This window comes from Nicotiana tomentosiformis, chromosome 5 (genome assembly GCF_000390325.3).
Source record: "Nicotiana tomentosiformis chromosome 5, ASM39032v3, whole genome shotgun sequence".
NCBI classification, from domain to species: domain Eukaryota; kingdom Viridiplantae; phylum Streptophyta; class Magnoliopsida; order Solanales; family Solanaceae; genus Nicotiana; species Nicotiana tomentosiformis.
In genome coordinates, this window is record NC_090816.1 from 123008102 (window position 1) to 123080190 (window position 72089).

Below are 72089 nucleotides of genomic sequence, written 5' to 3' on the forward strand. Positions count from 1 at the left end.
CAATATTTTTTTATCGATTCATGTTCAGGCTTTGAGAAGACTCGGAGTTTATGCTTTGTGTAGATATGATGTACAAGGAAAGTGAGTCAGCCGAGTGCTTCTTTGAGAAGGTGTTCATGTGCTAGCAGGGCCTTGGCGTTTAATCATAATTGGGAACAAGTCAGAGTGGGTGACACTCAACAATGGTTCTAGTGGGTTCTAGTGCCTAAGGATTTTGTGTCAGTAGTATGGTTAAGTATTGAGCTTTTGCAGTGGATTATGAAAAGTGGCTTGGAGTGTTCTATGTTATCTTCGGTCTGCGGCATTGCATTAGAGGAATGGGAGAAAATAACTTTGGATTCATAGAGGGATTTTTCAGAATGGGTGTACTAGTTGAAGATGCGAATATGCGCATAAGGAGGGTATGATATGGTTCGTGGGTTTTGGAGACAACGTGGTCTCGTGAAATAAGGTCACTCGGGATGCGTGCGGATTTAGGTTCATGATATTTTGAATGGATCTATTATTATTTCTAGGGCAAGTCCCGAGTAAATTAGAAGAAGTGGCTTAGTTGGTAAGGGTTGAATCAGCACGGTCATGGTTGTGACCAGTTTCTCCAGCGTAAAGTTATACATGTAGTTTATGGTTGTACACTTGGGCTTGAGCGCCACCAAAACTTGGTTGATTTGGGAGGTATTCGATTTGTATGGCTTTGTTGTGTAAAGGGATTTCCGGAAGAGTTATGGCAGTTTAGATCATGACATGAGGTTGTATTTTCTGCGGTTTGGGAATTTAGTTGCGTGTTGCATTGGTTCTTCTGAAATGAGCTAAGTAAAAGGTTTCTATATGATGAAGTATTTATTATATTAGTGGATCAGGGGTTATTATGGAATTCGGGTACTCTCACGTATTGGCATGTTAGGTGCAGTGAGCGGCATGGGAAATTGGGAGCTGAGGATCAAAGTTGTTGTTCGGTGTTGACAAGAATGTCACGAGCTCGGATGATCAGGGAAGAATTCAGATGTTTAGAGTAAGCCGGTATTGTATTTAGCGTCACCTAAGATCGGTGTCCTGTGTAAGAGGCTTTTTGTACTGATTTGCGGCTTCTTGATTTGCTTTACATAATTAGTGTGGACGGTGGTATGGATGTGCAGACTTGTTACGTGGTTCAGAAGGTCGTGGGAGCGTATCCCACGGGAAGATTGTATAAGTGTGACATGTAGTCACTTGATTGATTAAAGATTGTAACCAAGTATGGAGATTTTGTACTATCGCTAATGTGAGAGTTTAGGCTTGAAAGGCGCTCTATTCAGTTGGTTGTGAATTGTGGAAGTTTGTTCCAGATTCGACGACCATTCTTGTGTGTCATGGGAAAAAGGTCAGTGTGGATCCTTGAGAGGGTATTTTCCCAAGCATGGTATGATCAGAATCGGTTTGAGGTCCATTGATGGGTCCAGATGTGGATGTGTATTCTACACTAGCCTGGGTGTGTTAATTTGGCATTGCATTCCTTATGGAGGAGTATTCGGGCGTGGGATGTTAATTTCGTCGCCAGCTATTTCATGTAATACTCTATTGTGCCATGTGGGTCGTGAGACGGCTTGATTATTTGTACAATGTGTTGAGGTCCCGCGTAGCGGTGGTGTTATGTGAGCAGGATGGCTCTTGAGAGAAGATCATATATCACACCTTAGTTGTGCTTGAGTTTTATAGCGTATGATGCTACTCGTCTCCTTAGGATTTGTATTATGCATTTGGCGTGCTTATGGTTGATATTCGTGCATTTCGTGAGTATGAACGTTACAACTCGATATGTGTTTTTCTTAGATTATTATGTGTGGATCGGGTGGCACGCCGCCACTGGTAGATGGTTGGATCGGGTGGCACGCCGCCATAGAGATGTTGTTTGGATCGGGTTGCATGCTGCAACGGGTATCATGGTTGGATCGGGTTGCACATCGCAACTGTATCATGTATGGATCGGTTTGCACACCACAACAATGTGATGTTGAGCACAGTTCCCTATATCTATTCCTGTGTGTTTGTCCCGCATTTTCTGAGAAAGATTCATGACACCTTTTCGGTTGTTTAATTAGTTACGTGGGTTGAGTATTTCTTTCCAGAGTTCGTTTTCCTTATGTACCACATTCGAGTTTGTGGATTGTTAGCACATGGTGGCATCATATGAGACCTTTGGTAGTGTTTGTGGTGGCTTATTGCCTGAACAACTTGTACTGGGTGAGACGAGATTTTTGGACCTTGAGATCAGTGCGATCGGATTTATATGAGGCATATTTAAGAGCAAATATCGTTATTTGGTTCATGATGAGGTAATGGTTCTTGTCCGGAGGAGAGACTCAATGATTCATTGACCCGGAAGTTGGTTATGAATTTCTACACATCTCTTCCGTCGTGGCAGTATTGCAAGAGTTGGAACAAGACTTATATGTGTCATGAAGTGTGTTGTTGGCATCAGTTTCATGGAAAATTGGCTATTGTTATCATAGGATGTTATTATGGTCATGTGAATTATGCGGTGCATGGTAAGTATTTAGTAAGGGTATACAATCGTGTTTGGTGCAGTGTGTAGTGATTGATACGGTGTTCGTATGTTGGAAACAGGCCTGGTAGAGAATTTCAGATGTTGGAATTTGGCTCTAAGGCTAACTTAACTAAATAAAAAGGGAGAATCTTCAGATTTTCTCGAGCCAATGTGCTCAACTGGGTTGTGGTAGCACGGGTAGGTGTACGAGGTGTTAAACAGTAATTTCGGACAACTCCAGAGCAGTTCTTAGCACGTTCGAGGACGAACGTATATTTTTTGAGCTCTAGAGCGTCGTTCAGCGGTTTCAGGCCCTGAGTAGCTTCACTTTAGGTATTATGACTTGTACGTGTGGTCGGAATTGAGTTTCGGGCAAGTTCAGAGTTAATTTGGAAAGAAAATTCTAGTTTTGGTAGCTTTAAGTTGGAAGAATTTACTAAGGTGTGATTTTTGATTAAATGACCTCGGAATCAGGATTTGAAGGTTCCAACATGTTCGTGTGTTGATTTTGGACTTGGGCGTATGGCCGAATCGGGTTTTGGATAAACCGGGAGCGTTTCGGCGTCTATTGTGAAAAGTTGGCATTTTGGAAGGATTTCATAAATTTGGGTTGAAGTGAATTTCAATGTTATCGATGTCCGATTGGGATTTCAAGTCTGGGAATAGCTTCGTATAGTGATTTTGGACTTTGGGGCGCGTCCGGATGTTGATTTGGAGGTCCGTAGGTCATTTTGAGATCATTTGGCGAAAGTTAGAAATTTAAAGGTTTTTGAGAAGTTTGACCGGGAGTGGACTTTTTGATATCGGGGTCGGATTCTGATTCCGAAAGTTAGAGTAGGTCTGTAAGGTCAAATGTGACTTATGTGCGAAATTTGAGGTCAATCGGATGTGATTTGATAGGTTTCGACATCGAATGTAGAAGTTTAAAGTTCTAAAGTTCATTAAGCTTGAATTGGGGTGAGATTCATGATTTTGGTGATGTTTGTATGTGATTTGAGGCCTCAAACAGGTCCGTGTTATGTTATGGGACTGGTTGGTGTGATTGGACGGGGTCCCGGGGACCTCAGGTGTGTTTTGGGGTGGTTTCAGATCAATTTGAGCTATTTTGGAACTGCTGTTGCTGGTATCTGGTTTTCTTCTTTGTGAACGCAAAGGGTATCCCACGTTCGCGAAGAGGAACTTTGAGGCTGCTAGGATTTGCCTTCGCGAACGCAAGGCAGTAGCTGGGAAGGCCTTCACGAACGCGGCCAAGGCTACACAAAAGCGAAGAAGAGAGATGGAGCGGGGGGGCTAGAGTAGTTTGGCCTTCGCGAAAGCGGCCAAGGTGACGCGAATGCGATGAGTAGGTTGGAGGCAGTGCATTTTGGCCTTCGCGTTCGCGATGGTCATGCCGCGAACGTGAAGAAGGGTGGACCTGGGCTGGGCAAAATATTTTTAAAGCGGGGTTTGGGTTTATTTTACCCATTTTTCACACGGCCTAGGTGGTGTTTGGAGCTTTTGAAGAGAGGATTTCATCATCAAGTATGGGGTAAGTGATTTCTACTAGTGGTGAGTTACATACAAGGTTTATACATTGATTTAGGCATGAAAATTTGTAGAAATTTAAGATTTTGGTTGAAAACCTAAAAATAGATATTTTTGGATTTTGACCGCGAATTTGGGCATGAAATTGAGAATAAATTATATATTTGAGTTCGTGGGGTTATGGGTAATATTTATCTTCGAAATTTTTTGAAATCCGGGCAAGTGGGCCCGAGAGTGATTTTATCGACTTTTCGAGCGGAGTTGGGAATTGTTGTAAATTGAATTATAATGAGTATTAGAGTATACATTTATGGATTTGCATATTTATTGACTAGTTTTGGAGAAATGGACATCAGTTTGAGTTGTTGGAAAGGCTTTGGAGCCAATTATGGAACTTCAGAGCGAGGTAAGTCTCCTTTCTAACCTTGTAAGAGGCAATTAACCCCATAGGTGAATCAAATTATTATGTGCTTCTATTTGTGGGGGCTACGTACGCACGAGGTGACGAGAGTCCGTGCGTAGCTACTATTATGCTTATGTATGGGTAGTCTAGGACCCATATCATATTGTACTTGCGATGTTTGCGCCCTACTTCTTAATTTAATCTTTTAAAATATTTAAAAACTCGATAGAGGAATTGTAAAAAGGTTAAACTTCATTTACTTGACCGTTAAATGAGAATATGTAAATTCTTGGAATATTTGCCCCTTAATAAATCTTGAATTGGTTTCTTAATGTGTTTTCTCTTTTGTGGAGCGGGCCGAATGCCTCGGTAGCAGATAGATGCATCTATGGTTTGTGTCGTTCGACCCTCGGCAGTGTACAGTTTAAATATTATGTTGGATCGGGCCATACGACCTCGGCATAATTTGCGCATGATAAATCTTTGGAACCAATTATAATTTTTATGGTGGTCGATCGTGAACCGACGAGACTCGGTCTTGTTCACGAAGTAGCGTAGGAGGATCACGATCCTCCACAACGACAAATGGATTTTTTCGAGGCACACCTCGTATCTCTTACAAAAGTCCAAATCAATCGGGTCCACCGGGTCCAGTGCGAAAGGGTAAGTGTAAGCACTTAAGTACCCCTCCACGTGGTTAGTAACGACGTCCTCGGGCCAGGGGACTACTACATTAAATTAAGATGTCATTAGACATATAAATATACAAAAAAAATATACATAAAAAAAATATTATGAATTAAAATGGCACTTGACATATGAATATACTTTAAAATTTTATCTTAAAATAAGATGGCACTTCACAAATAAATATACAAAAAAATATATACATAAAAATACATTTTGAATTAAAGTGATACTTGATATACAAAGTAATAAGGCAAAATACATAGTTTACCCATTAACCTTGTAGTGAAATCCCTTGTACACACCTCTAGTTCACGAAAAACCTTTTACACACCCAACCTTTCAGAAGTGTGTCTAAGACACATCACTTTTGTGTTTGATTAATTTTTTAAATAACGTGAAAGTCATGCCCTAATAGGATCGTGACATGTGTCATTGACCTTAAAAGGGAAAAAAATATATTAGAAATTACAATTAAAATACATCTTCTTCATTTTTTCATTTTCTATCTTAAGCATCATTGTTGCTGCTATCATAGTTGTCTGTGATAAAGTTTCCAACAACACCAAAATTCAACCACACTATCTAAACAATTAACCAAAAATAATCGAGTAACAAATGGAGTTCAACAACCCAATATTCAACAAGACCCAATTGAATTTACAAGCTTTTTTCGATACCCCAACAATGATAGATTCTAATTTTTTTTACCAAACCTTCAATACTACTGTTAAAGCTTTTAAATCTATAATAAATAAATAATTTTCACAGTATTAGACAATAAACCAACAAAAATCGCTCAATTTTAGAACTAAAATTTTATGTTCTTTCAAAAATTCTATTTGGAGAAGAAGATGGGGGAGGGTGGTTTGAGGAAGAAGACCAGAGGGAGGGGGAGGGGTTCCTGTGGGGAAGGGAGACAAAAAATCGGATTTTTTATGGGTTTCACGCACTTTTTTGTGTGTGTAAACACGCAAGTTTTATCTGGTCAAAAGTAATGTGTCTTAGACACACTTTAAAAGGTTGAGTGTGTAAAAGATTTTCCGTAAAAGAGAGGTGTGTAACAGGGATTTCACTACAAGGTTGATGGGTAAACTATGTATTCTGCCAAGTATAAAAGACGTATAAATCAATACATCTCTAATTTAGGTGGCATTCACATATGCATCAGATTTTCGAAAATGGAGTGAAAAAGATGAATGTTGGAAAGAGAGATTGGAGATGGAAAAAAAAATACTTCCCGTGATTAGTGCAGTCAGTAAACTTATTAAATGTTAAGTATAATTTTTATAATATACTAATAATGAAAAAAAAGTGATATTTATGGAATAAACAAGAAATGATTTTATTTTTTAAAATAATAGTTAAAAAAGGATCAAGCTTGTAAAAAACTCTAATTTTTATACTATCAATGTAATTTAACATATTGTCGCATAAACTTCAAAATACTAGTTCCACTTATTATGAACAATTATCCTAGCTAGTTATCTTTTATCTGATCTGATAATGTGACGTGTATAAATATTAAACTTTTAATAAAGTTTTCCCTTTTCTTCTTCTCACACTCTTCTATATCAGTATTAGCTATGGACAGTGAAACTCTCAATTTTAGGTCTTAACTTGTTCTTCAAGATTTTTAAATACACAGAATTATTAAATCAATTTTCTCTTAATCTGGAATTGTGTGTTTGGCTTGTTGAAGTTTGTGCTAATCCAATAGTGGCAAATACTAATCAACTACTCCGTATTGATATTGATATTTAGTTAAAGGAGGGTCCTCTGATTAGCTATAAGGAATATAGAGACTACTACAAAGTTACAACGTGATGGGCATATTTGATCACTAATGTGGGGTTTTTTTTGGTTTTAATATGTATTTGTTATTCATTATCTAGTTTGAACTTTGGTTTTAACTTTAAAAACAAAGTTGTTGGTGTTCTCTGTATTGTTGTTATCATTGATATTGTTATTGTTACAAGTATTTGATCCAAATTAAGGCAATATAAAATTTATGAATATGGCTATCTTGACAAGTAAGTAGGGCATTGAGGCTATGCCACTGTCCCAAACAAAATGGGATCAACATGATTTTACCAGGTCTCTGGCTTCTTTCACTGCTTGGGAGCTTATGATTGACATGAATTAAAGAATTAGAAAATCTACATGTAAAGATTAACATGATTTTTATGGTTATGAACCCCAAGTGAGACTAATAATAATACAATAAAAAGGGCAGCTCGGTACACTAAGCTTCCCCTATGTGTGGGATTCGGGGAAGGGTCGGACCACAAAGGTCTATTGTACGCAGCTTTACCCTGCATTTCTGCAAGAGGCTGTTTTCACGACTTGAACCTGTAACCTCCTGATCACATAACATCAACTCTATCAGTTACGCCAAGGCTCCCCTCCACTAATAATAAAGGTAGTAATCTCTTAGCATATGAGAAAGTATTAATTAGTTCCATATTGATTGATTAGTATTAGTGGATCAGTTGAATGTTGATGTCTTGATGATGAGTATATTCTTGTGGCCCATTATGTTTTTTATGTTTATGCTTATCCTTATACTTTTATACCCAGTAGTTAGTAATGATTAAAGAAGAGGAAGAAGAAAAAAGGAAAAAAATAAATTTATGATATTTTTCTATTACTAAATACTAATTGTGATAGTCTGATCTCATAGAGAATTCAAGTAGTTGGACACTTAAAATGACTATTTCTTTGAATTTTCAATCCTAATTACATCAGATTTGATTACCACTTCAGTACATGACAAATTCATTGAATATTCAATCCAAATTACATCAGATTTTAATATCAATTCAAGAAATCAGATGGCTGTGCATATGGTACGTGTAGAATTTTACCTTAGTGATAGATATAGCATTTTTAAATGAGAGTAAAGATTGATAATAAGGAAAAACATTTAGTTAATAAATATTGATAAATAGTTTTAGTACTTTTTTTTTTTTAACTTTTGAGTGTTAAAAATTGAGAATAATATCTAACCGTAAATTGAAGCAACGATATTAAGTTAAGAGTTCAAATAGTTGCGAAAGAAAATGACTTCTTTCTGAGGTGTAGGAAGAATATTTTCATTTTGAGGAATATATTTTTTGACTCAAACACCAGAAAATGATTTATATCCCGAAAAATATATATTTTCGATCAGTAATTTTCGTTATACCAATAGTACCAAACACAAAAGCAATTTCTTAATTAAGGGATGGTCATGTGTCTCCTCCGAAACTTCCCATGCATTTTCCTTTTCCCATTTTTAGGGAGAGGGTAGGGAGGAATAGATTTTAAAGGGAATGGAAAAGACCTTTAATGAGGGAATAAATAGCAAAAAAGGAAAAAATGAAAGAAAAAAAAGACAAGAAGGAATAATGAATAAAGCAACAAGTTATTGTGAAACTTCTCTTTCCTTTTAAAGGTTGTGCAAATATTAAAGATCTAAAAGGCTTTGTTGCAACTTAGCAGAATGAGTGATTTGGCAATACTGTGTCACTATCAGTTGTACACTTTATATTGGATCAAGTAATGTGTAAGAATGATGTGTTATTGTGCTTTTGCTTCTATTTTTTGGTTCTCTACTCCACTGACGTTTATCTTCTTAAAGCTCATGACATCCTATACTTGGAGTGATTTGGAAAAACCTACTCCGGAGTCCGGAACAAAAGTGTGGTTCTTTTGGACTCAAGCGACACAAAAAGGTTAAAAAAAATTAGGCATCATTTTATATATAGCGCGGTTATTCACCACATCAGTAGTTTGAAACTGCCGTTAAGGTATAGCACGGAGAATAACCGCGATATATATAAAATGATATCCAGCTTTTTTTAACATATTTGTATCGTTTGAGTCGAAAAAAACCACGCTTTGGTTCCGGACTCTTCCATTTGTCTCAAAATATTAAATGAACTTGCCATGGGCAGATTTGAACCATGTTCCCTGACCCATTGGTCGCGTTATGCGGGCAGTGCACAGATAGTCAATCTTAGGGGTATTATTTAGAGATTATCTAGTATTTATTTTGTTCTGAAATTTTAAACTAAAAATCTTAACTTCAGGACAATTCGAGATATTTTTTTCCAGAAAAAATTGATTGAAAAACTAAAATTCATGACACAATGACTAATTCCTAAATATCAGCCCTTTAAAGTGGCTACCTGGTGTCATTTCTATGTGTTATGCACAGTATAGTCCGTTTGATGAATGATCCACTTCGGCTTGTTGGGCCTTCCCATACGTTTTGGGCCATTTAGAAAGTGGAGGAACAAAATATTTTTTGGGGGGAGGGGGGAGAGGCTGGGGATGGTATGGTATGACAACGTATATAGAGAATTGATAATTTTTTTAATTTTATATTAGATTTGGCAATAGAGGCAACAAAAAATAATTGTCACCTAATAATCAACAATATTTTCCTTTAAAATAGCAAAAAATTACCAAAAACTTTCAAGTTTGACTTCAAACAGATAGTAATATATTGATGCATAATCTGCCTGACTGACTGTGTGAATAAGAATAGAAGTTATTGTAAGCATTTAAATTTTATCGAATTTAAATCGATAAAATAATGTGGATTATATTTTAAATATATTAATTCAACTAAATATTATGGGCTAATATAATTGGATTAATTATATAAGTCATACATCTAGGTTAAATAAATCCATCCAAATATATTGGGCTAGCTTATTTAATTGGGCTACAAGTGATAAGCCCACTTCATTAAGCCCAAGATGTCATCTTCCTAGAGGCCCAGTTTGGTATCACGTGTCAAATGACGTGGCATGCCAAGTCAAACGAAAGAGCTGATAGGATCATGCCACATGTCAAAATGACAAGTCATGCCAAGTCAAATTACAAGGCCAATGAAACCGCACCACATGTGCAAGTGACATGTTCTGGCCAATCAAATGCAACATTGTCACACTTCAATCTAATTGGTCGGAAAGAGTTTGTTCTTATCATAACTCTTATCTTCCACAATAATAAATATGGGTCTTCAAAACTCAGAAAGGACACCAGAAGTTATAACAAGAAGCAAGAGAGCTCGTGGATCAAAACGCCGCAAATTTTTGTACAAACTTCAAGTTTCAAGCAATCAAGTTCAAGTTCAAGTTCAAACTCAAGAACAAAGAACAAATAAAGGTTTAAGAAGTACGAGTTTAAATTAAAGTTCGTACTAGTTGAATTGAAGATTATCGTTCGGGGAAACAAGCATAAATTCAAGATCAAGCTCAAAAGACCTTTAAATTTATATTAGAAAAGAAGAATCAGAGGATTCATAGAGATTGTACACTCATATTACTTGAAATCAAATACTACGATCGTTGTAATATTTTTCAGTCTCAATTATTTTCTTGACGCAAATTTATTGTCTACAGTTATATATAACTGTAGTGATATTTTTAATGCTGAAAAACACAATGCAAATTGTCACGACCCAAACTCCCTTTGTATAACGTCATGACGACACCGAGTCTCTACGACTAGGTAAGCCTAACAAATTACGGAAAATAACAAAACAAAAGTAAAACATGGCAACTAACAACAGTGGATAACTAAATAACTAGTAATAATGCCGCTCGACATGTACAATAACCAATACTCTATAAATACACAGTCTTCCCAAAACCCGGAACATCATAAGTCACAAGCTACAGAAGGAAACTAGTATCTCTATACACTAGAGTCTAATAAAAGAAGTGCGGAAGGTAACTGACATAGGGGAGAATAGAGGGGGACTCTGAGGTCTGCGAACGCGAGCAAATGTACCTTGAAGTCTCCGGAACAGCAGTAAATGCACAACTAATAGCGAGGCTGGTATGATGAACCTGGATCTGCACACGAAAACATATGCAGAAGAGTAGCAATGGTACCCAGTAAGTGCCAAGCCTAACCTCGATCGAGTAGTGACGAGGTCAGGTCAGGTCCACTGGTATATAATAAATAAAGTAAGAGAATATAACAGTATATTAAGAGGCTGGAATTTAACAAAAGGAAAACACAACAAAAATAGCAGCACAACACAAGGGTAAACAGCAGGGGATCTCCCGAGATACCGTCTCGTAGTCCCAAAGTAAATAAGCAAAGAGATCTCCCGAAGTACCACCTCATAGTCTCAAAAGTAAATGTGCAGGGAGAACTCCCGATGTACCACCTCGTAGTCTCAAAAGTAAATATGCAGGGAGAGCTCATGAGGTACCGCCTCGTAGTCTCAAAAGTAAATGTGCAGGGAGAACTCCCGAGGAACCGCCTCATTGTCTTAAAAGTAAACACACAACTCAAACCGATAAATACAACAGTTAACAGCAAGATTTCTACGGTTATACTGATAAAGAACAAGGAAAAGTAGGAAATCAACTAGGCATACTTCACAGAGTTCAAATAAGCAGTTAAAGCACGTAGACATGCGATATTAGACTAAATAGGATAACTACACATATTGGAATAGCTCAATTAAGAATTAAAACACACTAATACTCATTTAAACGGTATAACTCAACTAAAAGGAAAAACAGGTTGCTACTGAGTAAAATAAATCGGGTTTACAATAAATAGCCCGTGTACATACTCGTCGCCTCACGTACACAATGCTCACATATCACAACAGTACCAAATCCTAAGAGGATTTCCTCCACACAAGGTTAGGCAAGTCACTTATCTCGAACCATGCTCAATCAATCGGTAACGATGCCTTTTTTCACAAATATCTGACTCTGTATGGCCCAAATCTAGCCAAAATCAATAACATACCATAAATACATCTATAATAAACTAATCTAATTAATGAAATCAAAGCTAAAGCATGAAATTAGAAAATCGCCCCAAAAGCCTCCCCGGGCCCACGTCTCGGAATCAGATAAAAGTCAAAAAATATGAACACCCCATTCACTCACGAGCCCAATTATGTAATTTGTTTTGGAATCCGATCTCAATTTGAGGTCTAAATCCTCATTTTACGAAAATTCCTAATTCTACCCAAAACCCCTCAATTTTCACCATGAAAATACAAGAGTTTTGGTTGAAATCTTAGGAAATGTAGTGAAAGATTGAAAGAAACTAGTTTAGAATCACTTACCAATGATTTGGGGAAGAAAGTTTCTTTGAAAAATCGCCTCTAGGGTTTCTTGTTTTGAAAATTTTGAGAGAATGAACCAAAATCCGGTCTAAGTCCCATTTTGATTAGTTGCAGATGTCGCATTTGTGACCTGGGATTCGCAAATGCGAAGATCTTCACATCTCCGCTTCCATCGCAAATGCGATAGATTGTTCGCAAATGCGAACTGGCCTGATCGCAAATGCGACCCATTGATCGCAAATGCGAAGTAGCTCCCCTCAGTCCCCATCGCAAAAGCGAAGACCTAGTCGCAATTGTGCAATTGGGTCTCTTTGCAAATGCGAAGGTTATGTTCGCAAATTCGAAACTAACAGGTTTGTTGCCATATCGCAAATGCGAGGCCTGACCTCGCAAATTCGAGATCAGAGGCATGCACCAGAATTGAGATACACCAGCAATATTTTCTAAGTCCAATCCACTCTGTAGCCTATCCGAAACTCACCCGACCCCTCGGGGCTCTAAACCAATTATGCGCACAGGTCTCAAAATATCATACGAACTTGCTCGCGCGACCAAATCACCAAAATAATACCTAGAACTACGAATTTAGCATCAAATCATAGGAAATTTTCAAGAAAACTTTAAAACTTTTATTTTCACAACCGGGCGTCCGAATCACGTCAAACCAACTCCGTTTCTCGCAAAATTTGACAGACAAGTCATATATATAGTATTGGACCTACACCGGATTTCAGAACCAAAATACGGACCCGATATCAATAAAGTCAAACATTGGTGATACATTTCAAAGTCATTAAGCCTTTAACTTTCAAATTTCAACAAAGTGCGATAACTCGAGCTAGGGACTTCTGAATTCGACTTCGGGCATACGCCCAAGTCTCAAATCACGATACGGACCCACTGGGACCGTCAAAACATGAATTCGGGTCCGTTTGCTCAAAATATTGACCGAAGTCAACTCAAATAGATTTTAAGGTAGAAATTTCATATTTTCTCAGTTTTTAACATAAAAGCTTTCCGGAAAAACACCTGGACTGTGCATGCAAATTGAGGAAGGCTAAAACGAGGTATTTAAGGCTTCAAAATGCTGAATTGGGTTCTAAAATATAAGATGGCCTATCGGGTCATCACACAAATTTAACTCAAAATGTTGAATATCACATCATATTAAAAGTATATTGTTCCCGTTACTTCTCTCACCCGCTTTAATTTCTCTTTCACTATTAGTCATTCACATAGATAAGTAATTAGTAATTCTTATTTTTTCATTGTCCATGACACATTCTCAAGTTGAGTTCCTAATGTTTTCTTCAATTTTTAAATTATAGACCTTTTTTGTTATTTGGAATTTGTCTTTTTGGCTTGTTGAAGTTATGCTAGTCAAAAAGAAGTATTACCAACCCTGTAATAAATTTTTAAGCTCTGAGCCTGTGATATCTGCACAATCAATTTCAAACGGCCTGATCGATTGGTATAGTGGATCAGTTGATGATTATTTTAGTACTAGTATTTATGAACGTGTGTTGCACGTTAATAATGGCACGTGATAGTTTAACCATTTAAATCATTTGAAAGCTGAAAAATATTATTACATTAGCATAATACGTGAATTCAAAATAAAAGGATATCATCAAAACTTACACAAATGATCAATTTAGTCATGTTAGTTAGATAATTACGTATCATAATTTAAAAGTATTTAATTTCATGGTATCTTACCGAACACTTCTTTGTAGATGATTTTTTTTGTGTATGTTTCCTTCTAATGCTTTGGTTGCTCTACCATAACCAGAACTCTTGTTGTCGATATTGATATTCCTCCTAAAAATGCAACATATAGCTGTTCGTGCAAGAAAATATATTTTGATAAATATAGTACAATATTTTTGTCCTTATACTTTATTTATTATAATTGCAAAATATAAACATACCAAAATTATTTCACACAAATTTAAAAGGATATTCTTTAGTTTCGCCAGACGGAAGTTGAATTCGGGGATAAAAATATACTTAGAAGCACATTGACCAGTATCATAATTTTTGCATGTATGACGTTATTGTCAAAACTTTTATATACCATCTATGTGCTATTACATAATCTATTCAGCGGATCTAAGTTTTTCAGTAGCATGACGGGCATAGTTTTCTTCAAAATCAATCTATATACAATGGAAAATCAATTTTAACTTAGTCTATTACATATACGGTGACATTAACATATATAAGAAAAAATAAACTTGACAACAAACTTGTGTGCTAGAAGGTCATTTGATATTAAAGTATTTAAGTATTCTTCTTGGTAGTAATTGTTGGTATCATATTCTGTTGAGTCAAAAACTGAAAAATATCTTATTTTTACCATAAAATTTCTCAATCAATCTTTTATTTAGTTGATCAACATATTCATTACTGCTAGTTAAGATAGCTTTTTAATTTCTATCATGCAATTTGCACAAATTGTATTTTAATCTATTGATAGAAATATTTTTCTTATTATATGCACTACTATTACAATTGGGATTGATAACCAAGTGTTCTCGAAGAACCAAATCATCTTTTATTATATACTCTTCTTCATTTCCGACACAAAGCAAGAAGTTACTGAATACTAGATTTGTTCTTACTTTATATTTGTAACGACCCGGTCGGTCATTATGACTTGCATGTATGACCGAGTTCAGTTTTTGGATGATTCAGGATCAATTTGGAAGAAATATTCTTGTTTTAGAAGCTTAAGCGGTAAGAGGTGACCGGAATTTGACTTTTGTGTATATGATTCCAAAATGGTATTTTGATGATTCCAATAGCTTCGTATCGTGATTTTGAACTTCGGCGTGTGTCCGAATTTGGAAGTCAGCGGGCTAAACTCAAGCCCAAAGTTAATAAACCAGTTCCCTACCTCGAGTGTGGATCCCAGCCATAAGAGCTCGATAATCATCACTATCTCGGAGGATGCCCGTGTTCTTTATGCTCACGTGGGTGTAGCGAGCTACCTCCGATGCCTGGTGACTGAATATGACCAGGCGAAAATGAATGAGGTGGACATGCCATGCATGTTCAACGAGGCGCAGCAAGCACTGAATCGGGTAAGGCATCATTACGCTCTTCCGAACTTTGACTTAGTTCTTGATATTTCTCATGTATTCTTTATTTTAACCCTCTGAAGGCCTCAGTATTTCAACACAAAAGCTTTCTTCGATACCGGATTGAGGTTAACCAGCTCGAGCTTGAGGTCAAGGAGCTTGCCGAGAAAAGAGATATGTACAAGCTTCTCAGTAAGCAACACGAATAGGGCATCAAGGGCCTATAGGCCGAGCTGGATTAGGCTCAGAGGGAGGCTTCGAATCTGAGGCGGGAACATACCGCTCTGGTCGAAAAGGTAAAGGTTTTTGAAGTTAGCAATGAAAACTTAGCCGTGGATACTAACGACCAGCACTCACAGGTTCAGCAGAAGATTGACCGGATCGACCACCTCTGAGCTGAAATGAATGAGGATCAAGCCATGGCCGATGGTTGGAAGAGCAAAATGGACCGACTGACTTCGGAGAAGGAAACCGTCCGAGCACAACTCGCATCGGTAGAAGTTCAACTCTGAATGGCGAAATAAAAAGCTGGCAAGCGGTCCTAGTTGAATGATGAACTCTGATCACAATTATGCTCGGCTCTGGCCGAGCGGGAAGCCCTCCGTAATGAATGTGAAGCTATATAGTCCCAGCTTCGCACAACCTCCGTCGATGCTAAAGAGATGGTGGCCCAGTATAGGGTCGATGTCGAGGCAGCCGAGGCTCGCTTGAAGACTACTGCTGAGTACATGAGGCGGCTATCCCGGAGGGATACCCTCGAAGAAATCCATACACGAGGCATTGACCTATCGACCGAGATCGAGGAGGCAAAAAGGCTTGAGGTCAAGGCTAAGAAGCTAGTTGAACCTGAAAATGAAGAAGGCTCTGAGGGCTTTGAAGAACCCGAAGGCCCCAACGGTTCTGGTGACGAGTCGGGTTCTGGAGAAGACCGGGCGAAGATGCTTTGGATTTTTTGCTTTTGTTTTTGTATCTTGTACATTTATTTTGTTGAGGCCATTTCCATTGGCCTTTGTAAAGATATTCCAGAATGTATAATGTTTTTCTTTTTTCTTTCAGCAATTTTCAAGTTTATTGTCTTTAACATCTTTTTACAATTGCAAGCATTTCTAATGCCTTAGAACAAAATCAAACATAGTAATAAGTCATTTTCGGAGGTCCGAACAAGACATGTCCTCGATGCAATTTTTGCTTAAATTTGTGAAAGCTCGGAGTAAACGAAAATTTCCCCAAGATGCTTCTTTAAATGTTGTTAGACTATATCTTTGCCGAGGTAACCTTTGAACATGCTTAGAATTTTGTTGAAGGCATTATGTTTTTATTACGGGCTTCTGACGTCTCCGAACTGTTTTTAGGGTTGCCATAGCCTTTAGGTTTGGGCACTGCCTAATAGGTTTTGTGCCTCTGGGTTTCAATAACCTAAGCCGCCCGAGCTTATCTTGGACGGTAGTCCCCAAGTAGGGGTAGCCATTTGGGATTGGATAAGGGTGGATCTTGGGCTCGATAGTTCCTAGGTAGAAATAGCCATTAGGCTCGATACTTTAAAGAAGCAAAAAATGTTTGCTAGCAAGGTAGAAACTTTCTTTCATTTTTATGTGTAACGTACATGATTGTAAGCGTGTAAATGCTCGTATTATGGTCGAGGTGACCTACGTGGGAACGATTCATTCGACCATTTGGCCCTTACAATAAATTCTAACCACCGAGCCTAGACTGATAGAGCACATAGTTTCCTTCCTTTCTAAAAATCTTGACCCGAGGGTGATTGCCCCCAGTATTCGAGGTCGATCTTCGAGTGGGCTCAAATACTGTTGATGCGACCATTGACTCCGATTTCAAATCGGACTTTGACTTTATTTTAGCACAATTTATTGTTTCCTCGTTAAAAACCTTGCCGAAAAACCTATTTGGGACAAAACCTTCAGAATCGGACATGCGGAGTAAATATCCACACCTTTTTACCAGCTCATGTACTTTTCTAATTCCGTTCGAGGACGAACGTTTATTTTAGAGGTGGAGAATGTGATGACCCAAAAGGTTATCTTTAAATTTAGTAATTATTTCAATGTTCTAAGACTTCAAAAAGCACTATTCATCATTCCTCGACTTGCGTGCGTAGTCCGTATAATTTTCTGGAAAGTTTTTATATGAAAAATGGATTAAAATGATAAATAGAGCCTTAAAACTCAACTGAGTTGACTTTGGTCAATATTTTGAGCAAACGGACTGGGATCAGTATTTTGACAGTTCCAATAGGTCCATATCGTGATTTGAGACTTGGGCGTATGCTCGGAATTTAATTCGGAGGTCCCTAGCTCGAGTTATCGCATATTGTCAAAAAAATTAAGTTAAAAGGTTTAATGACTTAAGAGATTTAAATGTTTGACTTTTTTTATACCGGGTTCGTATTTTGGTTCCGGAACCCGATTTAGCTCCATTACTATATTTATGACTTGTCTGCCAAATTTGGTGAGAAACCAAGCTGCTTTGACGTGATTCGGGCGTCCGGTTGTTAAAATAGAAATTCTAAAGTTTCTTAAAAATTTCATTTGATTTGGTGTCTGATTCATAGTTATAGGAATTATTTTGGTGTTTTGATAGTGCGAGCAAGTTCGTATGATATTTTTGGACTTGTGTGCATGTACGGTTTAGAGCCCCGAGGGCTCGAGTGAGTTTCGGATAGTCTACAGACCTTTTGAACTTTGGAAAACAAATATGGTTTTTGAGCTTCAACTGTCATCTGGTCCATGGTGCTTCGCGATCGCGAAGCCATTCCCACTATCGCGAAGAGGAAATTGTGAGCCGTGATTTTTACCCTTTGCGTTCGTGAAGATAGGCACACGATCGCGGAAGGTTAGCTCCCATTGCATCGTGAACGGGTAGAGTTGATCGTGTCCGCGAAGAAGAAATAAGGCACAAGTTGGGACACTCAAATTTGTTTGTTCGCATGAAGCGGTCCGCGATCGCGAAGGTCTACAGGATTATGCTTCGCGTTCGCGTAGTGCAAATTGGCAGCCTGTGCAAATTTTGCTTCGCGATCGTGAAGCCATTCCCGCGACTGCGAAGAGTAAAATGGACCTGGGCAGAAATAGTTCTACGCGATCGAGATGAGTAAAAATCTAGACAACATAACTTAAGTTCTGGAAATGGGATTTCGTCCCATTTTCTACCATTTTTGATATTGAGCTCGGGTAAGATGAATTTTGGGCGATATTTTCAGAAAAACATTGGGGTAAGTATTCTTTATCCTATATTTATTATATTCTGTGATTTCATACTCATTTACATCATGAATCCGTAAATTTATGGAAGAAAAATCATATTTTTATAAAATCTTCCAAAAATGTAAAATGAAGATCTGAAAGCCAATCTGATGTCGGAATTCGATAATTTTTGTAAGGTTGAACTCGTATAGGAATGGGTGTTCGTAATTCGTGAGCATTTTCGGGATTCGAGACGTGGATCCCATTGTTAAATTTTGAAATAAATTTCGGATTTTAATTTGAAAAAATTAGTAAATTCATATGGAATTAATTTATACTATTTGTATTGAATATATTAAATTATTATGACTAGATTTGAGGATTTCGGACCTTAATTCGCGAGGCAAGGGTGTATTGGAAACTTGAATTTGGTTGCGAAGCGAGGTAAGCATCGTGGTTAACCTTGACTTGAGGGAATAGAACCCTTGAATTATTTGCTACGTGAATTTCATGTGTAACGATGTATAGGCAAGGTGACGAGTGTCTATACTTTATCAAATTAATTATTTTCTTAATTATTTAAACATCTTAAATTCTTTTAAGACACAAATTAATTGTTATAATAATTGTTTCTCTCCTATTCCTTGTCAAATATTAATTCTTGAATTCCTGCAATAATATTTACATGCTTATTTGATTTATGTGTCCTAATTGCTACTTGACATTTAGCATATTAAAAATTAAACTGCATATTTTCTCCCTGATCTGCAGAATCAATTGCTACTTGTCATTGTTTGTTTCGTAAATAAATTATAATTATTGTATGCCTTGATGTTTAATAGTTCATCATTGAACGTGGTATTTATTGGAGTATGTTTATTACATTTAAGAGTTGTTAAAATATATGGGGGGATCGGATTGCACGCCGCAACAGAAATAAAAATAAATAGATTGGAGGATCGGGTTGCACTCCGCAAACAGATTTATTTAAAAGTTTATATTGGGGGATCGGGTTGCACGCAGCAATGGAAACAAGTCGAGGGATTGTGACTGCCGAATTGACTTCAATTATTGATATTATTTACTGATTTTACTACTATTCCTGTTATTATTATTATTATTATTATTATTATTGTGTACATGTTAATGTAAGCGACCTGCCTCAGCCTCGTCACAACTTCGTTGAGGGTAGGCTCGACACTTACCAGTACATGGGGTCGGTTGTACTGATACTACACTCTGCACTTCTTGTGCCTATTTCGGAGTTGGTCCCAGCGGCGTACTGTAGATTTTCCCGAATACAGCTACCAGTGGAGACTTGAGGTATAACTTCACAACGTTCGCAGTTCTAAAGTCCCCTTCTATCTTATCTCAGATGTGTATTATATTTCAAACAACTTGAATTTTATTCAGACCTTTATTTGTATTATTCTAGAAGCTCGTGCACTTGTGACTCCAGTTCTGGGATGGTATTTAGATATCGCGATTATTATGGATTATTCACTTTATTTCAGACTTTATTTCCGCATTTGTTTCCTTGTTATTAATTAATTTAAAATTTCGTTAAAATGGCTAGTTATATTCTAACGTTGGCTTGCCTAGCAAGTGAAATGTTAGTCGTCATCACGGTCCCGAAGTTGGAAATTTTGGGTCCTGACAAAGGGAATGCTGGGATTTTTCTGATTGCTGGTGCAATCGCACCTGCAGAAAAAGGGCCGCAGGTGCGACACCGCAAAAGCGGCCAGGCAAGCACAGAAGTGGCTTTCGCAGGTGCACATATGGACCGCAGAAGCGACTATCGCAGGTGCGACCTTCTGGGCTGCAAAAGCGGAAATCGCAACTGGGCAGAGCCCTTTAAGTTCGAGGGTTCGATATGTTTACCCATTTTTCAGATTTTGGAGCTCGGGTTGGGCGACCTTTGAGATGTATTTCACCACACAACCTGGGGTATGTGTTCTTTACTCCCTTTTAATTATATTTCATGAATTAATCTTCATTTTTGATTTATGATTATCGAATCTTCAATGGAAATCGAAGGAAATTTCTATAATTTCATAAAAATGAATTTTCGAGTTTTGAATTTCGATTCGGAGTCGGATTTGAGTAAAATTAGTATGGTTAAACTCATAATTACATGGGTTGTCAGCTTTTGTGAGTTTCGCCGGGTTCCGAGATGTGGGCCCCACTACCAACGTTTCGAGCGGAGTTGAGAATTTTTATAAATTGTTAAATTTCAAACATTGGAGTATACATTTTGATTGGTTTGTACATTGTTTGCATAGTTTTGGATTGTCAAGCATCGGTTTAAGGTGTTAGAGTGGCGTTAGAGCCGGTTATGGAACTTCGGAGCGAGGTAAGTCTCTTGTCTTACCTTGTAAGAGGGAATTTATTCCATAGGTGATTTAAATTAATAATTGTTGCTAATTGTGGGGGCTACGTATGCACGAGGTGATGAGAGTCCGTGTGTAGCTATTAATTATGCTATGTCCGGGTAGTTTAGGACTCGAAGCATGGCTTACCTGTAATAATTGCATCCTTTATTTAATTAAAGTAATGGAATTATATTTGAAATTGTTAGAGGAAATAGTAAAATACCGAAATTTCACATACTTGAATTTGTTTGCAAATTACTTGATTGTTAATATAAATTGTACGTCCTTATGTGTCAGCCATATAATAACTTCTTATTCCAGAGGTTCATAAGAAAATGTCCTCCTTTCTTGTGGAGCAGGACGAACGCCTCAGCAGTATAGATACATCTATGGATTGTGTCGCATGTCCCTCGGCAATGTACACGATACTCTGGATCGGGTCGTACGACCTCAGCAGAAATCGTGCTTAATAATAATAATTACACGATACCCTGTCATTCTATTGCAGCTTGTGAAGCTAATTAATAAATTAGAAATTATTGAATTTGAAAGAATTAATTATTTCTGCTCGTTGAAACAATTATTGTTGTTCACATAAATCATGTTTATTTAAATATTTCTACTTTGACATTATTGACCCATAATGAGTGTCAAAATCAACCTCTCGTCACTACTTCTTCGAGATTAGGATTGATACTTACTGGGTACACGTTGTTTACGTACTCATACTACACTTGTTGTACATATTTGTGCAGGTACATATATGTCTAGTGGCCTTGTGAGCGCATAGGCATAGTTATTGCGGGGACTTAGGTGAGCTTTTTTCCATGTTACGATCCGCTGCCAGCAGAATCTCCTTCAGAGTTATTTATATACTTTTCGTGTCCAATTTGTATTCTGGACAGATGCTGTATTTTATTTTACTTCCTAGGTGATGCTCATGCACTTGTGATACCGGGTTTTGGGGATACTTATTGGTTGTTCAGTATGGTAGTTGTTGAGACATTTTCATTTACTCTGTAAATTTTATCTCCTATTATTTAATTGAGGGAAATTATGATTTCAAAAATACTAAAATGAGTAATTAAGTTAATCAATTGTTGTTGGCTTGCCTGACAGTGGTGTTAGGAGCCATCACAACCTTTAATGGACTTTGGGTCGTGACAACATGGTATCAGAGCTCTAGGTTCACTTAGGTCTCAAGAGTTATGAGCAAGTCTAGTAGAGTCTTGCGGATTGGTATAAAGACGTTTGTACTTATCTTCGAGAGGCTACATGGTTGTTAGGAGCATTTCCCTTCTTGATTCCTTTATCGTGTGGTTTGATTCCATTAAGGATTGTGTTTTTATTTCCTTCCTACTCATTCTTATACGATGTTGAGCACTCGTGTCAATTGGGCATCAAGGATTTTCAGCGGTACTATAGACGTACAGCAGGATGTTTTTCCCTGCACACTCAAACAAGTATTATCGTCTTCTTGCAAAAGGAGGTTTTGTCATTTCAGCTCAAAATCGGTAATTCCTATGGTTTTGAGGCTATGCACGGTGTTGATGTTATGGTAGGGTGTCTGTCTACGTGTTAAGCCAGTGAATGGCTCGGAAAGAGGATTTATCAGTGCATGATTTAGAGGTTCAGTATTTAATACCAACAAAGGAAAAGTGATCGGACTATGAATGTTCAGGTTTTGGGTTGATGGAGTGACGAGATTTGGTATTTTTGAGTGTGGTGGAAGTTTTATCTGTGATGTGGTGTCGTTTTCCTTGTTTGAATGTATTAAGATTTGTCGGTGCTATGATCTTATTAATTTTTACCGTCAGGACAGGGTGTTATGAAATGATGCTTGAGGGGAGGTTGTCAGAAATAGCAGTGTGCAGCGGTTCGTGATCGAATGGGTAATTCCAATGTTGATGGCTAGAGGAAGATGATATACTAGGAGACTTAGAATTGATAGTAATTTGTTAGTTCAGGTGATACAGAGATGGATTTCGATTTGATACAACAATTGGGTAACGAGGAATGAGGAAGGACGGGTGAGAGGTATCCTACGATTGTTGAATTACTAGCGAGTCAAGTATGAGAAGCGGAAGTCGAGAAGTTATTTAAAGGAGATGATTTGACCAAAGTGGGAGAGACATAGTAGCATATGGATTCGGTGGTAGAATAACCACGTGCCTTGAGAAAGTGCTGAACGACTCAGGGATCGTGATGAAAGGTGATTTGGTCTACGCATTCTATTTGGAATAATTGTCATTGTATGGAGAGAGATTTAATATGGCAGGAAGAAGGTTGCTTGAAATGAGGAGGGATGTGAAGATTTGATTATCGTTTTAGATGCAATATGACTTGAGTTGGATGATAGTGTTGGACTCTCAATTGATGCCAATAGGGAATGAATGGACTTGTAATGCTGGTGGACGAGCATAGGCTTAGGAGGTTTAATGAATACGTGGTAGTTGCACCTAGTGCAACGTCGTTGGAAGATGTCGGCATGGAAGTTCACAAGTGGGTTATCTCCTGTGAGCAGGATAATAGTTTTGTGATGATGATAAAGCTACTACGAAGAATTTTACTTGCTACCCGGTAAGAGGTCGAATATATGATTGTGGATGATGGTTCAGAATGTTCGAGGAAAGCTTAACAAAAGGATTTCCAGAAGTTGGTGCTTAACGGCGCGGGATCATGGTAAATGAAGAGGAGGAATAGTTGTGACCTCGATATTATGTGAAGGTATCTTAAAGCTAAGTGGGGGAGCCTCACCGTCTATGATTGGATCGCGTGGTCGTCGGCTTGTGCAACTTCCGGTTATCGACGCATTGGTGAATTATTTGTGACTAATAAAAAGGAAACATCAGGGGTAATTTGAGCAGAGAAATTGATAAATGTGTGCTATATTTTGTCTTATCGATTCAGGTGCAAGTTTTGGGAAGACTGAAAGTTATACTTCTTGTGGAGGTAATGTGCAAGGATTTAGCAGGTTGCTTCTTTGTGAGGGTATTCATGTACTAGAAGGGCAATAGAGTTTGATTATATTCGAGACCAGGTCAGAGTGGGTGACTCTTAATAACGTTTCAGTGAGTTCAAGAATTTAAGTCCGGTACTTAAAGATTCGGGTCCGTTGTATGGTTAAGGATCGAGTTCTACAGTGGATTGCGAATGAGACTTAGAGTATTCTATGTTATTATCGGGTAAGTGGTTCAGTATTAGAGGAACGGAAGAAAGGGCTTCGGATTTGCGGGAGGTTCTGCATAATGGGTATACCAGTCGGAGATGCTATTGTGTGCTGGATAAAGGTATGAGGTGATTCATGGGTATTGAGACGATGTGGTATCATTATTCGGGTCACTCGGGATGAGTGCAGATTAAGTTCGTTATGTTATGAATGGAGCTAACGTTATTTCTAAGGCATGTCAAGGGTAAATTTAAAGAAGTTGGGTCGGTTGAAAAGGCTGAATCAGCATGATTGTAGCAGTGGTCGGTTCATTTGGTGTGTTAAGTTATAACATGTGGTTTGCGGTTGTACGTGTGGGCTTGGCATCCATCATGACTTGATTGATTTGAGAGGTAGTTAATTCAAATGGCTTTGTTGTACAAATGGATTCCAGAAGAGTTATGACGATTTAGATCACGATTTGAGGTTGTGTTTTCCCCCTACTATTTGGGGAAATTAGGTGGCGTGTTGCATTGGCCCTTCTGAAATGATGCTAAATGGAAGGTTTCTAGCCAATGAAGTGTTTAATTCTACTAGTAGTTCAAGAGTTATGGTGAATACGTGTATTATCGGGAAGCGGCATGATAAGTGCGATGAGTGGTATGGAAATTAGAAGTTCAAGATCAAGGTTGCGATTTGGTTTTGATAAGAATGTCACAAGCTCGGAGGAGCTGAGGAGGATTTTAGATGTCTAGCGTATGGTGGCACTATTGCCGGGCAATCGGAGGATGGTATATGTTGTGATAGTAGTGTTGGGTATTGAAATGTAGATGCATGGCTAGTTATGTAGAAATAGCATGGTTGATGGCCATTGATGTTCAGATTTGGCTGCCTGTTGTGGAAGGTTGTGGGAGTGTATTCCACCGGGAAATTTGTATAAGTGTGATATGTTGGTCACTTGAGTACTAAAGATTTAGAAACCAAGTATGGAGATTTTTGGGTACCATCGTTGATGTGAGAGTTTGTTCCGAATTAGGAAAACTGCTCGTGTGTGTCATGAATAGGGCCATTGTGAATCCTTGAAAGGTTTTTAGCCTAGTATGGTATTATCAGAATTAGTTTGAGTTCTGTTGGTGGGCCTAATATGAATGATTGCTCTGCGTAAGGTCGGATATGTTCATTCGTCATAACATTCCTTACTAAGGAGTCGTCGGGCATTGGATGTTATTTCCGCCGTCAGTTATTCCGTGTAGCCTATATTGTACCACGTGGCTTGTGAGATAGCTTGATTATTCGCATGTGTGTTGAGGCTCGTGTAGCTTGCGGTGTTATATGAGCAGGATAGCTCTCGAGATGCAGGTCATTTATCGTACCTTAGTTGTGCATGAGTTTCGTTGTGTGTGGCGCTATTCGCCTTCTCAGGATTTGTATTATGCACTGGGCGTGTTTGTGATCGATATTTAGGTATTTCGTAAGTATAAGCATTGCGACTTGATGTGTGTTTTCTTCTTGATTGTTATGTGAGAATCGGGTGGCATGTTGCCAGGTGTATATAATGTTTGGATCGGGTTGCACGCCACAGCAGTGTCATGATGAATCGGGTTGCACGCCGCAACAATGATATGTTGGGTACGGTTCCATATATTTATTTTTGTGTATTTTGTTTCTCATTCACTGAGCAGAGTTCATAGCGTCTGCTCGACCGTTTTATTTGTTACGCGGACTGGGAAATTCCATTCCAGAGTTCGCTTTTCTTTATGTATCGCGTTCAAGTTTGTAGCCTATTGGCGCATTGTTGGCATCATACGAATTAATAGTGTTAGGCTTTTTGGAAAAAATCGTGCCGGCTTGGCCCAAAGAGGCACGCGATGTTAAGAATATCTTTGGGTCATTTTAACCCAATAATGACTTAAATATGCATAAAACTAACCAAGTACTCTTAAATATTTGAAACAGTACTGGTCGTTAAAATAGCACGGGATAGCCAGTTTTTAGACTGGTCATTCAAAAATAGCCGGCGTTTGCCAAGTCATTGAAAAATAGCCACTGTTTTGTTACAACAGAGACCGGTCCAGCATAATATACTGGAGTTCGGTGCACATGTGTATGGACTTCCAGCATATTATGCTGGACCGGTATACTTTGCTCGCTCCAGTATAATATACTCGAGTTCTAGTATATTATACTGAAATTCCAATATATTATGCTAGAGTATTTCTTGCATTTTGAACAGTGTTTTCCTTCAAATTTATCTTTACATGAAAACTAGCTAATTTTCGATGACTTTTAAAATTGTGGCTATTTTTTAATGATCACTTGTAAATCTGGCTATTTTTGAATTTCTTTCGTACTGGTCAGCATCATGATACCTCATACCTCATACCTCAAAAGAACAATTTGGAAAATCCTGAATTTTAATTTTGAACTTTTTCACAAGCTGCAAGACTAACGTTCTAAAATAAAATACTTAAATCCCAAATAAAAATATACGTACATATAATTAGTGTTTCTATTTTCATTTCTTTTGGGTTCTGTTATCGAAAATCAAAATCCAAATTGAACACTGATTTTCTGTTAGTATTCTGTATTCAAAAAATATATTCAAAAAATAAAAACCAGAAATGTAGAAGAATTATTCCGAGCCCACTGAATTCACAGTGTTTCCTTAAGGAACTTAATCCCATCCTAGTACCCGAGGTTTAAGATTATTTTCTCCCAAGATAGAACAGATTACCCTCACTGATGTAGCGGTACTTCAAACCCCAGTGATAACGAACTCAAAGAACAGTAGTAAATCACACTTACTACTTTCTTTTCTGTTAAAACAATGCAGAAAGAAGAAGGACAAATCAAAATTTTCGTTAGAAAAATCTGAGGGAGAGTTCATATATTTATAGCTAAAAAATGTTAGGTTATACTGAAGAGTTACAACTCTTCGTGTAAGGTTGCAACTTAAAAATGGTTGTTTCATAAAATGACCATTTATGCAAACCGCCAATTTCAAATTATAACGGAAAAATTAAAATGGAGAAAAATTGAATTACCGTTATAGAAACGGTCTAATTTGGATTAATTAATATTGCGTTAATATTAACAAATAAATTTGGTCCAAAAAATTAATCAATCAATCATTTGATCAAATCAAAATCTGAAGCCGAGCGGCGACGACGGCGCGAGGCTTGCCTTCTTCTTAACTATTTAAGATTTAGAAGAAGAGAAATTGTATATATATCCATCAAAAGTCTTTTCCTCCTCCAATATGGGACAATGTCCCTTTTGTCAAGGAGGGAAAATTAAATTTTTATTTTTTCCTCCATTTCCCATTCACCCTCTTTTAAGCTCTAAGAAGCTTAAACCCAATAATCCCCCACATGAATGGGGAATAGCCATATCACGGAAATATGCATGAAAAATTATGTGATTAACAAGCAAGGATTAATCGTATCTGGATAAGTAAGTTTCCCTTTGAACTTTTCGTAGTGAACTTATGTCGGATATACTCGATCAATCGGTAGATTTGATATCTTTGAACCGTCGAACTTCGGTGTATACCTAGACAACCATAAGTCACACAACCAACCCTTAATCATCTTTGGTTCTCATTATTGTGTTCGTTTCAGCCATGAACACTGTCTGGTTTGATAAGTGTATAGAGAACTGGCCTTGCAAAATTCTCCTTGAAGTGGCTAACACTTCTCACTTACATAGGTGATTCCTAAACGTGTCATCCTGTAGATACACTTTTTAATATACCCCGTATCAAATTTAGAAACCATTAAAAAGTCTTACTGTTTTATCTTTGGTACTGAACATTGTCGTATCACGAGAATGGACCAAATATTTAGTTAACAATATTTAACCGTCATTAATGACTTTGTTTGATCTCCTTGAACCTAGATCTTGGGATCTCCAGTCTTTTAGGTAGAGTTACCGTCACAATGACTTGTCCCCGGCCATAGTCCCATTGTGATGACCCAAAATGTTATCTTTAAATTTAATAATTAATTATGTATTCTAAGACCTCAAAAAACATAATTTATCACTCTTCGACTTGCGTGCGTAGTACGTATAATTTTTTGAAAAGTTTTTGAGTGAAAAAGGGATTAAAATGTGAAATAAACCTTTAAAACTCAACTGAGTTGACTTTGGTCAATATTTTGAGCAAACGGACTCGGATCAGTGTTTTGACAGTTTCGGTAGGTCCGTATCATAATTTGGGACTTGGACGTATGCCGGGAATCGAATTCCAAGGTCCCTAGCCCGAGTTATGAAATTTTGATGACAAATTAAAAGTTTGAAAGTTTAATGATTTTTAAAAATTTACTGATGTTGGATTTATTGACACCGGGTCTGTATTTTGGTTTCAGAGCTCGGTATAGGTCCACTATCATATTTATGACTTGTCTGCCGAATTTGGTGAGAAACGGAGTTGATTTGACATGATTCTGACGTCTCGTTGTAAAAATACAAGTTTTAAAGTTTTCTTGAATTGTTTTTTTGATTTGGTGTCTGATTCATAGTTCTAGGTGTTATTTTGGTAATTTGATAATACGAGCAACTTTGTATGATGTTTTAGGACTTGGGTGAATGTTTGGTTTGGAGCCCCAAGGGCTCGGGTGAGTTTCGAATAGGCTACGGGATGATTTCGAACTTGGAAAAATCTGGTTTTCTGCAAACTTCAGGCTTCTGGTGCGTTCTTCTTCGAGTTCGCGAAGGTACTCTGGCGAACGCGAAGAGAAAATTGGGCTGGCACGTTTTGTGCTTCGCGTTCGCGGCAGAAGGAATGCGTTCGCGAAGGGTCGAGGTGCAAAGCTTCGCATTCGCGATCGAAACCTCGCATTCGCGAAGGGAAAGAGGCTGGCCAGGAAAAAGGGCATCTCGCGGTCACGAAGGCCAAGCCAGGCAAGCATCGCGTTCGTGAAGAGTAAAATTAGACAGCACAAATTTGTGCTTCACGAACGCGAGGCACTGACCGCGTTCGCGAAGGGTAAAAATCCGAGAAACAAAACTTAAGTTCTAGAAAATGGGACCATTTTCCATTTTTGAGCTCGGGTAAGGCGATTCTTGGGTGATTTTTACAGAATAATATTGGGGTAAGTATTCCTTATCCAATATTGATTATATTTCATAATTCCATACTCATTTACATCATGAATCCGTGAATTTATGGAAGAAAAATCTGATTTTTATAAAATCTTCCAAAAACAAAAATTTACGATTTGAAGGTCCATTTGACATCGGAATTGGATAATTTTTGTGTGGTTGAACTCGTAGCAGAACGAGTGTTCGGATTTCGCAAGTTTTTTTGGGATTTGAGACATTGGTCCCACTATAGAATATTTAAAACAATTTCGGATTTTTATCCAGAAATTAGTAAATTCATATGGAATTAATTCCTATGATTCGTATTGATTATATCAAATTGTTAGTGAATAGATTTGACATTTTTGGAGATAAATTATAAAGGGAAAGATGTGATCGAATAATTTATTGGAATTTGCAAAGCGAGGTAAGTGTCGTGGTTAACATTGACTTGAGGGAATAGAACCCTTAAATTATTTGTTATGTGAAATGCATGTGAACGACTTATAGGCGAGGTGACGAGTGTCTATACGTCGTCAAATTAATTGTTTGCATAATTATTTGAAAATCCTAAATTTGTTTTAATACACGAATTATTTGTTAAGATAAATATTTCTCTCCTATTCTTTGTCAAATATTAATTCTTGAATTCCTGCAATAATTGCTACATACTGTTTTGATTTATGTGTCTTAATTGTTACTTGACATTTAGCATATTAAATATTAAACTATCTATTTTCTCCACGATTTTCATAATTAATTGTTAATTGCCATTGTCTGTTCATAAATAAATTATAATTATTGTGTGCCTTGATGCTTAATAGTTTTTCATTGGACGTGGTATTTATTGGAGCAAGTTTTAATACATTTATGAGTTGTTGAAAAATATTGGGGGAACGGGTTGCACGCCGCAAAGGAAATGAAAGTAAATATATCTATATTGAGGGATCGGATTGCACGCCGCAACAGACTTATTTAAAAGTCTATATTGGGGGATCGGATTGCACGCCGCAACAGACTTATTTAAAAGTCTATATTAGGGAATCGGATTGCACGCCGTAACAGACTTATTAAAAAGTTCATATTTGGGGATCGGATTGCACGCCGCAACAGACTTATTTAAAAGTCTATATATATACTTGATTAAAATAAATATATTGGAGGATTGAAAATGAATATATTGTGAGAGTGGTTTGCACGCTGCAACGGAAATCGATTGAAGTAATAATTGGTTATGACTGTTTAGTTGGCTTCAACTATTAGAAATGAGTTACCTGATTTAATTCTATTATTGTGGTTATTACTATTATTGCATACAGGTTAATGTAAGTGACCTGTCTTAGCATCGTCACTACTTCATCGAGGTTAGGCTCAACACTTACCAGTGCATGGGGTCGGTTGTACTGATACTACACTCTGCACTTCTTGTGCAGATTTTAGAGTTGGTCCCAGCGGCGTACCATGGACTTGCTCGGATTTCAGCTACCAGAGGAGACTTGAGGTATAACTGCACGACGTCCGAAGTTCTGAAGTCCCCGTCTACTTTACTTTAGTTGTGTGTTTGTTTTCAGATAGCTTCATTTTATTCAGACCTTTATTTGTATTATTCTAGAAGCTCATGTACTTGTGACACCAATTCTGGGATGGTATTTAGACACCGTTATTTTTATGAATTATTCACTACATTTCAGACTTTACGTCTGCATTTGTTTCTTTGTTATTAATAAATAAAAAAATTATTTTAAAATGGATAATATTATTCTAACGTTGGCTTGCCTAGGAAGTGAAATGTTAGGCGCCATCACGGTCCCGAAGATGGTAATTTCGGGTCGTGACAGTTGGTATTAGAGCACTAGGTTACATAGGTCTCACGAGTCACGAGCAAGCTTAGTAGAGTCTGAAGGATCGATACGGAGACGTTTGTACTTATCTCTCAGAGGCTATGAAGTTTAGGAACAATATCACTTCTTTCTTATTATGTCGTGCGATTTTATTCTATCATCGATGATTGAACCATTCTACTCTTATTCTCTCAGAGATGGTGAGAACACGTAATACATCTACTGATGGACAGGGACCAGAGCCCCTAGTGGCAACTATGACCAGGGGTAGAGGTCGAGGTCGAGGTCGTGCTAGAGGCAGAGGCAAAGGTAGAGCTCGAGCAACAGCTCCTGTTGTAGAACCTCAGGTGGACCTTTAGGAGGAGGTTCCAGTTCATAATGTACCAGTTGGACCAGTTCAGGTCCTGGAATGATTCATAGCTACTCCAGTGCTTCAGGACGCTCTAGTCCGTTTGGTGAGTCTTATGGAGGGCGTGGCCCAGAATGGTAAATTTCCACTGGCACCAGCCATCTCACAGGCTGGGGGAGGAGCACAAACTCCCACTATTCCCGCTCCGGAGCAGATGGCTCCCCAGAATCAGGCTCCAGCAGCCCCGCCAGTTGGGGTAGTTCAGCCAGTTGTTGCGGCACAGACCGGTGATAGGCCCTCCATGTCTTTTGAGGCCTTATTGATACTGGATAAGTTCACTAAGCTCTTTCCAGTTCACTTCAATGGTACACCTCCTGAGGACCGACAAGATTATCTTGACCGCTGCCATGAGGTGTTGTGGAACATGGGTATAGTTGAAACCAATGGGGTTGATTTTGTTGTATTTCAGATGACGGGTTCCGCCAAGAGGTGGTGGAGAGATTATACATTGAACAGACCAGTCGGATCGCCTGCACTTACCTGGGAGCAGTTCTCTCAGCTATTTCTGGAGAAGTTCCTTACTATCACTCTGAGAGAGGATTACCACAAGCAATTTGAGTGTCTACAGCAGGGAAGTATGATTGTTACTCAGTATGAGTCTCGTTTTATGGATTTGGCCCTTCATGCTCTCCTTTTATTACCTACCGAGGGATAAAGAGTGAGGAGGTTTATTGAGGGACTCATTCATCCTATCAAGCTTCAGATGGCCAAGGAGACCGGAAGTGAGATTTCATTTCAGGAAGCTGCCAATGTCGCAAGGAGGATCGAGATAGTTTTTACACAAGAGAGATGTCAGAGGTGTGATAAGAGGCCTCGTCAGTTCGGTGGTTTTAGAGGTGCCTCGCCTGGAGGATGGGGTAATTTTGGTAGGGGTCATCCTCCCAGACCGTTTCATTCAGCACTGCATGCATCTCACGGTGCTTCAGGGAGTCACGATCCTATTATGTCTTACTCTAGGCAGCCATCATTTAGTGCACATTCAGCTCCTATCAGTGCACCACCACTCCAGAGTTATTACAACAGTTATCCGGCCCATTCGGGTCGGCTTCAACTTCAACTTCAGCAGCCACAGCGTCATAATGGATGTTATGAGTGTGGGAGCGTTGGTCACATCAGGAGGTATTGCCCTAGGTTAGAGAGTAACAGATCTCGGCATGATTCTTGTGCCATCATACCGGCACCGGTTGCTTCACCGCCTACTTAGCCAGCTAGAGATAGGGGTCAAGCAGCTAGAGGTGGAGGTCAGGACATTAGAGGTAGAGATCAGGCCATTAGAGGTGGAGGTCAGGCCATTAGAGGTGGAGGTCAGACCGTTAGAGGTAGAGGCCATCTAGTTAGAGGCCATCCCAAGGACGCAGTTTAGAGTGGTGGGGCTCAGCCCTGATTTTATGCTTTTCCAGCTAAGCCTGAAGCCAAGTCATCTGATTCTGTGATCACAAGTATTATTCCAGTTTTCCATAGATATGATTCAGTTCTATTTGATCCAGGATCTACTTATTCTTATGTGTCCTCCTATTTTTGCTTTCTATTTGGTTGTGCCTTGTGATTCTCTAAGTGCTTTGTGTGTGTATCTGCACCGGTGGGGGACTTTGTTGTAGTAGATCATGTCTATTATTCATGTGTGATTACTATTGGTAGTCTTGAGACTAGTGTGGATCTTCTACTTCTTGATATGGTAGATTTTGATGTCATCTTGGGTATGGATTGGTTGTCACCTTATCATGCTATATTGGATTGCCATGCTAAGACAATTACCCTAGCCATGCCGGGGTTACCTCGGTTAGAGTGGAAAGTAACTCCTGGTCATTCTGCCAGTAGGGTTATTTCTTATATGAAAGCTCGGTGTATGGTAGAGAAAGCTGATCTAGCCTATTTGGCTTATATTCGCGATCCTAGTGTGGATGTTTCTTCTATGGACTCAGTACCAGTTGTTCGTGAATTTCCAGAAGTATTTCCTGCAGATTTGTCGGGGATGCCACCCGACAGGGATATTGACTTCTGTATTGATTTAGCTCCAGGCACTCAGCCCATTTCTATCCCACCATACCGTATGGCCCCGCTGGAGTTGAAAGAATTGAAAGAGCAGTTACAAGACTTGCTTGATCAGGGATTCATTAGACCTAGTATATCGCCTTGGGGCGCACCAGTATTATTTATAAAGAAGAAAGATGATTCTATGCGGATGTGTATAGATTATCGGCAGTTGAATAAGGCCACTATCAAAAACAAATATCTGTTGCCAAGAGTTGATGACTTATTTGATCAGTTTTAGGGTGCCAAGGTATTTTTGAAGATTGATTTGAGGTCTAGTTACCATCAATTGAAGATTATGGCATCTGATGTCCCTAAAATAGCTTTTCGAACTCGTTATGGGCATTATGAATTCCTAGTGATGTCATTTGGGTTGACAAATGCCCCAGCAGCATTTATGGATTTGATGAATCGGGTGTTCAAGCCCTATTTGGATTCATTTGTGGTTGTATTCATTGCTGATATCTTGATTTACTCCAGCAGTAGAGAGGAGCATGAGTAGCATCTTCGGAGTGTGCTTCATACTTTGAGGAATAATTAATTATATGCCAAATTTTCAAAATGTGAGTTTTGGTTAGACTCAGTTGCCTTTTTGGGGCATGTTGTATCGGCAGAAGGCATAAAGGTGGATCCTAAGAAGATTGAGGTTGTTCAGAATTGGCCTAGACCTACTTCAGTTATGGAGATCCGTAGTTTCTTGGGTTTAGCAGGTTATTATCGTCGGTTCGTGGAAGAGTTTTCATCTATAGGAAACCGATTTACCAGACTGACCCAAAAGGGTGTCCCATTCAAATGGTCAGACGAGTGTGAGTTGAGCTTTCATAAACTCAAGACTACTTTGACTACGGTGCCAGTGTTGGTATTACCCACAAGTTCAGGATCATATACGGTATATTGTGACGCATCTCACATTGGGCTTGGTGCAGTATTAATGCAAGATGGCAGGGTGATTGCATATGTATCGCGGCATTTAAAAGTTCATGAGAAGAATTATCTTGTTCATGACTTTGAATTGGCAGTCATTGTTCATGCGCTGAAGATTTGGAGGCACTATCTCTACTGTGTCTCGTGTGAGGTATTTACTGATCACCGTAGCCTTCAGTATATGTTCAAACAAAAAGATCTTAATTTGAGGCAGAGAAGATGTTGGTATTGTTGAAAGACTATGATATCACCATTTTGTATCACCCCGAAAAGGCCAATGTAGTGGCTGATGCTTTGAGCAGAAAGGTTGTGAGTATGAGAAGCCTTGCTTATATTTCGGTTGGTGAGAGACCGTTAGCTGCAGATGTTCAGACTTTGGCTAACTAATTCGTGAGGTTAGATATTTCAGAACCCAATCGGGTTCTAGCTTGCATAGTCGCTCGGTCTTATTTATATGAGCATATCCGAGAGAGACAGTATGATGATCCTCATTTACTTATCCTTAAGGATACAATGCGACACGGTGATGCCAAATAGTTTGTTGTGGGGGAAGATGGAGTTCTACAAATGCAGGGTCGTATTTGTGTGCCTAATATTGACGGGCTTCGTGAATTAATCCTCGAAGAGGCACACAGTTCCAGGTATTCTAGTCATCTAGGTATCGCCAAAATGTATCAAGATTTGCGGCAACATTACTGGTGAAGGAGAATGAAAAAGGATATAGTTGCATATGTAGCTCGGTGTCTGAATTGTCAGGAAGTTAAGTAAAAGCATCAGACCTGGTGGTTTGCTTCAGAAGTTAGAAATTCCTGAGTGGAAATGGAAACGTATCACTATGGATTTTGTTGTTGGAATTCCACGGACTCAGAGAAAATTTGACACAGGTTGGGTCATTGTGGACAGTATGACCAAGTCAGCACATTTCATTCCAGTGGCAGTTACCTATTTTTCAGAAAAGTTAGCTGAAATTTACATTCGTGAGATTGCCCGCCTTCACAGTGTGCCCGTGCCTATTATTTCAGATTGAGGTACGCAGTTTACCTCACACTTTTGGAGGGTTGTACATCGTGAGTTAGGCATGCGGGTTGAGTTGAGTACAACATTTCATCCATAGACAGACGGACAGTCAGAGCGCACTATACAGATATTGGAAGATATGCTTCGCGCTTGTGTTATAGACTTTGGAGTTTCTTGGGATCAATTCTTGCCACTTGCTGAGTTTTCTTATAATAATAGCTACCGGTCGAGCATTCAGATGGCTCCATATGAGGCATTATATAGAAGGCGATGTCGATCGCCAGTTGGTTGGTTTGAACCGGGAGAGGCTCGGTTGGTGGGTACCGATTTGGTACAGTATGCCTTGGATAAGGTCAAGATTCTTCAGGATCGACTTCGCACAGCTCAGTCTAGGCAAAAGAGTTATGCCGACCCTAAAGTTTGTGATATTGCATTCATGGTTGGAGAAGGAATATTGCTCTGGGTTTCAGCTATGAAAGGTGTAATGAGGTTCGGAAAGAAGGGCAGGTTGAGCCCTAGGTATATCAGACCCTTTGAAATTCTTGAAAGGGTGGGTGAAGTAGCCTACAAGCTTGCATTACCACCTAGTCTATCAGCGGTTCATCTGGTGTTCCATGTGTCTATGCTCCATAAATATCATGGTGATCAGTCCCATGTGTTAGATTTCACCTGAGTCCAATTGGACAAATATTTAACTTATGAGGAGGAGCCGGTAGCTATTCTAGTCCGACAGGTCCGACAGTTGAGATCTAAGAGTTATCCTTCAGTTCAGGTGCACTGAAGAGGTCAGCCGGCAGAGGCATCTACTTGGGAGTTCGAGTCGGACATGCGGAGTAAATATTCACACTTATTCACCAGCTCAGGTACTTTTTCTAACTTCGTTCGAGGACGAACGTTTGTTTTAGAGGTGGAGAATGTGATGACCCAAAATATCATCTTTAAATTTAATAATTAATTCTGTATTTTAAGACCTCAAAAAACACTATTTATCACTCCTCGACTTACATGCGCAGTCCGTATAATTTTTCGGAAAGTTTTTGTGTGAAAAATGGATTAAAATGTGAAATAGAGCTTTAAAACTCAATTGAGTTGACTTTGGTCAACATTTGAGAGAACAAACTCAGATTAGTATTTTGACAGTTTCGATAGGTCCGTATCGTGATTTGGGACTTGGACGTATGCCCGGAATCGAATTCCGAGGTCCCTAGCCTGAGATATGAAATTTTGATGAAAAATTAAAAGTCTGAAAGCTTAATGATTTTTAAGAATTTACTGATGTTGGATTTATTGACATTGGGTCCCGTATTTTGGTTTTGGAGCCCGGTATAGGTCCACTATCATATTTATGACTTGTCTGCCGAATTTGGTGAGAAACGGAGTTGATTTGACATGATTCGGACATCCGGTTGTAAAAATATAAGTTTTAAAATTTTCTTGAAAATTTCCTTTGATTTGGTGTCCGATTCGTAGTTTTAGGTGTTATTTTGGCAATTTGATCGCGCGAGCAACTCCGTATGATGTTTTATGACTTGGGTGAATGTTTGGTTTGGAGCCCTTGTTTGGTTTAAGAATCTGGTTTTTTGCAAACTTCAGGCTTCTGGTGTGTTATTCTTCGTGTTCGCGAAGGTACTCTCGTGAACGCGAAGAACAAATTGGGCTGGCACATTTTATGCTTCGCATTCGCGACAGAGGAAATGCGTTTGAGAAGGATCGAGGTGCAAAGCTTCGCATTCGCGATCGAAGTCTCGCATTCACGAAGGGGAAGAGGCTGCCTGGAAAATTTGCCTTCGCGTTCGAAAAGGGCATCTCGCGTTCGCGAAGACCAATCCAGGCTAGCATCACGTTCGCGAGGTAGCCCTCTCATTCGCGAAGAGTAAAATTAGACAGCACAAATTTGTGCTTCGCGAACGTGAGGCACTGACCGCGTTCGCGAAGGATAAAAATCCGAGAAACAGAACTTAAGTTCTAGAAAAAATATTTAAAAGAGAAACGTAATAAATTGCACAAGACAAGACAAGAGAAGACAAGATTTACGTGATTTGGCAATTTTTGTCTACTCCACGGTCACACAAAGAATAAATCATTATTAATTGAAGAGAAAGAAGAAGTTGAGGGATGTTTTGCAATTGAGGAAGGGGATGCCTATTTATAGGCAGGGAGTCTGTTAAAAGAAAATTTCCAGCGAAAGTGAATATGAAGAGGACGACACCGCAAATTGCACGCTCAATTCTTCTTTCACATTTGTAGCTTGCCAACTTTGACTTTTCCATATTTTCTTTCTTCTCTTTTTCTCTTTGTCTTCTTTCACGACTTTTATTTTATCCACGTTTTCTTTCTTCTCTTTTTTTTTGTTAGACATTTATTATTTTGCTCACATGGGTTTGTCTTCTTTTCTTTCTTTCACATACACCAAGGTTTGCTCCCATCAATTTGCCTCTCAAACTTATGTTACATCAAGAAAGAAATAAAAAAGATTTGGTATTCTCTTCGTATTCCATTCGCTGAAAATTTTCTTTCAACAGACGTTCTAACTATAAATAGGCATTCCCTCTTGCAGTTGTAAATCATCCCTCAACTTCTTCTTTCTGTTCAATTAATAAAGAGTTATTCTTTGTATGGTGGTAAAGTAGGCAAAAATTGTCGAATCACGTAAATCTTGTCTTGTTTGTATAATTTATTGCTTCTCTTTTAAATATTTTTCCCTTCTATTAGCCTGATGCGCTTTCCAACAATTGGTATCAGAGCACAAATAATATAATTATGGTAGAAAAAAATATTGTGTTGGTACAATTTACTATTCACATGAATAATGCAAGACTATTGGTCACTATTCACAATAGTGAAGTACTATTCATTAATAATGATAGTATTGTTCACCAATAGTGATTATCGTCTACCTTATACGGTTGGGATATTTTTTCTTACACAGAATAGTATTCGTCGTTACTATTCATAGGCACTATTCACATAGATTATTTTTGTGAAAAATAGCATCGGAAGAAGGGAAGGTTAAGATTTACAAGTTCAATGGCAAAGATTTTGGATTCTGAAAAATACAAATAAAGGATTATTTGTACCAGGAAAATTTACACTTAACTCTGACCGATGTAAAACCGGAGAATATGGCCAAAGCGGATTGGGATCTAATTAGATTGCTTCGTTTGACGCTAATACAAAATGTGTCATTTAACATCATTAACGAGAAGACCACTGCAGGGCTGATGAAGGCGTTATCAAATATGTACGAGAAGCCATCTACTTCAAATAAAGTCTATTTGATGCACCGATTGTTCAACTTAAAGATGGCATAAGGTGGATATGTTACGGAACATATCAATGAGTTTAATGTAATATTAACTCAGTTAAATTCTGTTAATCATTCGATGATGAAGTCAGGGCATTGATTCTACTATTATCTCTACCGGAGATTTGGTCTGCATCAGTAACTGCAGTTAGCAGTTCATCGGGAAGTACCAAACTCAAATTGGAGGATATTAGAGACTTGGTTCTAAGCGAAGATATTCGCCGAAGAGAATCAAGTGATTCCCCAGGATCTACTTTTAATACCGAAAGCAGAGGGAGAAGCATCCAAATAGGACAAAGTCATGGTCGTAGTAGATCAAAATCAAGGAGAAGAGGGCAATCCAAAAATCGCAAAGACATTACTTGTTGGACTTACGATAAAATAAGGTCACTATAGTAGTCAATGTAGAGAGCCAAAAAAGAAGAAGAACGACCAATACAAAGATGATAATTTAGCAAATGCAATTGCTGAACAAGTTAGTGATGCACTAATTTATTGTACAGATAATCCAGTCGAATCTTGGATTCTGGACTCAGGAGCATCCTTTTACTCTACCTCATGCAAAGAATTATTGCATAATTATATTGATGGAAAATTTGAAAAGATTTATCTAGCAGATGGCAAACCTCTAGATATTGTTGGGAAAGGTGAAGTTCATATAAAGACTTCACAAGGGACGATATTGAAATTGCAAAATGTCCGACATGTTCCTGGCCTAAAAATATCTGATATTTATAGGTCAGAATGGCAGTGAAGGATATACAACGGTATTCGGTAACGTATCATGGAAAATAACCAAAACAAATTTAGTTGTGGCACGAGGCTACAAGAAGGGAAGTATGCAACTGCAATACAGAGAGATACTATAGCAATGGTTGATCATGGTCGTGATACAACATTGTGGCACCGGAGGCTCGAGCATATGAGTGAGAAGGTAATGAAGTTGTTGGCATCCAAATAAAAGTTTCCAAACCTAAAGCATGTTAAATTAGGCATGTACGAAGATTGCATTTACGGGAAACAAAAGAAAGTTAGTTTCTCAAAGGCGGGAAGGACGCCAAAGAAAGAGAAGTTGGAACTAGTGCATACAGATGTGTGGGGACCAGCTCCTATAACTTCTCTGGGAGGATCACGCTATTATGTCACCTTCATTGATGATTCCACAAGAAAGGTATGGGTTTATTTTCTGGAAAATAAATCTGATGTGTTTGTTACCTTTAAAAGATGAAAAGCTTAACTTGAAAATCAGACAAGTCTAAAGTTAAAATGTCTGAAGTCTGGCAATGGAGGAGAGTATGATAGTCAAGAGTTTAAAGCATTCTGCTCTGAGAATAGGATCAGAATAATCAAGACAGTTCCTGTAACACCGGAACAAAATGGTGTTGCTGAGAGGATGAACAGAACCCTAAATGAACGAGCCATAAGTATGAGAATACATTCTGGATTGCCGAAGTATTTTTGGGCCACGACTGTTAACACGGCAGCTTACCTCATAAATAGGGGACCCTCTGTACCACTGAAGTTTGAAATTTCTGAGGAGGTATGGACAGGAAAGGAGGTAACTCTCTCACATTTGAAATTTTTTGGTTGTGTTGCTTATGTGCATATAAACTCTAATGATATAGATAAGCTGGATCCTAAAGCCAAGAAATATTTCTTTATTGGATATAGTGATGATAATTTTGGTTATCGATTTTGGGATAATCAGAATAGAAAGATCCTAGACATAGGAATGTCACATTTAATGAAAATGTGATGTACAAGGACAAGCTTGAAGTTGAACCAACCAGCACTAGCAAATAGACATCTAAAAAGTTGAGTTAGAAGAAATCGCAGAAAATGAAGTGGCTAGAGGGATTAAAACTAATTCTAAAATTGAAGATGAAGAACCAAAATCCAAATCTGGATCAGAACCAGAACCAGAATGAGAGATAGAATCATATGGAGAACCAGATCTGGAGTCAGGACTTGAATGAAATTCGGGATCAGTTAATCCTGAACCTACATTAAGAAGATCTAAAAGAGTCATGAATGCCCCAAATAAGTTAACTCTCTCTCTCTCTCTCTCTCTCTCTCTCTCTCTCTCCACTATTTACTTTTGACTGATGTTGGAGAACCAAATCATTTTGTTGAAGCAATGCAGGTGATAAACTATGATAAGTGGAAGCTATCCATGAAAGAAGAGATGAATTCTCTTCAAAAGAATAAAACATGGATACTTACAAAGCTACCAAAAGAAAAAAGGGCATTGTAAAACAAGTGGGTGTACAGGGTCAAGGAAGAGCATGATGGTAAGAAGAGATACAAAGCACGATTAGTAGTAAAAGGCTTTCAGCAGAAGGAAGTAATTGACTACATCGAGATCTTCTCTCGTGTAGTCAAATTAACTACTATCAGGTTAGTGCTAAGTATCGTAGCTGCAGAAAATTTGCATTTGGAGCAGCTAGATGTCAAAACTGCTTTCTTGCATGGTGACCTTGAAGAAGACATCTACATGAAGCAACTTGAAGGTTTTAAAGTTTTTGGTAAAGAAAATCTTGTGTGTAAGTTGAAGAAGAGTTTGTATGGTTTGAAAAAAAGCTCCCCGGCAATGGTACAAGAAATTTGATCGATTCATGCATAACAATGGTTTCATGCGAAGTGAGATGGACCAATGCTATTATATCAAAAATCTTGATAAATCATATATCATTTTACTGTTATACGTTGATGATATGCTAATTGCAGGATCTAGCATAAATGAGATCAACAGGCTTAAGCAACAACTGGCGGAGGAGTTTGAAATGAATAACTTAGGATCAGCTAAGCAAATGTTTGGGAAGAGGATTAGCAAAAATAGGTATGAAGGAACCTTAAAATTGTCTCAAGAAAAGTACATATAGAAGGTACTAAGTAGGTTCAGTCTTCATGATGCAAAGACCAGAAGTACTCCACTCGGAAGCCATCTTAATTTGTCGAATGACCACCTAAGACGGATGAAAAAAGTGAGTACATGTCCAAAGTTCCATATGCTTTAATAGTAGGAAGTTTGATGTATGTTATGGTTTGCACTAGACCTGACATAGCCCATGCAGTTGGAGTTGTTAGCAGATACATGTCAGATCCAGGAAATGAGCATTGGGAAAGTGTAAAATGGATATTGCGATATCTCAAAGGGACCTCAAGTATGTCACTTTGTTTTAAAAGGAGCAATATTATCTTACAAGGTTTTGCTGATGCAAATTTAGGCGGCGATCTGGATAGTCGCAAAAATACCACGGGCTACGCGTTCACCTTAGGTGGTACTGCTGTTAGCTGGATGTCCAAACTTCAGAAAAGTGTTGCTCTATCTACCACAGAAGCATAGTACATAGCAATCTCAGAAGCTGGAAAAGAGATTATCTGGCTCAAGAACTTTCTGAAAGAGCTAGGTAAAGAGCAGGACAATTGTGAGCTTTTCAGCTATAGCGAGAGTGCAGTTCATCTTGCCAAGAATCTAGTATTTCATGCAAGATCGAAGCACATCCAGTTGAGGTATCATCATATCCGTGAGTTTAAGTGAAGAAATTCTTTCCCTACGGAAGATACCAGGATTGAAGAACCCGTCAGACATGTTGACCAAAGTTGTCGGTGCTGACAAACTGAGGTTGTGCACTGCCTCAGTTAGCCTTCAAGACTGATAATGAGAAGGTGCCACTAGAGAATAGCAAATCTTTTTTTTAAAAAAAATTCTTGATGTAACATAGGTTTGAAGGGGAGATTGATGGGAGCAAATTTTGGAAAGATAGAAAGACACGGAAATAAATAAGAGTCAGAAAAGGCAAGTTGCAAATGTGAAAGAAGAATTCAGCGCGCAGTTTGCGGTGTCGTCCTCTTCGTATTCACATTCGCTGAAAATTTTCTTTCAGCAAACATTTTGCCTATAAATAGTCATCTACTCCTTCAGTTGTAAATCATCCTTCAATTTCTTATTTCTCTTCAATTAATAAAGAGTTATTCTTTATGTTGCCGTGGAGTAGACAAAAATTATCGAACCACATAAATCTTATCTTATCTTGTACAATTTATTATTTTTCTCTTTTAAATATTATTTCCCTTCTATTAGCCTGTGACGCTTCGTGACAATGGAAAGTGTTGATATTCTTCTAATTGCTAATAAAAATGCTCAAAAACAACTTTCTATATCTAACATTGTTTAAGAAGCACACAGAAGCCTGCCCAGAATAAATGACGATACTTTGGATCTGACCAAATGACACAGCTTTCATGCTTCTGTTCAACTTTTTCATCGATGTGTATGCTTCTTTTGTCATTTTGTATTCCAAGTGCTTTAATGGTTTGATTTTTATTTTTCTTTACTTTTAAGGATTTGGTTATAGTACTTTTGTACATATTCGTAAATAAAATTTCTTTTTAGAATATTTATGCAATTGAAATTAATTATTTTAGGTATTTGTCTTGTAATATCCGATACAAGATATTTGTACGCACAACCATAGAAACTAGTGGCAAACCTTTCACCAGCCCATGCACACTTACTATCAACACCCTTAAATACTGATACCGCCAGAATTGAAATACAATACAACCACGCACTGCTTTCTACGGGAGCTAGAGACGGATTTAGGATTTAAGATTTAAATGGGTTCAACATTTAAGGTTTGTAACATTGAATTCATTATATTTTTAAAATTACGGGTTCATATTTATAATTTGTTGTATTTTTAGTGAAATTTTTACACATAAATTTGTGCTACCCGTCGAAAGTGCCGAGTTCAGATGAACCTGGCACTAAAATGGTGGATCCGCCCCTGATTGGAGCATGACAAAATGAAAAATCAGCAGGAATTATCAAATCAAAACATTGTTACAGGAATTACAACAACAAGAATTCAGCCTCAACTATGGAAGCTGACAAAAGGGAAAAAAGCATTTGGAGTCATAGGCAGAATAAATATTACTTAACTTATTGAGTTGTCTCAATCAAGAACATAAGACACAATACTTACCAATATTTAACAAAGGGCTGAAGCTCATTTCTGGTGTTTGGATTATCCCATTCCAAAGATTCCCACCATTCTTTATCACTTGAATGTATAGCAATTTCTTTAAGAGTTGAAGGAATGGTAAATTTCTCATCTTCTTCTTGGGAAGAAAAAAAGAAAGGCAATTTCCTTAACTTACCACATTCCTTTATTGACACTTTCTTGATTGAGTTACAATCCATTTTTCCATTGCATATGCTTTTCAATTCAGGCAAAGACCATAAGTAAATCCTCGTCAATGTAGGAAGGACGACGATTCCATCATTTTCATCTGCAATTATTTCCTCTATTTGACTACAGGAGAGGACATATATTCTCTCAATATTTTGCATGTTTGAGCATAAACCAATTGGAAATAGCTTCTTGATACTGTGACATCTCTCGATTCGTATCATTCTAAGGCAAGAAAAGATACTTACTGAAATTGAAGCTCTTAAACTTGTTTTCCAGTCATCAAATATACCAACAAAACTATGCAATTCAAGAAGATCAAGATGCTCGAGAGAATGAAATATGACAGATTCTTCGCCCACTTCTATCCTCATAAGGTACTCCAGTTTGTTGCACCAACGAACTTTGAAGTACTTTAAATCTTTAGAATCATAAAGACGGGGCAAATGTTCTGAAAGACAGCCACTGAAGTTATTGCAGCTCTCAATTTTCAAATGCTCAATATCCTGTGGAAGCAATAACACTTCATCTTCTTTCCCAAGTCCATAACACTTGACTAATTTATCAGAAAATCTGTTATGATTGAATTGGATTTGTGTCATTGGTCCTAAACCATCATATTGACCTACTAATATTCTATAAAACCTAAGACATCCCTCATTTTCTTGAGCATTAATGAATTGGTTGAAATCTTGAACATTAGAGAACCTACCTTGAAATTCTTCCAACTCTTTTAGCTCCTCTAGTTCCTCACCTTCTACGTCTATATGATGCGATAACACTAGGCATTGGAGAGAGGAGATTTGAGGCAATATCCCAATTGGTATTTTCTCGAGCCAACGCATTGCATGCAAATTAAGGCATTTGAGGTTCAACAAAGTCTCAAGGGCTACTGGCAGAGTCTGAATCCCAGTGCCACTCAAGTCCAATTCTTGCAAAGCCTCGAGTTTTTCCAAGGTTGGCATTGACCTTAGGTTCCAACAAAATGCAAGCAAGAGAGCAGTGAGATTTTCCAAGTCTGATACAGAATCAGGTAACTTCTCAATGCAAGTGTAACCTAAATCAAGAACACGTAACGCCTTCATGTGCTCGAAGAAAGAATCTGGAATTTTCAACAAGTGATAATTCTGCTGCAACATCAAGGTTGTCAGCCTAGGACACTTAGCTGATGTTCCTGCTGGAATTTCAGCTATCTCGTTCCTCATTAGCGATGCCTGTAGGAAAAAATTAGAAGACGAAAGCTATTATTCCCTCAAGATCTATCATATCAAATCATATAGAATTAAACTAAATGTAGAAGTATACCTGAATCCATAGTAATATATTTCTTCATTCTAGTGATCTTCCAAACCAAGACGTATTAACTTCATAATGATATATCTGATTTGGAGGTCATAACCCTATTTATAATTGCGCGCTGTTTCTTTATTTCTACTTTAGCGCATACTTTAATTAGAAATTACACTAGTGTGTCTATACACAAAGGGTCATGCTTTATGAGGAGTCCTAGGCCTATTCAACTTTAAACCTTCACAAATTACTTTTAGTTTAGGCAAAACCTTTTAATAATAACAAATAACATACAATTATTGACTCTCTATACATAAGGTCAAGTGTATAAAGTTTCTAACAAATACCTTGTCCAAACTTTCCAGCCATTCATCTTCCTTTGGTGCATCATTCAATTGAACTCCAGCTTTTACCATAAACTTGGGATTTTCATTAGTGATCCTCAGTGCCATTTCTCTAATCAAATTGTGCATTTTCACACATTGATTACCTTTGTTATCTATGGCACTTTCCAACAAACAAACACTTTCCAATCTGCTCAATATCTCATATCCCTCCTCAAACTCTGCCTCGCGAGTCTCTTTTGTATCGATTAGTCCCTCTAAAATGAACCTACTTATCAATTTATCCTTTGGAATTTTCTCATCTTCTGGATACAAACAACAATACAAGAAACATTGTTGTAAGTTTTGTTCCTTCAAACAATTAAAACTATATAGCAACATTTCTATAACATCATTGTTTTCCCCTTTAAAAGATTCTTGAATAATACTTTCCAAGGCCTTTTTCCACTTATTAACACCATCCAATTCTAACCCTTTTAGACTTTTAGCTATTGTAGTTATCCTAAGTGGAAGGCCACCACAACTATTTACTACAGACTTAGCCATTCCTTCTACTTCTTGAGGAATTACTACTTTCTCATTTCCAAGTTTTTCTATAAAAAAGCTCCAAGATTCCTCTTCTTCTAGTTTTTTCACTCCAAATTTCCTTTGACATCCCATTTTTTGACACGTTTCGAGCAAACAACTTGTTACTATCAACCTTCCCCCTTCAACTTTTAAAGGATTTCCTAACATCTTTAAAGGTATATCTTCCAATACATCATCCAATATTAGAACAAAATCTTTTTTCCCTTTGAACGAGTCGTGTAACGCGGTCGCTCTCTTCTCTTCATCTTCTTCCTCTAAAAGATCCAATCCAATTGCTGCAGCAATATCACTTTGTAATTCCCTGATGCTGCTTTTTTGAGAAATGTTTATCCAAAAAACTTGGGATTGAGTTTTTTGTTGGAGAAGATGATTTATTAACTTGGCTAAGGTTGTTTTTCCAACCCCTTTAACTCCATATATACCAATGCTTGTAACTTTGTCTTTCTTTAAGCATCTCCAAATTCTTTCACACGTTCTCTTGGTTTCTTGACCAAATAGCTTTGTTGTGAAAAATGACTCCCCTGCTTCATTTGCTTCCATTTTGGTCACAAAATCTCCAAATTTCCCCTGTGATTAATCAAGAAACTAGTAGTTAGCACGTAGGCAGATCCAAGATTTAAATTCGATAGGTTCAATCTTTAATTTTCTTAGCATTGAGTTAATGGCACTTTTGAAATTATGTGTGTAGAGTTAAATATTTGTAAGAAGTTTCGGAGAAATTTCACATGTGTGTGCTTCGTTTCGTGTCGAAAATATTAGGTTCAGCTTAACTTTGCAATGCATAAGCTGCATCCGCCTAAGTAGTGTTGCAAGAATAGACAAAGAAGAAAATAAACTAAAGGACATTTTCATAAACAACATAGAGTTGTAAGCTGAGTTCAAGAGAAATATGGAAAGAGTATAGAGGTAAAATTATAGGTGTAAATAAACTTTAAAATACCGCAAATGCTAGCAATTAATGTTTGGTACAATGGAATCGGTTTTTTCCCTTGAGGAAATCATAATTTTCACTCGCTACGACGCAAAACATGTTTGAGAATATGTTTTTTTCTTTTGACTTATTTTCCTGAAAATTATTTTCCAATATTTGATCCGAAAGTGAAAATATTTTTTTTAAACGTTTATTAAAAATTGATGAGAATGTATAAGTTAGCTAGAATAGTAATGTGGAGTTAAGAGTTTGAGGTGGTTGTAACCTTTTTGGTGAAAAATATTTGATAAGTTGAATTTTGGGTCTAACTCAACCCCAAAAGCTAACTTATAAAGTGAGTATTGTCCACGACCATACAAGGAGACCACTCATCCCCTTCATTGTTGATGTGGGACTCAACAATATTTTCCTTAAAACATACATTCTTACAACTAAATACCAAGAATATTAATTATTTTTCTGAAGACATTTCTTCGATAAATTTTAAATTCCACATGTGAAATTCCAGGATATTGGCATGGAGTTTTACCTATGAAATATGAAACTTCATGACAATGGTTATTTTTCCATACATGGCTAAAAAGTGGTTAACCCGCGCTATTACTACGGAATTTATCTATCAAGCCAAGAGTATCTTAAAGAAAAAACAAGAAATTCCAATCTAGAAAGAGCACTATACCTTAAAACTTTTGTTTTGTCTCCGATGATAAGTGTTGTTAAGCAAAGAGGTCAAGAGAGAGCATCTTTTTTTGTCTTTGTGAAAAAACATAAAAATGAGTGAAAATTATGAAACAAAGAGCATCATTTTATTGATATTAAATTAAAAGGTTTCTTCTTCTTAAAAGAGTTGGCCAAGTTAGGCTTATATATAAATTTGTTATAATTGCTGACCACTAAAATCACAGTGGAAAATAGCAAGTCAAATCTGTTTAATAAAATTATACATTGTTTACGTAGTAGGTATATATATAAAATAAATTAACAGGTAATATATGTCCACATAACACATTATTGACAACCCAAAATTTTAAACATGCTGACCTCTACCAGTTCGTGGGACTTCGATTATGCTGTGAATTGGTATCCTTAATTATTATTTTTATTTTTTATTTTTGAAAACTAAATATTGAGCGTTCTCTGGCAGGCCAATCCTCTGGGTCTGCCTTTCTTTTTATCTTCCAACCAAATTCTTATTTATAGATTATTTTATTATAATCATTTGGTATTACGTATACAGCTAATTCGGATACGCATCGCGGTGGTTCATTAAAGAGAAAGCGGTCTCTATCAAGAACCTGTCCATTTTTAAGGCTCGAACCGAATACATCTAATTAAAGGTAGAGGGATCTCATCCATCTCATCACATCTCTCGATAATAAATATCAAAATCCCAATATTAGTTAAAATGCCTTATTTTAATTTCCTTTTTGCACTAAGTGGCTAATAAGAATCTAAAGTGAATTCAGATAAAAGTCTTCTTTTAGTTTCCTCCCCTTTTTCTTTTCACTCTCTTAAATGGCTATATAGAATCCCACATTAATTAGGAGTAAACTCTTCGGTGATTATGATTTTCTACCAGTTTTTTTTTACCATTAGCGCAGTATTACGAAGGCTTGGAATAAGAATTTATTGAGATGAGATATTTTACCAGTACCGGATTTGATAATAAATAGCTATTGTGATATGAAGTTATAGCTATAAGTATAAAGACTATGGCTTTACAAAACAGCTTATTAAATAAAAAGGTTTATCCAACTGTGACAAATCGTAATTAACGAACGTTTACATAAAAGGGTCATTTGTAAAAATAAAGTCTTTTCCCTAAAAAATTAAGAACAATGACACTATGCTCACGTGAGAAGCAGAAAAATTTCAGCCTAATAATAACAACCCGGTATAATCTCACTAGTTGGGTCTGGGGATGGTAGTGTGTACGCAAACCTTACCCCTACCCTAGGGTAGAGAGACTGTTTTCGATAGACCCTCGGCTCCTTCCTTCCAAGAACTCTCCACCTTGCTCTTGGGATAATTCGAACTCACAACTTTTTGGTTGGAAGTGGAGGGTGCTTGCCACTAGAGCAAACCACCCTCGTCAAATAACACAAGAGCAAAATGGGCAGATAAACAAAGGAATTTCGTCAAATGTACAAAAAGCAAAATGGGCAGATAAACAATGGAGATAGGAAAGCAGGATTTTGGGAAGATGTTTCAAATTTTCCTTTCATAATGATGATATTCTCAATTTAATGTAATGATTAGCCGTCTCCCAAAAAAAAAGAAAAACTTGGGCCCGATTTCCAAAATAGAATCCAAGTTGATGAAGGAAAAGGATTGAAAAGCTTGAGGCCCAAATAATTTCCAAACCAGTCCAAGTTAGTTCAGGAAAAGGATTTTTTACAAACCAAAATAGTAATTTACGTTGTTTCTAAATTATTCTAAATGATCACTTTAGTTTTTTTCTTTAGTTTTTTTCTCATTTAGAAAACCTATTTTAACTTTCCTAAACCTTCTCAAACTAGAATTATTGCTTAGGAAGGTAGGAAAAAATAGGAAAAAGGAAATCCAAGTCCAACTAGGTTTATGTTAAATAAATAACTATAAATAACCTACTTCCTAGTCATTTAAAATCTATCAAAGCTTCTCTAAACTGCTTTTGGTTTCCTTTCTAGTTTTCATTTCCATCAAAGTTTTAGTAGTCAAAGTCCGATAATTAAGTCTGTGAATAGCCATGGCACTTTACTTGCCTTATTCTCACGAACAAAGCATTTATTTTCCTATTATCGAAAACACTGCTCGAATTTGTCACGTACAATCATCAATCAAACAGCGCAATGCACCTATCTACATTAGTTGGTCTTTTCCTCCTCAGGGATATATCAAGATTAATACAGATGGAAGTTTTATGCCTAATTCAGGACTAGCAGGGTTCGGGGGTATTGCACGAGATGACAAAGGAAGATGGATAGGCGGATTCTATGGCCGACTTAGCATGAAAGCGACATCAAGTATCACATCGGAATTGTGGGCCATACATGGCGGGCTGACTCTAGCAAAAAACTACAACTTGAAGAAGGTTCTGATCGAAACCGACTCAAGCGATGCCTTAATGTTGCTAACCGTGGCGGATAATGTCACTGAAAGTCACCCCGATCGTGTTCTGATGGAAGAGTGCAGGAATCTCATATCCAAACTTGGAATTACTCTAATCCATACTCTGAGACAAGGAAATAATTGTGCTGATCATTTGGCGAAGTTGGGAAGAACGCAGAAAGAAGACTTGGTAATATTGCATCGCCCACCACATTCTATGCAGCAATTGCTACTTGCGGATATGGCTCACGTAGCCTATGCTAGGTATCCGAAGCATGTAACCAAATGAGAAGCCTAGGACAAAAATATTGTTCAGTTGTAACATCTGTAAATATCGAAAAGAATTTAATAATTTGAAAGATAATTTTTTGAATGTCGGAGATCATTACGAGTAATATTTATCTTCTCTATTTTTTCTGGCATTTTCTTTACTCATTTGCACTATTTAATTCATTATACTTGCTGGCGATACTGTAACGATTGTTTAAACCGCACAGTCATTGCTAACATTTTTGGTATCATTTCATTTACGTAAGACTTCACAAATGAGTAAAGCGTATTAACCAGCATTTCTTGGATGTTAAAAAAGAGCCATCAGTCAAAAATGTATTATCAGAAAAATATATATAAGATTGCAAGTTTTAGAAAATCCTCTACCAATGGAAACTAAAACAATATGAATTTCATTTTATTTTAATTTTCTTAAGAATAAGAAGTAGTGAATTTAGTTCCTGAATTATTGTTTATTCCGTGAATGTTCATGTGCTATTCGCCCTACAAATTTGTCTTTCAACTAAATCAAATGGGCGATTAATTTAATGCTTATACTTAAAAAGAAGCTAACAGAAGTTAAAACAACTACGGTCAAACCTCTCTATTTGGATGTTATAGCGAAACGCTGTTATATAGAACATATATTATAACATAACATAAAAATTGATTACGAAAAAGCTTGACTTTTATAGTGAAATGTTGTTATATATGGATGTTATAGAAAGGTCTGTAACTTAATGTGAAGAAGCTTTGTTAGATGTTTCATTTTAATTTCCTATTGAGGCCTAACTTAAACATGTGCTCGAGAGATAGTTGTCCATATAATAATAACCTTAAATTCATGGTGTGAAAATTAACATTCTGAAGAAACCACAAATGGGGTAGGAATTTTTGAAGATTCTCAGTTCATAACCCTTGCAGAAATGCAGGGTAAGGCTGCGTACAGCAAACACTTTGGTCCGGCCCTTCCCGTACCCCGCGCATAGCGGGAACTTAGTGTACCGCGCTGCCCTTTTTTTCTCAGTTCATAGCATAAAAATCAATTTAAAATGGATTTTTTAAACTTGCCACCCTAAAACAACCTACTACTATGCTGCAACAATTCTTTCTTCTAAGATTAAATAAATCTTTAGAAAATTATCATTCAAAAAGGCAATATTAGCCTCAAACTTTAACATCATCAATTAGAAGGTATACATATTAAAAGCTTATAAAATGCCTTAAAAAGTAGACTTGTTTCACAATCTTTCTTCAGGTTGGCCATCCTTAATTCCAGACAAGGCAATAATAACTTACAAATCTACAGGTCCAAAGCTGCTCCAGTCATCAGATGTTGGATCTGTATGGACAGTTTCAATCTTTGGTCTTGAAGATGGATCAGGAAAGTTCCAGAAAGAATCAGAATTCTCGAAGAACACGTAAAATAAGACAGCTGATGCCAAAAATAATGCCAAGAGTAATAGATAAATCTGCCACTCTGCAATTGAAGAGGGAAAAAAAGGTCAATTTGGACTCAAATGCATGATTACCCCTCACAAGGGGAAAACAAAAAGAGAGAAACCTTTCCAATCAGCTGGGACATTTAACTTTGTCACCATTGCTCCCCATTGAGAGGAAGTGGTAAGAGCAACCCTGTCAAATGTGCACCAATGTGGACTTATAAGGTAAGTAGGCAGACAGAATAAGAGTCTTGATTGACAGAGAATAATTAATGAGAAAAATTAATCCGCTTTGACATTAGTATCTCAAGAGGACTATGTGTAGCAAGCAAAATCGAAACAAGGTTTCAACTTTGAAGAGCGCATATTTAGGCAAAGAACAATTATCATTAGGCAATCATGTCCTCAAGGAATCACCGAGACCTAGCACCTAAGACTCAGAAAAACAACAGAGAAGATAAAGCTAACTTGAAATGTTGCATAGAAATTCAGGCAGAAGAATACCTAAAACTAGCACCATTGTTTACCTTAAGACTTATAGACCAGAAGGGGGTAGAGAGGAAATGATGAAAAGGAGCACAATCAGAAGTTATGCAGGAAACACATACAGGTCCAAGTTAATCCAGCGTAGCAGACAATCTCAAAAGCACATAGATTTTCTTCAATATTCAGCCGTTGTAACTGAAGCAGTTAATTTTTGTCTTCTTCAATAATCAGTTGCTGTAACTGGTCCATTTATGCACCTAAACAAAAGCAGATTACAGACTAAAGATATTCATGAAAGGTTCTTGGCATCACCATATCTACTCAAGCTTCTTGGTAAACTTAATTGGCCAAAATCGTATATAGGACGTACAAGACTACATAAACTTCCCTTTTCACCCTAGAGTCACGAATTATATCTCTGTTTAGAATTCCCTGAGAAACATGGCTTCTAAAAGATAAGGCATAAGCTTCAGAACAAAGGACCAATGACAGAGACTAGTTGGTTATAGCAACTTATTGCTAGAATAGCACATACCTTTCACTAGGACAAAACTCCAAAGAAGTAATATTAGTACCCAAGTGCACTCTCCTGTGCAAAGAGGAGATCTCCATCTTTTTCACTTCAATAACACAGACATCACCATCTTTGCTTCCCCTGCATTTAAATGACACAGAGATTCAGATCCATGCATTAACAAATTAAGCCCCACTGCTATCACCAAAAGACAGGCCTATAGACCATTTATTGGAGGGGAGACATTCATCAAGAAAAAGAGAAGTTAAGAGTCGAAATAACTTCAATCATGCAAAAAATACTAAAGAATACGAGGTGTTTTAGCAGGATGGGTACTTCATAGTAGTTTGATGGAATCTTATACTAATTCCAAGCGGAAGAAATAGGAATCAGATGCGACTCTGTTTTAGTCCTCATTCATGCCTCACATCACTCTATCTCATCAGGACATTGTAAATGTCAAATCAACTCAACGGTTCCGTCAGCAACATCCATGTAAAAACAATGCTTTAACAAGATTCACAGTTGCAAAATCGATGTCAAATTCCAATCTTTAGCTTCAATGGCTTGTATCTAAGGAAGGTATTCGGCAATAATTATGCAGATGATAATTGAATGTCAACATGCCTAGGAGAGGCAAAAAGATAGAGATCTTACAATGCAAGATATTTCCCATCCAAACTAATTGACATAATGGAAGTTGGCTTTTTTAACAGGCTTTTATGTCCAATTTTCTTCCATGTACTGATGTCCCAAACTGCCATCAACGTCTTATTGCCTGTTGTATGGACACAATTTTGGATGGTTACACAATGTTTTGAATAAGGAAAGTTACACAATCTCAATCTACTAACTTCATTAACTAAAGCCAGACTTCAGCATACCTTTCTGAATAGTAGTGAACAAAAACGGTTTTGTACCGTCTTTAGAGAACCTGCAGAGCTCAATATTCTCATCCTGCAGCGTGGAAGACAGGATATAAACTCAACATAAAAAGGGATAACCAATTGTCTGACGGGTCAGACGGTCATATTATACAGAACTTACTGAATTTCGTGTTAAAGTTACTGGAACACCGTCGCTTGTCTTCCATATTCTGGCGGCACCATCTGTGGATGTGGAAGCTAAGAACTCTGAATCTAAGCTGAAGATATATAAAAGTAGGGAAAGGACTTTAAAATCTTGGTCCAAACATCAACAAAGGAACAATAATTCTAAAACTACCATATTACATGGATTCAATATCATTTCTGCAATCGCAATATGAGGCTCAGTAAATTAAAGACTCTTAAATATTTTGAAACTTGTTTTTTAGGAAGATTGTCATAATCATATTCAAAGATCAGATTCACACTTAAAAACTCGAAGTATACACCATGAATGCAAGTCCATGTGTATTATAGGATTCTTGATCGCGAAACGTATTGTCCTTGAACATCTCTTGTTTTTGAACATATCAACACATTTAGTTCTTCTATGACATCCCTCACTTCTTTAATATAAACAAAAAGGATTAAGTATAATTCGGTATTCAAATTCAGTTACTGTAGTTTTCATCCGATGCTATTTAGCTCCAAGATGGAAATTCCTGCAAACTAGGTTTCCTACTCATCTCTTTTTTTCACTTTTAATTCCACACGTAAACAAACTACTTCCAACACTAGCAAAGGAGCACACAGTGCAACAGCAACAACTTGAAAATCTAGTATGGTGCCTGACATGTGAACCAAAAGGCTAAATTCCACATGGGACCATAATTGGATGAGAAAAGCACTTCATTCTGATCCTTAAAGTGCAAAATCTACATCATATTGGTTAAAAGAAACAAGGCTAAGATCCTTCACTTCATTTTTCCATCAATTAACTTCTTTAGAATATAATTTAGTAAGACGTTTTCAGCATTAAAGTGGATCATTTTACTTCAAACTCCTGAAACTTCTAAACATAATCTTCCATCTAGCAAACACGCCATAATCATATTTCAGTCAGAAATGTAATAACAAAAATATTGTTCCTATGCTAAAAGAACCAAACAATGTTTCATGCCCGATTGTCACACTCAATAAACCGCATATTTTTGTAACCAGCGCATAAATGACATCTTCTTTCAAGCTTCATATAACACTGCATGTCAGAGCCATGACAAACAAAAGTGAAGAAGACCCCTCTCGGTTTTGGCTTGCTTGGAAGGTTTCTTTTGGTTAATCAAGCATTGGAGCATATTATCACAGCAAAAGGGCTTGTAAACATAGGATAACAAGCTTCCCAGATGATAACAGCTGAATTTGAGCATCATAAATTGCTCAAAGCCTCAAGTTTCATTATTAAAGAGAAATCAGCGGCCACCAAATGGCACCATAAAGAGAATAAATGGATTGCTGTCTGCTGATCAACTTCAATTATGGAACATGCAAGTATACACATTCTGAAACTTATAGGTCCCTAGAGCTCATATCTGGTAAAATTCTCACAGATCATAAATAACTGAGGATTCTGCACAGCTATAATCTGAGTAGAGTTAGTTATACCTGAAATCCATGTCTCTGAATGACTTGTGAGCTTTAGGTTCATCCACAATAATGCGCATGGTAGGCCACTCAAAAAGTCTGAAATGTCCATCCTTTAAGATTCAAAGGGATAGAAAGTCAGAACAAGAAGATAACATTCTTTGAACATCGGTATAAGAGAAATAATCTTTCACAAATTGCTCACAACTCCGCCAGTGGCTAATTTGGAACCATCAACACTAAAGGCCATGCATTTTTGTGGACCAACATCTTTGAGAGGAAACTCCTTGCATACAAATTTTATATTATCTTCATGACCATATAACTCAAACAACCTGCATCAAACAGCAAATCAATATATTCCCTTCAGGCCAAGAAATAAACAATAAGCGTGACAATAATCATACAAAACCTCATACTAGTCATCCGTATGTTCCTTTGTTGGGTGAAAAACCTAATCAGTAATCTGAAAAGATAACTACCGGCCAAAATGAGACCTGAAACCTGTATAACACACTCCCACACTGGAACATAGCACTGCAATGAATTTATAGACAAAAATATATACATGATGGGTTTTTTCTTTCATCAATAGATGCAGATTACCGAAACAGAGTATCACAGTCAAGGATCGTCAGCCATTGCTACTCGGCCTCGCCTCACCAGCAAGCAGGTCCATGATGTTATGACCAATATTTATTAAAGATGCCAAAGTAAAAAAAATCCTCATTAAGGATGAAACCAGAGTTCCACAGTGATAAAGTAACAGATTTGTCCCAAAAAAAACTCATTGACTGACAATACTAGTCGAGTTTATATATCTCACATTAATACAAGGGAAAACGTCCAGTTTCGCCTCTAAAGGCTATAGTATCTAAAATTGCTCAGTTTTGCCTCCCATTAAACTTTTGGTCCATTCATACACTTGCCCTCGTCATTAATGGAGCTCCAACGTACAATGGATGAACTCCACGTATCCAAATTCTTCGGGAAAAAAGGGACAAAATTTACCCAACTTTTGAGGGTGGTTCAAAATATCTTCAGGTTGGAGCTTCGTGATAATTCAAGGGCAAAAAAGAGACTTTTCTCTAAAGGCGGGTAATTTAGACAGCTTAACAGAGGGCAAATTTGCTGAATTTCAAAGAGCAAATTTAACCTAATTCCCTCAATAAAATTAACAATCATTTGTATCATGAATCACAACAGCAAAAACACAAGAACAAATTAAAAAGAAAAAGCTGCGAGAAAATGGAGGCATTTATAAGCTTCAGGCCAGGATACAAGCAAAGACAAAAGCAACAAGTTGAAATCTGGAGGCTTTCAACTCATGCATTTCTTGCTCAAGAAACTACCAATTGCCAAAATAATCAATCTTTTTCACAATAAAAGCAGTAAATAAATCAGCTTTAAGAAGAACTGAGAGAAAACGAAACTGGGTTTCAGTATTTACTTGCAACCAGTGGTAGTGGAGCACACAAAGTCGTCCCCAGTTGGATGTACTGCAATGCACACCGCATTACCACTTTCCTCAAATACATATGTCGCCTATAAAATCAGTACCCACAAGAACAATTATCAAATTTCACCACCATCATTAAAAAATCACAGGAAAAATAAGCCAAATATAAGTCAGGTATTTAAGCTATACAGTGTAACCATTTTTTTACACTAGAACTAGAATTTTGAAAGCAGGTGATCATCAATTAATGCTTATCAGGAAATAAGTAACCTAATTATGTTTCGTGCATAGCCAAAAATAGAGAGTGCACCCATAATTAAAAGTAGTGGGTTCAGTAACCAAAATTTTACAACACTAATTTAAAATAAAAAATACATCTATTTTTGGAAAAAAGAGAAAGGGGAACCTTGGGAGAAGTAGAAAGAGAAGCAGTGATGGGATCGAAGGAGAAAATCTCGAGCGAAGAGGAGGAAGTTCCGTTAGACTTAGCAATCACCACCAGATGCGCATTTTCTGGCCGTTTGATCCAAGATGCACACGTCACCTTCCCTTCCACCGTAGCATCACCGCCGTCCATTTTTTCCACAGCCCGAAAGCAAAATACACTTTCTCTCTCTCTCTCTGTATTTTCGTGTAGTACTGTGTGAATATCAAGTTTCAAGGTATAAAAATGGCGGACGGAAAAAGAGAGAAATTGATCTTTTGTTCGTTATGGGGAGTTGAGTTTTTTGAGTTTTACCGAGAAATTGAGATTTCGAATTTTGTTTTAATATTTTTTGGCTTTTGTTTTTCGCTTTTTAAAGTGTGAAAATGAGAAACGATGTGGTGGGGCCCGTAATACAAATGGAAAATTGGAAACCGGCGAAGGTGGGACCAGGGATCATAGTCAACGGATATTTTGGGATATTCGCATTTACGCACTGATAATTCCGCGGGAATGCATTGGTTTTACCCGATTATTACAATTTGCACGTCTGTAGAAAAAAATACACAACTGATTGTTGACTAATTAAACAAGAGGATAATCCAAAAAATAGAAAAGAAAAGAAAAAGAGACGACTTTCTTTTTTCTTATTGCATGTCAACCTATTCATTGTGGATAGATCGAAAATGGGCTTTGACACCTCTGGCTTCTAACCAAACGAAGACTACGAGACGAAGCTACACTTTGGTTAGGTTTATATATATATATATATATAACTATATATATTAATATATAATTTATGCAAAGATGAATTCAAAATTTAAGTTAAGGGTTAATATATATTATTTATTGTTATTTTAGTGATTTTTTATACATAAATTACCGGGCCGGTAAGAGGGGAGGCCACTAAAGCCTTTGCTTTAGCCCCATCTAATAATATTATATGTATATGTTACTTTTTCAATAATAAATAGTATGGTATAAAAACTATAAAAAGATTATAAAAAAGGAAAATAAACCTTTGGAATAGTGCTTAATATTTAGAAGGAAAAAAAAAAAGGCAACGACAATAACTCATTTAGATCCTTTATCTTGCCAAATACATCGTATTGACTAACCGTTTTTTTAAGTATCTTGGGTCTATTATACAGGGGATAGGGAGATTGATGAATATGTCACATCGTATTGGGGCGGGATGGATGAAATGGAGACTCGCTTCCGTTTTTTTGTGTGACAAGAATGTGTCACCGAAACTTAAAGGTAAATTCTACAGAGTGGTGGTCAGACCAACGATGTTGTATGGGGCTAAGTGTTGACCAGTCAAGATCGTTCATGTCCAAAAAATGAAGGTAGCAGAGATAAGGATGTTGAGATGGATGTGCGGGCACACCAGGTTAAATAGGATCAGAAATGAGGTTATTTGCGATAAGGTGGGTGTGCCCCATGTTGAGGACAAGATGCGGGAAGCACGACTTAGGTGGTTTGGTCATGTGAGGAGGAGGAGTACAGACGCCCCGGTGATGAAGTGTGAGAGGTTGACATTGGAGGTCCTACGGAAAGGTAGAGGTAGGCCAAAGAAGAGGTGGGGAGAGGTGATTAGGCAAGACATGTCGCAACTTCAGCTGACCGAGGACATGCCCCTTGATAGGAAGGTATGGAGGTCGAGGATAAGGGTAGTAGAGTAGGCAGTCTAGAGTGTTCATAGCAGTAGTATTGACATGCACTCTCGCTTTCTATTGGTAGTAGGTTTTTATGACTAACCGTTATTTTTTTTCATTGTTGATCACCTTACTATCTGGTTATTTTTATTCTGCTTTTATATGGCTTCTTGGTATGTCCCTTCTTGTCTATATTTTTATTAATGTGGTGCTTATACTTTCCTGAGCCTGGGGTCTATTGGAAACGACCTCTCTATCCTCACAAGGTAAGGGTAAGGTCTGCGTACACACTACCCTCCCCAGACCCCACGATGTGGGATATTACTGGGTATGTTGTTGTTATTGTATCTTGCCAAATACAAGGTATGTAGTGCATTTTACATTTTTTATTACATGTTCCATTTCACTATTTCAAGCATTGGAACAAGCAAATTAACGTAGTGAAACTCTATTTTGATATAATTAAAGTTATTAAAGTCAAGAATCAGGTTCAGTTATTTTAATTTTATTCTATTGTTCTTTTTTTAATCTAAAATTTAATATTTTTATATTTTTACTTCATAAGTATAGATAGTCTTTTTATATTTTACTTACCTCAGATCAACAATGTACCAAGAAATATTAATGGATTTGCTGTATATTACGATAAAATGAAAAGGAATTACTAGAAGAAATCAATTATTAAAAGAATAGTAATTAATAACTTTGCAACTCAAAGTGTTGCGATGGGGGCACACAAACTTTCTTATATATACATTTAAAATTAAGGCCTATTATTACAATTTGGCTTTAGGTCATCAAATTCGTTGAGTCACCCCTACTAAATTATACTATGTATTGAAAGCACAAGATTCATATATGAACCCAGTATTTATATGTTGCATCTGCCCCTGATTTATGTATATCGGCTAGGAAAAGTAACCGGTAAAGCCGATGTTAATTATTTGTGTAAAGATCCTGTTGTTTATCAACTCCCTACGTGGCCCAAAATGGATAATAAGCCAGTTTTATTGGGCGGCCCAACAGAGTCTACATACTTTGGGTTTGGGATAAGCCACAGGAATGTTAAACAACTAGCCAGTCAGATTTATTATTTCTTTTTTAGTCACAATATATAAATATATTATATAAGGTTATAACTTAAACACATATTATACATATATTATATATAAATAATACATTTACTATACACATGTGTTGCCTTTTCCACGATTTCTGAGGAAAGCTTCGCATCATCGCATGGATATTATGCTAAAACATTCAAATGACAGTTACCGTGCTACCGTGAGGACTCGCAGTATCTCACAAAATCAAACTGCAACATAAGGGTGGTAAGTGGGCCGGTCCCGGATCTAAACGGGTCAAGTGTGCCTGTCCAAACTGTCCCGGTCGGGTCCCAAATTAAACGGGCCATGGTCCTGAGCCAAACGGTCTTTTTGTAGGGATCGGCCCGGGATCGGGACCGAGACCGTTTGGTCCCGAGTTAAACGGTCCCGGCCCGCGGGCTAAATGGGCTAAGTGGACCCAACGAATTTAAAAAAAAATTAAATAGAAATTAGAGACAAAAGGATAATAAAATTATATATAGTTCTATAAGATGTAGTGCTATATTAATACTTAAGTTGTAGCAACAAGATATGTATACATATGTTATATTAACATATACATATTAATGCTAAATTATATCATGTTTGCTGGTCGGTGGACAAATGATATTTATCTAATAATTAACAATAATCTTATGAAGGCTTAATTTATCCTATGAAGGCTTAATTAGAGTAATAATAGTAATTTACACGTTTACAATTTCCTAGTTCCAAAATGATAAAAGAATACATTATAAAATGTTAGTAGTTAAGCTTTACTAAGTTCAGCATTTGTAAAGCGAAAAAGTGCTAAATTTTACAAAGTTCGTATTTGTTGAATGAAAATTAAAGGACAAATATAGAACTCAAACCACATGACACATTGTTGTCATTCACTCCCTTTACTAAGTTGTAGCAGAACCGTTTACGTTTCTTAATTATTTGGACAACCTTTAAAAGGGAAAAACATATGAAATTTCACCAAAACTTTTAAACTTGATGCTTTATTCATTATTTGTCTTTTCACTTTTCCTTTCTTGCTATATATTATATATAGTCCCACTCCAACCCTTTAAAATCAATTGCAACCTTCCCTCGCCCAAAAAGTGGAAAAAAGGGAAGAAGGGTTGGAGACGTAGGATTATATATCGCAGCGGAAGCAATTTCAGTATCATATTCAAGTGTAAATTAAATAATTAGTATATACGGAGATTATACAGATTTTTCAGAACAAATTTGGAAATCTATGGCCAAACGCTAGTTTAAACTCCGTGTCCGGTCAAATGGGTTCACATAAATTGAAACGGATGATGTATTATTTAGGCACAATAGGGACCACATAATTTAATTAACAAGGATCCCTATTATGAAATTCAAAATTAATTCTTACCATAATAAATTACGAATTATTCCACTACAAGAATTCAGAATTAAACCATTCTCATAATCAAGATAAATTATACTTAATCTTGTGCTACAACCATTCCGATGGTTTGTCCAATTACATCATTAGATTGTGAACATAAACTTTATGATTTATAAGAATCGATGATTAATCCTCCGTGTATAAACTAAACTATATACACTAAATCATCTACTATATAAGCAAAAGACACACAGATAAACACATGATCTATTTAAAATAAAAACTTTATTGAATTAAATAAATAAATAAATAATTATTTCATAAATAATAATATAACAATATACATGGTTTATAGCATAACCTAACAGGAGAGTTTTGACAGAGGAAACACATGACCATTCCATCATTATGGCAATCTTTTGCTATTTAACACCTCCAAGATTTCTAAGGGAACTATGTGCCACCAACATTGTCATAGTATTTTATGGCAATGGAAATACGCAACTAACTTTTTCTTATGTGTTGTAAGGATAAGGAAATCGAGTCTTGCATCATTTTTCAGTCATAGTCATACTCGTTTGTTGAATTTGGGCTATAATATTAATTATTTGGCTAAAACGGTCCAATGATGCGTGTCACTGCACTTTCGTTCTACACATATACACAATCATTTTCAAAGTTGATGTAATTTGGATTCCAATACTTTCAACGGATTTGCCATATACTAAAAGACTTATGATTACGTTTACATATTCCAAGTACTCATCACAAGGGGAAAAAACAAACAGAGAAGAAAAGATGGTAGCATATACGAGCACGAAATTAACAAGAAATCAACCAAAGTGTCGTCCAAAATTCACTATAGGTCGTGATGACGTCTAACGTTGCTGTCAGGCAAGTCAACGATGATTAATCGACTTAGTTACTTATTTTATTATTTTCGAAATTATGAATCTCATTAAACAAGTAGAGTAAAACATAGTACTCGTAGAAAACCCGTGATTTTATTTTTCAATTTTCGTATAAAATATAAATTACAAGGTGAAACGGTATTAATTACGTGAACTACAATAACGAATATCCAGTAGGAACCCCCAAAACCCGGTGTCATAAGTGCATGAGTATCTACCAAGAAATATAATAAAATACAACATCTGTCTGAATTGCAAGTTAGATAGGAGAATGTAAATAACTCTGATGGAGACTCTGTATGTTGCGGATCGTAACATGGAGTGTAGTTCACCATAAAGTCCCCGCAATAGTTGCGCCTCTGCACCCAAGAGACCACCCGAAATATATATGTATATACCTGCGCAAAAAGCGCAGCAAGTGTAGCATGAGTACGTAAATGAGTGCGTACCCAATAAGTATCTAGCCTAACCCTGAAGAAGTAGTGACGAGGGGTCGACATCGACACCTACTATTGGTCCAATAAATCAAGTACAACCGAAGGTAAACATGTATGAAGCATGGTAAAAATAATGTAAACAAAATTTAAGCACGTGATACGATCCTCCTCTGAACAGTAAACGCAAGCCCTCAATTATCGGTCACCTACTCAACCGGAGTATATATGAAAAATGATCCCCACCATATAGGTCGTCAAAACTTAAATCGGGAAAACTCACTGATACAATGGTTTCTTGCCAAATATTACACAATGACGTTGCCGAGGCGAACAGACCGATCCCATAAGAGTATTTATAGAAATGTCGAGTCGTACGACCTGATCCCATAATAACGTGTACACTGCTGAGGGTCGAACGATACGAACCATAGATGCATCTGTTATACTGCCGAGGTGAACGACCCGCTCCCATGAGAATATGATACTTTAACGGGTCCTTGACCCCACTCACGAAGATACGTGTGAGTTATGAAATGTAAAGAAGCTTTTCAATGAAAACGCACAACGCGCGAGAATTTCGTAAAGGAAAACACAAGTATTACGCGGCTAATCAAGTAGCCCGTCAAATCTCTACAATAGCGAGTCTATCACTCTAGGCAAACCTACTCTCAGAACCCAACGCGAAATAAGGGAATTATACATGCAAGGATAACTCAAATAATATAATTAAACCATGGCGTGAACCTAAGTCTACCCGGACATAATCAGGAACTCTAGCATACGCACAAACACTCGTCATCTCATACGTGCGTAGCTCCCACAACATGTAGCACATAAAAATATAATACCTACGGGGTAAATTTTTCCCTCACAAGGTTAGACAAGAGACTTACCTCGCTGCGAAGTTTCATAACCGGCTCCAACGCCACTCTAACACATCAAACCGATGCTCGTCGCTCCAAAACTAGTCAAACAATGTGCAAACCAATAAAAATATACTCTAATACTCATCATAAATCAATTTATAACAATTCCCAACTCCGCTCGAAAAGTCAATAAAGTCAACCTTCGGGCCCTATGCCCGAATTTCGAAATTTTTCGAAGATAAACTTTACCCATGATGCCATAAATTCAAATATATGATTTATTTCAAATTCCATGTCTAATTTTGTGGTAAAAATTCAAAAATAGCAATTTCTAGGTTTCTTTCAAAATCTCATAACTACTAATTTTCATGTTTAAATCCTTGTATAATCCATGTAGTTAGCTAACAATATACGAAAATCACTTACCTTGCAATAGATGATGAAAATCTCCCATTGAAGCTCTCCACAAATCGCCCCAACCAAGTGAAAATAAAAGACAATTGGCAAAATCTCGAATAAAACCAAGTCTGCCCAGACCCGTTCTTCTTCGCGATCATGAAGGCTTAAAGTCACTGCCTCCAAAATTCCTCTTAGCGTTTGCATCACCTACGCCGCGTTCGCGATGGCTCCAGGTCCTGATGCTTCACGTTCGCGGTCACAAAGCCGCGTTCGCGAAGGCTTAACACCTCCAGGCCCCCAACTCCCATCCTTTCTTCGCGTTCGCGATCTTCGTGTCGCGTTCGCGTAGGCTGCCCCAGGTTCTCTTCCGTGTTCGCGACCCCTGTGTCGCGTTCGTGATGAAAAAAAATTCAGCAGCCCAAAATCCTTCTTCGCGAACGCATGAATCCATTCGCGTTCGCGAAGGACAAAACTAGAACCAGCAACATCAGCAGCAAAAACAAGGAGAAACGACCCGAAACCATCCCGAAACGCACGAGACCCCACCCGATCACTCCAGCAAGTCCAAAAACATAACACGAGCTTACTCGAGGCCTCAAATCATGACAAACAATATCAAAACTACGAATCGACGTTCAAAACCTTCTTTCAACTTTCTAACATTCAAACTTCGACGAACGCGTCTGAATCATACTTAAACGGTCTGAAATGATGCCAAACTTTGCGCACAAGTCACAAATCACGATACGAACCTATTCCAAGGCTCGGAACCCCAAACGGACATCGATAACACCAAAATTCACTTCAAATCAAACTTTAGAAATTCTTAAACTTTAGAAATGCCAACTTTCTATAATAAGCGTCGAAATGCTCCCGGATCACCCGATACTCAACCTGAACATACGCCCAAGTCCAAAATTATTATATGAATCTATTGGAACCTTCAAATCCCGATTCCGAGGTCGTTTACTCAAAAGTCAAACCGCAGTCAACGCTTCCAACTTAAAGCTTCCGAATTTAGAATTTTTCCTTCCGAAACAACTCCGAACTTCCCGAAATTCAATTCCGACCACACATACAAGTCATAAAATATGAAGTAAAGCTACTCACAGTCTCAAACCACCGAACGACGCACTAGAGCTCAAAAAGACCAGTTGGATCGTTACATGTCCAATGACTTAAATATTATATCACATTTTATTTAAAATTGCATATAATACCTGTTTTTCTTCCTCTTCTTTATTCTGGAAAATTAACTTAGAACCATAGGTTAATTGACGCATGATATAAGTTACAAAGAGTTCAACTCCATTCAATGTAAATCTTTGTTTACAATTGTTTATCTTTATGTGATTTTTTGTCTTAAAAAAAAATTATAGTTTTAGATAAGGATATGCACAACATAATAGATACAAAAAGAAAAAAAACATCTATCTATCTATCTATATTATTATAAAAGCATGAATATAATGTCGGTTTACAAAAAAAAAACTTAAAATATTAAGCATAATAACTCACCATAAAAGGAAATAATTGGAATTCTAGACATTTGTAATCCTATTAGTTTTAGGACATAATACTACAAGTTAGGAATCCTACATAATTATCTTTAGGAATCCTATTAGTATAATAAATTTAGAACATAGACATATAATACTACATGTTAGCATGTAAACCTAATACCTTCAGGAACACGTTAGGTTTCCTATTAGTATAATTACTTTCGGGATAGAGACATAGTTTTAGTCATGTAATCCTAATACTTTTAGGATATACTTCTTAAAAAATTTCTATTACTAATTTCATTTGAAAACGTATTATAATATGCTATTACTAATTTAATTTGAGAATCTATTATATTGTCCAAATTTATTTAGAAAAAGGGAGAGCATACATTATTATAAAAGTACGAATACAATATTGATAGACCAAAATAGTCCTAAAATATTAAAAAGAAGAACTCATAGGAAAGAACATAACTAAAATAACATATTCTTTTGGACTACAAGACCTTCTATGTTAATTGTTTTAATATTTAATATTTTAAAATTAATAAATATTTTCTATGAAATTTTTATTAAAAATATGTAGGAAGGTTTAATAAAATTAACTTCATAAGAATCCTTCATATTGACAGTACATTACCACTCCATAATATCCAATACTAAGAGAAAATAAAAGTAATATTATATAAATTGCATAAAGCATTAAAATTGAGAAAAACTACCCCCATAATATATTTTTATAGTAATATTTGAACTATTTTCCTACTCAAATAATATATTTTTTAATAAATTTTTCGTATAATATTGAAAAATATACCCAATTATTAAACAACAAATAAGAAAATATTTAAAAATATAAATGTGTGAGAAATAGAAAGAAAAGTGGTTGGTAAGAGTCAATCGCACTAATGATTCTGCAAACATAAAGATCTAAAAGTGGAATGTCAGATCGATCTTTTTACTCTTTGAAAAGAAACTTTATGGTGGATAAAATTATAGTTAAGATTAAATCTTCAAAACAAGAGATGAACTAATATTAAGAATCTGAATCAACATAAAATAAATTATTTTTTGTGTTAAGACCAAATAATTAAATCTTTCAATTAATTATTTAGCAAGAGAATCCAATTTAATTATTTTTTAAATTTATCATATGAGTAAAATTATTTTTCAAGTTAAGAAAAATCTTAGGTTACATAAATTTATTCCATAAAAAGAGCGTTAGAGATTTTAAAAAAATTGGAAGACAAAGTATGAAATATTATTATAGTATTAAAAATCAAACGGCTATATCAAAGCTAAATCCTGAACAAGAATAAGCTTTCAAGACTTTATTATAAAGAGTCGACTCTTATAGCGGGAGTATCCTTTGTAGATGCTTCCGGCGGAATTGAAATAATATTTCTATGTCATGGATTACTTGCAAATGTCAAATCAAGAGGCATGATACTATTAGCAATAATAAAAATATATATTTTATATACCTCTTCAAACAATTGAAATAACCATCATAAATATATCAAAGTAGAGCAGCAATGCAAAATTTATAAGAACAACAAAATTGATAATATGGGATGAAGCGCTTATGGCCCTGGAGATATATTGAATACCAGTGAATCATTTGGTGAAAAATTAATGGCTTGGAAGGTGATTTCTGTCAAGTACTATCAATAGTTACAAAATCGACGAAAACAGAAACTGTAAAAACTAGCTTGCCAAATTTATACTTATGGTCTCAAATGAAAAGGATTCAACTGACCAAAAATATTGTCACGACCTAAATTTCTTTCTGTAGGATGTCGTGACTGCACATAGTCACTAAGACTAGGTAAGCTTAACACTTACTGAATTAAAGACGAAATTTAACCAAAATAACTACGAAGCATGAAACTAAAATTTTCAATAGCAAAACCAATGATCCTAAGTGCAATACAATACCCCAAAACCGGTAGTACAAGTCATAAGCTCTACTGAGTTTGCTAGAAAATTCCAAAATATAACTGTTCAAAATAGAATTAAACAGTACAAGTACAATACTAGAAGGTGACTCTGAGGCCTGCGAACGCGACAACAGGTTTACCTTGAGTCTCTATCGCAATGCTCGACGAACTAGCTAATAATCAATAATAACCGAGGCACCTGGATCTGCACAAAAAATGTGCAGAAGTGTAGTATGAGTATACCACAGCGGTACCCAGTAAGTATCAAGACTAACCTGGTTGAGTAGTGACGAGGGACAGTCAAGACACCTACTGAACTAAACAACCTGAACAAGTGTGAAGATGAACTAACAAAGAAACAATACTAATATAAAGCTAAGCAGGATAAGGAATACAAACAATACTTGCAATGATACACTGATAACATCAATATTTAACAGGAAGCAGTCAGGTAATAATGTTGTAGAGTAAGCTGATCACAGTCTAAGCTTGGTGAAACCAAATAAAGGAAAACCAACAACAACTCAATAAGAACAACCGCTTTCATACCAGATCTGTTCAAGCACTTCCACAAGGTACCAAACCTTATAATCACAGCTTACGAGTCCCAATTCATGAACCCTAATCACTTGGCATCTTGTACCCACATTACAACTCATAACCGCACGGATGACTCACGTGCCAATAGACAATTCTCACGCATAAGGCAAGTAGACAAGAGTACGTATAATGGTCAATGACGTCAGGATTCATCTTCTAAAACCGATATGGATGATTTAACTATGTGTATGCTTGTGCAAGTGTTCTACCACAATTCAAGTCAACAAATAAGAGCAGAGACAATGAATGACACATAAGAAATGATCACCACGTAATGCACAGTGTAATAAAGGCGTCAATGAAGTTTGAAGCAACGACTAGCACAACAAGATTAGATACATATAACTAAGCAAATATTGCAACACAAAGAAAGATAATTAATAGTATGCTAAGGAGACAACAATCAAAGAAATGTACAAAATAATAGGGAAATGACAACAAGAGCCCTACCGAGGTACCGCCTCGTAGTCTCAAATCATAAAATGAATCACAAACTTTTCTTATATCACCGCGGGAGCCTTTATATTTAGTTTTTGAAAATTATTTTTTCCGAAATAGCATCCCGGGTTTTAGCCCACCTTATCACACAACATGGCTTCTAGTAGTTCCCCTACTAGCCACGCGTTTCAAGCCCACCTTATCTCACCGCATGCGTTTCAAACCCAGATCTTATACAACCGCATGCGTATCAATAATAACAATAGCATGACAGAAATCTCGTGCAACACAATAACAATAGCACGACGGAAACCTCGTGCAAACACAATAACAACGGCACGACAGAAACCTCGTACAAACAACATAACAATTATCTCAACAATAACACGTATGCCAAAACATAACAACTCAAATAAATGACTTTTACAATATGTGCCCACATGCCACAATATTTTCTCAAAACAATTTCAATACAACAAATTCAATTAAGGATAAGCGAATTATGGAAAAGATAATAATAACTTCAATCAAGGATAAACAATTACGGAAAGGATAACATGACAATAAAAGAGGCAACAACTTCATTTAAGGCACATAAGAGTTTAATCAGCAATAAGGGTAAAACATGAAGCAATTAATTCCAAATAAGATACGTAAGGGAGAATTTAGTAAATAGAGAATTTAACATGACAAAACAACTTCATATTTAATGGACATAAGCACCTAAGAGCCCTAAACGGTCAAATTTCAACAAATAAGCCCGAGCACGTACTCGTCGTTCACATGACACAATTAACACAAATGACTCGAATCCTAAGGGGTGGTTCCCCTACACAAAGTTAGGCAAGATACTTAACTCGAAGAAGCTAGAATGTTACTCTAAAATTGTCATGACCCAAAATCCGCTATAGGTCGTGATGGTACCTAACAACGCCGTCTGGCAAGCCAACATTGATTTATCAATTTAATTACTCGTTTTAGTATCTTGAAATCATAATTTTATTTAATTGTACAATATAAAATATAATTTACAGAGTGAATAAAAATATCTACACGAACCTCAATAATGAATAACCCGAAGGAACCTCCAAAATCCGGTGTCACAAGTGTATGCGCATTTTCTAAAGAGTACGATAATATTACAACATTTGTCCCGGATGTAATAAGACAGAATAAAATAAAAAGTACAATGGAGACTCGGTGGACTATGATGCGTAGCCTGGAATGCAGCTCATATGAAGTCTCCCCAACATGTGCGCCTACGCGCCAAGGTGGTCATCAATGGACGTGTCATGATCCTACACATTTAGTGCAGAAGTGCAGCATGAGTATGTAAATCAACGTGTACCCAGTAAGTATCTACCCTAACCCCGGAGAAGTAGTGACAAGGGATCGACATCGATACTTACTAAAGGTCCAATAAAATAATATAATAAAACATGAGCAGATATAAAGCATACGGCAATGATGGGGTAAATCTGTAAGTTACATAATCTTCTAATTACTTCTTTTAAAGCAAGAATTTCTAAATCTTGTATTCTGCCTTATCAACTCATGAAATGTCAAATGCCATCATCAAAATAAACCCGGAGTACCATAAAAGAAATGTCGGGCATCAGTAAAGAGGTTAACTCATGAATGTTCGATCTACAAGCGATATAACACACGATTTTGTCGAGGTCGTTCGACCCGATTCGGAATGATGTGTACACTGCCGAGAGTCGAGCAGCATGAACCATAGATGCATCTATATACTGCCGAGGCGTTCGGCCTGTTCCACAAGAAAAGGAAGGAAGTTACAGAATTACGAGACATGTGCTTATAATACCGTACGTGAGTACAAAATGGATATAATCTTTACCGTTTCTCAAATAACTCGCCCACAACTCAAAGTGTTAAGGCTTGGCCTAGTATACGTATAATTATTTCTAAATCAATTTCATTTATAACTTCAATTTATTTAAATATCAGCAATATGAGTTCAAATAATTCAAATATTACAGGATAAGATCCTAAGTCTACCCGGACATAAACATGCTATAGTTACGTACGGACTTTCATCACCTAGTATGTACGTAGCACCCACAACTAGTTGCATATAACAATAAATATCACATAGGGGTAGTTTCCCCCTCACAAGGTTAGACAGGAGACTTACCTTGCTCTGAAGTTCCATAACCGGCTCCAAAGCCTCTCGAACAACTCAAACCAATGGCCGTCGATCCAAAACTATTCAACAAATGTGCAAACCCATCAGAATATATTCTAATACCCATAATTAATCATTTTAAACAATTCCCAACTCCGCTCAAAAAGTTCATAAAATCGGCCTTCGAGCATACATGCCCGGATTCCGAATATATTTGAAGATAAACTTTATCGATAAGACCATGAACTAAAATATATAACTTATTCCAAATTCCATGTACAATTTCGTGGTCAAATTCCAAAAATACCAAACCCTAGGTTTTCTACCAAAACCCTACAATTTCTACTAATTTCCATGTTTAAATACATATATAAACTATGTATTCAACTTGTAACATGAGAGTATCACTTACCTTGTGTTGCTTGATAAAAATCTCCCTGTGAAGCTCTCCAAAAATCGCCCCAACCAAGTAAAAATGAGAGAAAATGGACCAAATCCTGTTTTCAAAAGAACCTTTTGCCTAGACGATTTTTCGCATCTGCGGTCCACTAGCCGCACTTGCGGCTCCGCACCTGTTGTTCCCTCCAAGCCAGGTGAAATTCGCTTATGCGGACAACATTTCGCTTCTACGACCAACCACGCGCTTCTGCGCTCCCGCATGTGCGGATACCCCTCCGCTTTTGCGACCCAGCGGCCCATCTCATTTTTCGCTCCTACGGATCTCCCCTCGAATATACGAGCTCACAGATGCGGAAATACACTCGTATCTGCGGCCATCCTAGCTAGTCTAAAGGTCGCTTCTATGGCCACAATGCCGCTTCTGCAGCTCTGCACCTGCGGCCAAAACCTCGCATGTGCGGTTACACCAGAAGCTGCCACCAGCCTTTTCATAAGGCCAAAATCAATCCTTTAACCATCCGGAATCCACCCGAGGCCCCCGGGACTTTAACCAAATATACCAACACGTCCCAAAATACAATACGAACTTAGTCGAAACCTTAAATTATGTCAAACAACATTAAAATCATGAATCACGCCTCGAATCAAACTTATAAATTTACAAATTTCCAAATTCTATATCTTGTGCCGAAACGTATCAAATCAAGTCCGATTGACCTCAAATTTTGCACACAAGTCATAAATGACATGGCAAAGCTATTCCAAGGCTCGGAATCAAAAATGGATATCGATAACATTAAAATCTACTTAAAGTTAAACTTAAGAATTTCTTAAACTTTTAAAATACCAACCTTCCATAATAAGCGCTGAAATTCTCCCGGGTGATCCGATACTCAACCCGAACATACGCCCAAATCCGAAATCATCATACGGACCTATTAGAACCTTCAAATCCCGATTCCGTGGTCGTTTACTCAAAAGTCATTCCTTGGTAAATTCTTCCAACTCAAAGTTTCCGATATTAGAATTTTCTTTCCAAATCAACTCCGAACTTCCCGAAATTAAATTCCGACCACACGTACAAGTCATAATACCTGAAGTGAAGCTAATTGAGGCCTCAAACTGCCAAACGACGCGCTAGAGCTTAAAACGACTGG

At 37.1% G+C, this 72089-nt stretch overlaps 2 protein-coding genes across 3 annotated transcripts; both read right to left on the reverse strand.

The window, feature by feature from the left end:
• Positions 1 to 43449: 43449 nt before the first annotated feature.
• Positions 43450 to 47780, reverse strand: LOC104094001 (probable disease resistance protein At1g61300). The gene is made up of 3 exons (XM_009599840.3): positions 47667 to 47780; positions 45472 to 46623; positions 43450 to 45048 (listed from the first exon to the last, which is right to left on the reverse strand). The coding sequence occupies exons 1-3, from the start codon at positions 47754 to 47756 to the stop codon at positions 43624 to 43626; spliced, it is 2667 nt and encodes an 888-aa protein (XP_009598135.1). The 5' UTR covers positions 47757 to 47780; the 3' UTR covers positions 43450 to 43623.
• Positions 47781 to 51444: 3664 nt separating this feature from the next.
• LOC104094000 (SEC12-like protein 1) lies at positions 51445 to 57526 on the reverse strand. 2 transcript variants are annotated; one of them, XR_011408008.1, is made up of 11 exons: positions 57162 to 57511; positions 56747 to 56841; positions 55502 to 55631; positions 55318 to 55409; positions 53837 to 53933; positions 53674 to 53746; positions 53447 to 53567; positions 52811 to 52930; positions 52398 to 52532; positions 51912 to 51982; positions 51445 to 51827 (listed from the first exon to the last, which is right to left on the reverse strand). XR_011408008.1 is itself a non-coding variant. In XM_009599839.4 (10 exons), exons 1-10 carry the CDS (start codon positions 57330 to 57332, stop codon positions 51643 to 51645), a joined length of 1155 nt encoding a protein of 384 aa, XP_009598134.1. In that variant the 5' UTR covers positions 57333 to 57526; the 3' UTR covers positions 51445 to 51642. The 2 variants fall into 2 exon arrangements, 1 of the variants encoding a protein (XP_009598134.1); XM_009599839.4 differs by lacking the exon at positions 52398 to 52532 and having other exon boundaries at positions 57162 to 57526.
• Between the last annotated feature and the right edge of the window lie 14563 nt (positions 57527 to 72089).

Coding starts and splice junctions, on each gene's coding strand:
- LOC104094001 (XM_009599840.3), bottom strand. CDS start 47,756: ATGTTTTTTCACAAAGACAAAAAAAGATGCTCTCTCTTGACCTCTTTG. Junction 46,624..47,666: donor GACAAAACAAAAGTTTTAAG/GTATAGTGCTCT, acceptor GATTAATCACAG/GGGAAATTTGGAGATTTTGT. Junction 45,049..45,471: donor GGCTGGAAAGTTTGGACAAG/GTATTTGTTAGA, acceptor TTTTTCCTACAG/GCATCGCTAATGAGGAACGA.
- LOC104094000 (XM_009599839.4), bottom strand. CDS start 57,332: ATGGACGGCGGTGATGCTACGGTGGAAGGGAAGGTGACGTGTGCATCT. Junction 53,747..53,836: donor TAACTTTAACACGAAATTCA/GTAAGTTCTGTA, acceptor TCCACGCTGCAG/GATGAGAATATTGAGCTCTG. Junction 52,931..53,446: donor GATGGGAAATATCTTGCATT/GTAAGATCTCTA, acceptor ATTTAAATGCAG/GGGAAGCAAAGATGGTGATG.